Source organism: Euphorbia lathyris, chromosome 3 (assembly GCF_963576675.1).
Source record: "Euphorbia lathyris chromosome 3, ddEupLath1.1, whole genome shotgun sequence".
Classification (NCBI taxonomy): Eukaryota; Viridiplantae; Streptophyta; class Magnoliopsida; order Malpighiales; family Euphorbiaceae; genus Euphorbia; species Euphorbia lathyris.
In genome coordinates, this window is record NC_088912.1 from 13,310,319 (window position 1) to 13,382,407 (window position 72,089).

The following is a 72,089-nucleotide window of genomic DNA, read 5'->3' on the forward strand; positions in this document are numbered from 1 at the left end:
CAATCTAGTTTACAACCCCAATGATGTACTCACACACCAATTCTACCATATTGCAACTGCTCCCAAATATGCAAATTTCAAAAGGCAAAAGAACAAATTCCACAGTTCAAATTGAAAAGTCATACATATATATTAAATTTAGGAGCTTTGGGTGGATTAGAAAAACAAACTAAAAATCAGTTCAAGGAATTGTAGACACGGTTTTGAATGCATCAAATGAACAATATACAAGCAATGAGAAAGAGTATACTTACATTTTCTTGGAAAAGCACAAGCAAGCGACCACTCCTGTAGAAGTGAAAGCAACTGTTCATTTGATGACTTTGATGGAGAAATCCTTCATTTTTTTAAGTAAATACAACTGAATATCAGTGTGATTTAATGAGATACATAATAAAAGACTTTCTTAATAAAAGAAAACAATGTTGGTGAAGAGATATATATATGAGATTTGGGTGGCTAGGGTTTCTGTTCATGAATCAACTGTTTATATATGAGATTTGGAATGGTATTTTTGTAATTAACTTGTATATGCTGGGTTTGTATGTGAACAGACATGTTGATAAAATCATAGCCATAGATAAGTGTATTGCATTAAGTTATCCAATTGGAGGGATATTTATATATATAGTAAAACTGAAAATCTTACAGGATCTGATAAAAAATATTCAATTGCAAGTATACAAAAGAATTTGGTTTTTATATATGGAAACTTGGAGCAGAGGGGACTTGGTCTATTGAACCAACCTAATATTCTCACTTTGACAGGATTTGGTTTCCATGTTTTCTAACCATCATATTCATAAGGTTTAGTGGGTAGGTAGCTTCATTTGGTTGAAAAAAAAATCAGTAAACCCAATTAAAAAAAATGGTCAAACATAATTAGCTCTATGTTGTTTTCATTCATGTGTAAATCTATAAACTTTTTTAATGATGCAATTTAAAAATATAGAATATACTAATACTTTTAAAATTTCAATGTCATTTTTGTATTAGGAGTAGTGTTCATATGGACTCTTTGATGATGACTTTAATTTGGTCATTCACTTAAATCAGGCTGAGTTAATCGGGTCTTCTAAAAATTTGATTCTAAATCTATTTAACCAAATTTTAACCCACCAGTAATATTATGTTGGGTTTGTGTATTGTTTTCATAAATTAATTGCAATTTTACTATATCTATAAAAAAAAATGATATGTAAAAATATGAGATTTTTAAGTTGCGTCTGCAATAAAATACGAAATCATGTGTAAATATATAAACTGTGCTAATTGTACAATTTATAAATATAGAAGTATATACAATTGTATATTTTAGGCCATTTTGTGTTGGCAAGTTAACCTGGTTATGCAAAAATTTTATTTTAAACATAAGGAACGAAATTTTAACCAGTTAATATTATATATGTGAAAGATGACATATAAAGACATATGAGATGTTCAAGTTGTATTGCGTGTAACAATTGTAATTTTTTTTTTATATTAAAATATCATCTAGGGAACATTAGAAGTTATAATTAAAAAACAAAAAAAACACTTCTTATATTGATTTGTAGATGAAGGATTGTGGTTTTGTTTTTGTCAAAATGAAGACCGTGTTGTTTGACATTTAGAAATGGATGACTTTTGGGTTAATATTGTAAAATTTTAATGTTAACAACATCAAAATAAATTTTTTTAAGAATTAGAGTTATTTCGTATCACATTCCCTATGAAACCATATTTCTTTAATGTCATTTTTGGCGCTTTCTCACTCTAAAGTCTAACCTTTAACTTCCTCTTTCCCCACCAAACAATACATAAATGACCCCAAATTCAAAGGAACAAAACACATAAAAAAATGGTAAAAACATCAAATATGTAAAACGAAAAAAGAAAAACCGTCTTTGTTTTGGTTTTTAGGGTTTTTTTCATGTTTTCCGTGCTCTTACTGTTTTGCATTGTTTAACATTTTTCGCATTTTTCTCACTCACTATTTTCCCGTTTTCTCATTTCTCAAGTTTTTCCTTTTTTTGTTTTTACAATTAATATTTGTCATACGCATTGTTCACATTTTTTTCTGTTTTCACCGTTATCCAGGTTTCTTTTTGTGTTTGCGCGTTTCTAGCATTTTCACATTCTCTCATATTTTCATAATTTTTTTTGGGATAAGGTACCAAAATAGGCCCAAGGTTTTTGGGGAAGTACCAATTTAGGCTCAACGTTCAAAATAGCACAAATATAGGCTTAACGTTTAGAACATAATATCAATTTAGGGTTAACGTTTACAATATAGCATCAATTTAGGCATCACGTACAAAATAACACCAATATAGGCTTAACGTTTATAAAATAATACGAATTTAAGCTTAACGTTTTACAAAATATATCCAATTTAAGCTAAACGTTATTATTAAATTAATTATATTATATTCTTTCCCTATTAACTTTATATGTTGTCTTTTTATTTAGTTTTATATTCTTGTTTATTATAATACAATTAATTAGTATTCTTGCCCATTAAAATCTTATATTTGTTTTTCATAAATGATTTCATGACTACTAAATTCCATTGCTCATGTAATATATGCAAACCAAAAGTAATTGAATATCTCAGTGTTCGAAATATAAAATTGGATATTCAATTACTTTTAGTTTGCATATATTACATGAGCCATAAAATTTTGGAGTTATGGAATGGTTGATGAAAAATAAATATAAGGTTTTAATGGGCAAGAAAACTAATTAATTGTATTATAATAAATAAGAAAATAGAACTAAATAAAAAGATAACATATAAAGTTAATAGGAAAAGAATATAATATGGTTAATTTAATTGTGACGTTTAGCTTAAATTGGATATATTTTGTAAACGTTAAGCTTAAATTCGTATTATTTTATAAAGCCTATATTGGTGCTATTTTGTACGTGAGGTCTAAATTGATGTTATATTGTAAACGTTAAGCCTAAATTGATATTATGATGTAAACGTTAAGCCTATATTGGTGCTATTTTGAACGTTGAGCCTAAATTGTTACTTCCCCAAAAACCTTAGGCTTATTTTGGTACCTTTATCGCTTTTTTTTTTTTTTTTTCAGTTTTCTCGGTTTTACTATTTTTCTATTTTTCACATTTTGTTCGGTTTTTACCTTTTTCTTGTTTTCCAAATTTTTTTTGTTTGTGCATTTCTAGCATTTTTCCATTCATTCTGTTTTCAGCTAAGTAATATGGAAATAAATGGTAGCAATAAATGGTGTTTCGAGGATATGAAATGGCTTAAAAAATCGGGTTTCGGGTAAAAGTTTAGGTGAAACGAAAGTTTGCAATCGAAGTTGCAGGAATAGAAACAATGTAAATTATTTTTTGATTTAACCAAATCGAGGTGACTGGAAAAATTATTGCAAAATGACTCGTGCAATGTGAATTTTTTGTAGAGCAGAAAATCATAGGGGTGAGCAAAATAACCGGTAACCGATTACTAAACCGATAACCGAACCGAAATTTTAGTTTGGTTCGGTTATTTTAACATTCTGGTTCGGTTCGGTTCGGTTTTAATTTTAGCTTTATTTGGTAATCGGTTATCGGTTCGGTTATTGAAAAAAAATATCGGTGTGACCGATAACCGAACCGAACTTCATATATACATATTTAAAATATAATTTTATCTTTACATATATATAAATAAGAAGTTTAACCCTAAAAAAATACACTTTTATCTTTGTATACATATATTTTGGTTTAGTAGCCTTTAATTTATTCAATTGTAACTTTTGTACAAGGATATTATTTGAAAACTAATTAAATAAAAATGTACAAAAAATTAAATATTATGAGTTTTCGGTTATTCGGTCGGTAACCAAACCGAACCGAAAATTTTCGATTAAATCAATTTCTGTTACCAAACGTATTCGGTTTGGTTATGAAAATAAAACAAATTTCGGTTCGGTTAACCGACAGTTCAGTTCGGTTAGTAACCGAACCGATGCTCACCCATAGAAAATCAGGAAAGAAGTTAGAATTTTTGTTAGAGCATATTAGAGGTAAAAAAACATGACTTGAAAAATCTATTAAATGATGTAATTGTTTGATAAATATTAAAAATATAAAGTACTGAATATAAAAAATTTAATTCATAATATTTAAATTAAAACATTAAATTAAATATTTTAACTTACCGAAATAAGTGATTTTAACTCAATTGAATATTTTAACTGGTTGACAATCTACTAAGTGATTTTTTGAATTATCAAATTAATCCTAAATAATATTTTATAAAAATCATTAATTCTTCACTTTTCCTAATTCATGTCCTATTGTTCCTGATTTTATCATCAAATAAGTCTAGAATTTGATATGATTGTATTGTATGTAAATATGGGGTCCAACACCCCGTATAAAACTTGTTTTTTTGAAATGTTAAACGTTCCAATTGATAATTGGGAAAAAAAATATTAAGATGGTTTCTTTATATATATAATTTTTTTTCTTTAGTCCATAAGGTTCGAATGTTTTTTTTATATGTATACACTTATGATGATATTTAGAATCTAATTTTTACATAAAAATATAATCTATCATTGCAAGATTTTGATGCTAATTTTATGAATTGTAAAAAGAATCAATGGGAAATATTTACTACTTCTAACATGGGTGACGATTTGAGTTGAAATTCAATTGGATAATGAACACCAAAAATTGAAATTGCCAAAAAGGAAAGCCAAAAATGTAAGTTGTACATTGTATCGTAAATGTGTTCATGAAAAAGCCAAAAAGGAAAGCACACTTTAGGTAATATAATCTGCCAAAAAGGAAATGTATATTGTATTGTAAATTGTACATTGTATTGTAAATATGTTTGGTGGACTTTTTAATTGTTTTGTTTCAACTTGATCTGCCATCTGCAATATAAATTCATCGTCCCAGACTAGAACAGACCAGACCGGACCAGTTCAGAATATGGCTAGCAAGATTTTTTTTCATCAACTACTAATTCTGCTATTTCTTTCTCACCTTATGATCTCCCTCAACTCTGCCCCTTCATCAAGTAATTCACTCTTTAATTTATATTTTATGTTAATAATTAAGTTGATTATGTTAATTAGCATCATCATCCATTTCTCTTCATGATTACAGCCTCTGGTATTGAAGATGTCTCTTCTTTCAACAATGCCTTCCAGGTATATTTTTTAGATTTTATTGATTATATGCTATTAAATCTTTTAAGTTTTAGTATCAATATATGTAGATATATATTTTTCAGAAATAGCCAAGTTGATTGGGAGAACTAAATGAAATAGTGATTAACGCAGTGGCTTAGATAAAAGTTTAAATGCATAGTAGTTGTGGATCCTAACTTTTTCTGCTTTACTACCTCTCACTGGACGGGGTTTGATTGGTTTCTGGTTCGTCTGGATCACTAGTTAGTCCAGATCCAAAATCAGGATTCATTTTCACATGTGTTATAGAGTACTTCTATGTTATCTATGTTATACACTTTCTTAAAATTTTCCTATTAATATTTAATTTTTTGGATGTTTCAACTTACAATTTTATTATCTTATCTTTTTTTTTTTTTTGAAGGTGGAAGATTGGATGCAAAATTTACTAGAGTTGGATGATTACCCACCAACAGGATCTAATCCTGGCCATAGTCCTCCACCCCCTCCTCGTCAAAATTAAGCTAGTGTTTCCCTTCATTTTTATTTTTCTGTAATAAAAATAAGCTTGTACTTAGGATTCTAAGAGGATATCAAGTATTAATTATTTGTCACCTTATATATTACATGATATTGTATTTTTTCCTAGAGTAATGTTGTTTCTGAACATATTCCCATAAATAGGACTTGATTAAATTTATTTCGAGGACTAATGTTGGTTCCCCGTAGCAATGTGTAACGAATACAAAAAGGCAAAAAACGGTAAGAAGACGGGACATAAACACTAACTAATAACTCTCCTTATTCAATCAAGTCAATCTGAATCAAATAATCATATTTTAGGGATTTATGCTCATACTTATGATATATCCTTTTTATATATAGTACGGGTAATTCCATTAGGATCAGATAGTACCAAGTATGTGCGGGTACAGTAGCCATCCCCATCTCTAGTCTATATTTGCATTGAATTAAGGGTCAAAAGGTCCATAAAATTGGCAGCCATAATTAATTTAGTCGAAATCCAAGTTTAGGTATCAATCCAAGTTTAATGTTCGAATTTATATCTAAACATTAATTTTTATTATATTAGTCCTCAACGTCAATTTTAGCATAATTATTTTAGTTTTGATCCGAAGAAGAATAAAGTTTATAACTTTTTTTTCAATTGGTATTAAGCCAATGAAATTAAGGAGTTAGTGCCCACCCTTTCAGACCATATTTGATAAGCATTATTCATTTCACATGATTCAATTTATGCTTGACCAACTAAGGCTTAACACTGATATTGGAAATGAAAGTATTGTTCTTTTCGATTTTTTCTCAATATCATTGTTGTTTGGCTAAATAACTTGGCCTAAAAACTTGGTTTACTTTTAAACTTCTATTGAATACCGTGGTATGGTAGATTTGAGTCTAGAAAGCTTCTTCAAGCAACATCTTCTTCTGACAACCAAATCAATATTAGACAAGGTAGAGCTTCGAAAATCATAATTGACATTCCTTTCAGCCTTACTATTTTTGGGTGGCAATGATGGATTGGATTTAAACACACTCACATTTGGATAAAAATGAGAAAAGCAATTAGAGTTGGAAGTACATAAGAGGGTTGTTCATTTCATTCTTTTGGTATAACTAATGTTGGTTTCTATAGATTAGCACAAACTAATAGAATAGGGAATTAAGTATTTTTATCATGTGTGACACTTGTGTAATGAACCAAATGGATTGAAAACACTAGCATAGTAATACATATCTATCTACAAAGAATGGATTGAACCTATTACTTCTCTTCCGACTCCATCAGGAACTATCTCCATTCCCAAGATCTGTTTAGGTAGATCCAAGTCTTTCATGTCAAATGATTTGGACAAATCTTTCTTCAAGAAAGAAATCATGTCTGCATCTTGTCCAACTATCAACAAATCATCCCCATATAAAAGAAGGATGATGAAATTACCCATAGGGAAATTTCTAAAAAGACGCACAAGGATCTGCTGAAGTTCTATTATAACCATTCTTTGTCATAAAAGATACCATTACCTTGATGCCTGTTTGAGCCCATAAAGACTATTCTTTTCAAACCCTTCAAGTTGTTCCATATATATCTCCTCATGCAAATCACTATGTAAAAATTCACATCAAGCTGCCTCAACTCCAAATCAAGACTTGCAGCTAAACTTAATGAGCGTTAATAGACTACTCTTAAAAAATTCAGGATGACATTTATAATAACTGTTTTGGGTTTAGCTGCAAGTCTTGATTTGTAGTTGGAGCGTTAATAGAATACTCTTAAAAAATTCAGGATTGCATCTATAAGAAATTCAGGAGAGAAGGTATGTTCAAAAATCGTGACGATCTGGCGCTTCAGTCTCCAGGAATCCACAAAAACGTGAACTGACCTAATGAGAGAAAGGCCAAAATGAATTTCTTTTTTTTGTGTGTGTCTTTTCTTCTTCCTTCACTTTTAACTGTAATGACAACCTATTCACTAAAATACATCTTAAGCTAAGTTCTCAAAGAAGCTAAAATTAATAATAAATGGACCATAAATATGGGCTGGACCCATAACAATTTTTTCTTCTTTGTTTAATTTTGATTTTCATATATTGATTGCATGAGGAACCAGTTTTTCTCATCTGTTTAGAAAGCCTGGTTTCTACTTAGTTTCTTCGAACCAAACTGAATTTGTGAAAGCAGGAATGGAATTGGGCAGCAGTCAGAGAACAGAAGTGATGGTTTGCGCAGCTTGTTTTAGATCCTATTTCTCTACTAATTTCCACATATGTTTTTGATTCCAAATGCCTTCAAGTGGCTTTGTTGATATGCCTCAAAGACTTTAACCATCACTGAAGAATGTGGTACTGTTGAAATAATAAACTTGTAATTAATAATCTTTAATTTGGTACAATGTATTGTCCAAGAGTGTTTACCAATAGTCATGTCGGTAATGTATAAATACATATGAATACAAGCAGTAAGGTAAATTATACTCTTACTCTGTTAGCTTTGAAAATTTATTTATTTGATCCAACAGGTATTGTATAATTTAATTTGAATCACATCACAGTATACCGACTTTTACTTAACATGATTAAAAATAGATCTACTACATGTTATCTACAATGAAATAAACACCAATTTTTTCATATTTATGGTGTTGATACACATGAAAGTACTCAAAAGTTCAAGTGTTATCCTGAACTTCGCCAATAAATAGATTTCGCCAATAAATCGATTGATCCCCTGAGTTCTGGAAATTTCTTATTAGTCCTTTAAATTTAGCTAAAGTGACCATTTGGCCCATTAACTTATTTAAAGTTATCTATTAGTGCTCATGACTTGATTAAAGTGACTCATTGCAACGTATCCAAAATTTAGAAGGACAATTGGTTAGTTTTGGCCAAATTCAACCTTTAATAAATGGTCAAAGATTACTTGGTCTTGGCATGATTGGGCTTTATCCATCAACGAAAAGGGTAGTTCAGATATTGGTGTGTCTGGAGCATCTATTAATGAAGAATCTAGTGTTGACCTCAAATGTGGGTATGGTGGAAAGCTTTCTGTTGTGCGGAATTAATGAAAGATAAATAAATAAGCAATCGAAAACACACAGATTTATGTGGTTCACCAACGTTGTGTTAGCTAGTCCACGGACAGAAGGAGAATAGTATTATTAGGAGGCCAAAATCAGATTACTATGATTAGGTTTACATAATGGGGTATTTATAATACACAATCTAACCTAATCCCACTAGGAACCCATGATCCTAATCCCATTAGTAACCCATGATTCCAATTCCACTAGGAACTCATGATTCTAATTCCACTAGGAACCCATGATCCTAATCCAACTAGAAATCCGAAAACCAAGGAACTAATTCAAGGCATTATGACAAATCTCCACCTTGACTTGAATCCTCCTGAAAACATAACAGATGCACCCATGATAGTGCCCGATGAACAGACTTCTCCCTCTGCCTCAGAGTTGCCCATAGGCAACTAGTAATCTCTGATGTTTAGCAAGTCCGAACAGTGTTGAACTTGCTCTGCGGAACAAGCTTGGTAAACATGTCGCCAGATTGTCACCAGTGCCTACCTTCTTCACCTTGACCCTTTTCTCACTTCTTAGAAAATGATACGTCACTTCTATATGCTTGGTCCTCTCATGATGAACCTGATCCTTGGCTCAACAGATTGCACTCAAGCTGTCACAATATACTCTGCTTCTGTAGTAGACAAAGTCACTGTAGGCTGCAAAATAGCTTTCTAACTGAAAACTGAACCGCCAAGAGTGAAAACATAACAAGTCATAGATCTTCTACTGTCAACATCTCCAGCATAATCAGAGTCTGAAAAACCTGTTGTAGATACCCATTTTTTTCCGGGCCAGTTTTTAAGTTTTTAATAAATTTCACTCAAAATTTGAACAATTCATGAATTATCCAGAATATATGGTATTATCTCCAAAATAATTAATTGGGGAAAAATTGTGCTATTAAGGCTAATTTGTCATATGTCTGTATAAATCGGTAAAAAATCCGAAGTATATTCAAAATATGACTTAATAGAATTAAAGTACAATTTTTAACGTATTATAAATTTTATTCGATATATATTCCTCGTATTTTGAATAAAATTGAATTTGCTTGAATTCGAGTTATGATTTATTAATAAAGGTTCAAATGTCAATCAATCGAATTAACATTTCAATGCTTATTTATTTGTAGTACACTTTATTTGAAAATGCCTATAGTCTGAATTGCGAATTATGATGTAACATCGCATATTAAAGTTAAAATTAATATTGACTTTGGTTACGATTTATATTATAATTAAACGTTTAGAATATAGTTGATTTCTAAATAACGAATTATGACAATCAATAAATTAACGAGAATTGAACGCTTAAAAATGGAATTTTTGGTAATAAATAAATATTGCATTATTAATATAAATACTTCTCTTATTATTTTTGTTTTTTACAGTAATTTTGACGAATCCAAAGACCTGTTCGTCAATGTCTAAGATACCCGGAAATTCTCGTTGTCCTCGAAAAGCAAGATCAGAACACACAGTCGGTTCAAAAATATTCTAAAAAGTGATCAAATCATATTATCTCATTGCGGTATAAATCCCAACAAATCGGAAGTTCGGAGGATTATTCGTACGAGTCCAACAAAATCCAAAGCACGGTAATTGTCAGTTCAAGTCCAATAAATTCCAAAGCTTGGGATTTTGTCCGTACAAGTCCAACGGAGTCTGCTCGTGTCAGAAATAATTCAAATTCAAGCCGGATCCACATCAAGCTCGGGTCAAAAATATTTTAAATTCAGTCCGAGTACACATTAAAGTTCGGGTCATAAATTGATAACATTGAGATATTATCCTGAGGACCAAAAGGGATATTCACCTCAAAGTACGCCGCGTAGTGGTCTCCAAAAGGAAGCTGGTTGGCGGATCTCCCCAGATCAGCTCAGAGAGATCCGCTGGCGGACCTATAGGGCGAATCTCTCCATTCGCCTCTATAACGGCTGGCCGCTGACTCGGTCATAAAAGATCATTAATGAGTTATTAATTAGCTAATCCGTCAGGTTCAGAATAACCCGTAACCGCCATTAATGAGGCATTAATGGAGACTTTCTAGTTACCTGAAGGTTACAACTTCCCAGCTATATATAGCCTGATCCCCTAGGTTATCAAGGTACACACATTCTCACCATTCTTGTCAATTCCGTTGGTTTCCTTGATCCATCTTACTGACTTTGGCATCGGAGTGTCCCCGGTCGATCCCAACGGCACCTCACAGGGAAGTGCTCCGATCAAGGATTTTTCCTCAAGTTAACATAAATAATTCAATCCAGGTCCACGTCAAATTCGGATCAGAATTCAGTCCAGCAACGTGAGTCCGCAAAAAATCACAATTACGGGTACCAAATGGCATTTTCGCCAAAAAAACTCAATAATTTATCAGAAGCTCCTTGACAGTGAACAGGTGCAAGTGGGGGAGACGAATTGACAAATCAAACCTGAAGGATACAATAGGAAATAAGAAAAATACCAAATTCAATAATTGAGAGACTCAATTCTTACTATAAATAGGGAAAAAATAACACAATGTAGGGGAGGAGAACACAATGTAAGGGGGAGAGCAAAATCACTCTAATAGGAGAAGAGATATGTAACACACAAAATTTCTTATAGACTACAAGCACATCAACTCTTCTCTCACAAAGATCATATGTAATTTATCATGCATTTCAATACAAAGTTCTTTCTTTATCAACATAATTGAGTTCCTGATTTTCTTATAAGAATCCATTAATTCTGGATTCATCTATTTCCTGCAAATCAAATCCAATTCTTGTATATATATTATGCATTTCCATTTCTAGTTAATTCAGAAAAATCATCAAAACATATATATATATATATACAATTTACCTCGGAGTTACCCTTGACTGACTTTATTTCTAAGTTAAAATGGAAACTTGTTTTAACTTTGGGCTTTTTATGCTTTAATTACTATCTTTGGGCTTAATAACACCTGGCAATCCGATTTTTGCTTAGGTCCACTAAACTTATACTTTGATGCTTTAATTAATCATTGATGTGTTAAGTTTAAAATTTATTTATGTGATTATTGGCTTAGTTTGTTCATGGTTTTAATTAATTTAAGGGTGATTCAATTAGTCTTTAGGTTTAGATTAATTTTATTAATGACTTTTAGATTGATTAGTTTACTTTTTATTAGGATAGTTTAGTATATCCTGATTAATTTAATTGAATCTCTATAATAAATTGCCATCAATGCCCGTAATTTTATTTGTAATTAAATGATCCCGCTTTTCTATGTATATATATTTTATGCGTGAAAATAATCGATTTAATCAATTTCGTACTCACGTGATATGCATAAATTTATATAAAAACAAGTTGATTCAAAATGTTATTTTGGATCTCTTGAAAAAGTATAAATCAAAATTAATTCAATTCGAGATGTTATCTCGAATCAATAAAATTTATCAAATTAATTCAAATTGATGTGAAAATGTCACTTGAATCTATAATAACTTTTTGTACCGAAATTCATATTTTTTATTCATTACATATGTGATATACAAATAACAAATTGAATTTCAATTCGTAAAATACAAATTACGTGTACGTCATACACGTAGTCCCAAAATAAAAAAATGAACCGATTCGAAATGTTATTTCGAATCAATAGAAAAAAAACCAAATTCATTCGGATTGATGTGAAAACGTCATTTGAACTCTAAACTAAATTAATTCGGATCGATGTGAAAACGTCATTCGAATTTGTAAACCAAATGCATTCGGATCGATGTGAAAACGTCATTCGAATTCATAACCACATCAATTCGGATCGATGTGAAAACGTCATCCGAATTCATAACTAAATTAATTCGGATTGATGTGAAAACGTCATTCGAATTCATAACTAAATTAATTCGGATCGATGTGAGAACGTCGTTCGAATTTATAACCAAAGTAATTCTAATCGATATGAAAAATCATTAGAATTCAAACCTAAACCCAATAACCCAAAAGCACGCACGAGTGCCTGGTTTATATCGACAATTCAAAGCAAAACAAATAGCAAACACATGATATCACAATAGTACCGATGCGTCGGGCGGGGTAGGGTGAGATCACATCTCTTCCCTACACGTACCCGGAAAAACGAACTTTGAATCTCTCCGACGAACGTTCTTACCAAAACCAAACCACACAAAGTCAATCCAAACAGATAGGGCGACCAATCACGCCCGTACACATATCTCCAAGTGATGATTGGTGGCGACTCGAAACCTTAAACACGAGAAAGGCAGATCGAGCCGGCCACGCACCCCGACCTGCGTAAAAAAAACGGAAGCCAAGGTGCGATACCTGTCACCAAACATTCTGCATCACTTCCATAAATGAGACCAACGTCAGATGTACCTTTTAGGTACCGAAAGATCCTCTTCACAGCTTGCTAATGCTCCTTGCCAGGTTCACCCATAAACCTGCTAACAACACTAACAGACAGTGCAAGATCAGGTCTAGTGCAGACCATGGCATACATCAAGCTTCTTACTGCACTAGCATAGGGAACTCGAGACATGTACTCCTTCTCTTCAGCAGACTTAGGTGCAAAAGCAATAGACAGATGTGCACTTGCAGCACTAGGAGTTTCTATGGGCTTTGCGTTAGACATGCCAAATCTTGACAAGATCATCTGAATATAGCCCTTATGTGACAGAAAAAGTTTCCTTTTGCTTATGTCCCTGTAAATATCTATTCCCAAAATTTTCCGCAAATCCTTCATCTCGAACTCTGCACTACGAAGACCCTTCAACTTCTGAATGTCGTGCTTCTTCCTTGCAGCTATCAACATGTCATCTACATACAACAATAGATAGATAAAAGACTCATCTTCCAGTTTATTGTAATAGACACAACAATCATATGGGCTCCTGGTGTAGCCCAGCTGCATCATGTAGCTGTCAAACCTCTTATACCACTGCCTAGGAGACTGCTTAAGTCCATACAAGGACTTCTTCAACTTGCAAACATAATTCTCCTTCCCAGGAATCTGGAAACCATCTGGTTGGGTCATGTAGATCTCTTCCTCCAAATCTCCATGCAGAAAGGCTGTCTTTACATCAAGTTGCTCAAGCTCCAAATCCTGATGTGTAACTATAGCTAGCAACACTCTAATAGAGGTGTGTCTGACTACTGGTGAGAATATCTCATTATAATCCACTCCTTCTCTTTGATTGAAACCTCTAGCAACAACTCTAACCTTATACTTGACTCCCTCTACAGGTGATATCCCTTCCTTTATCTTGAGAACCCACTTGAAAGTAATAATCTTTCTCCCTAGAGGTGGTATCAATAAATCCCATGTTTGATTCTTATGAAGGGATTCCATCTCATCTCCCATAGCAGCAAGCCATTTCTTAGAATCGGTGCTTGGAACAGCTTCTTGGTAAGTTGATGGTTCACGAGTGCCACCTCTTCATCAACCTGTAGTGCATAGCCCACCATGTCCTCATACCTCTTAGGTGGCCTAACTCCAACCCTCCTTGGTCGATCTTGAGCTAAGCTACGATGTGTAGCTTCAGATGGTTGAGAAACTGATGGTGTAGACTCTGGTAGCTCTATTTCTGCTTCTAACTCTTGTTCCTTCAAGCCACTCTCACTCTGTATGACCTGAAACTCCACCTGTTTATCAATGTTATCAGTTTCTGTTGCAGTTGTAGGCTTCACAATGGGTCTAAGCACAGATTTTTCGTCAAAGACTACATTTCTGCTCAAAATGATCCTTTTCTCTAATGGAGACCAGATCCTAAAGCCTTTAACTCCATCTCAATAGCCTACGAACACTCCCTTCTTGGCTCTTGGCTCTAGCTTACCCCCATTAATATGATAGTAAGCTGTGCACCCAAAAGCTTTCAAATTTGAATAATCAGCAACCTTTCATGACCATATTTATGTAGGCGTCTTGAGTTGTATGTCGGTGTGTGGTCCGCGGTTAATCAGATAACATGCTATGTTCACCGCTTCAGCCCAGAATCTTCTTTCTAACCCATCGTTAGAGAGCATGCACCTCACACTCTCCAGTAATGTCTGGTTCATTCGTTCAGCTACACATTTTGTTGCGGTGTATTCCTGACTGTGTGATGCCGAGCAATCCCTTCATCCTTACAGAATTGATCAAACTCAGACAAGCAGAATTTCAGACCATTATCAGTTCGCAGCCTCTTTATCTTCTTTCCTGTTTTGGTTTTCCACCAATGCTTTCCACTGCTTGAAATTCTTGAAAGCTTCACTTTTATGCTTCATCATGATGACCCAAGTCATCCTTGAATAATCATCAATTAGAGACATAAAATATCTGTGACCTCCCAAAGACATAAAATAATCATCGAGATGGACCCCAACAATCAAAGTGGATGTAATCAAGTGTGTCTTTTGTTATGTGAATAGCTTTGGGCAACTTGCTGTGATGTAGTTTCCCAAAGACACGGTGTTCACAAAGCTCCAGACTCTTAACCTTATGACCATCAAGAAGATCATCCTTTGATAGAATCTGCATCCTTTTTTCGCCCATATGACCAATTCTCATATGCCATATCTTTTTAATATCCTCCTAGTCAATCTCTAACGATGCAGCATTAGCTGAACCTGTAATAGTGGAACCTTGCAGGAAATACAAAGTATCATGCTTCACACCTTTCAAAATCACATCAGAACCTTTACAGACATGTAGAACTCCATCTTTTCCTGACCAGCTGAGACCCCTTCTATCTAACAGACTCAGAGATATCAGATTCTTCGTCATCAATGGAACATGCCTGACTTCGTTCAACGTGCAGAACTTACCATCATGTGTCCTCAACTTGATCGAGCCTATCCCAACTGCTTTGCAGACATGACTATTAGCCATTGAAATGTTACCTCCATCTACCTGCTTATAAGTTGAAAACCACTCTCTCCTTGGACAAATATGATAAGATGCTCCTGAATCAAGAACCCACACATCTGAGTGATGAGTGTGTCCATCAGCAACTAGAGCAATATCGTTTTCAGAGTTGCTGTCGCCATCTACTACAGCAGCAGAACCTGGTTGATTTTCTAATTTCTTCTTCTTCTTTGGACAATCGGTTTTCCAATGTCCTTTCTCCTTATAGTAATTACAGGTGTCGTCTGGCTTGGGACCCTTTGAGAACGGCTTCTTAGACTTCTTCTTTCCACCGTTTCCCTTTCCCTTACTGCCGCTGGCAAACAGTCTAAAGGCCTGATTATCTGCACATGTATTGCTCGCCTTATGGCGCAACTCTCTGCTATGAAGAGATGACCTAACTTCTTCCAGAGTCACAGAATCTTTACCAACAATAAATGATTGAACAAAATTCTCATATGAAAGCGGTAAAGACACCAACAGAATCAAAGCATCATCTTCATCTTCAATTTTCACATCAATATTACGTAATTCTAATAATAATGTGTTCAATTGATCTAAATGATCCCTGAGTTGCGTACCTTCCTGCATTCGCAGGCCAAACCGACGTTGTTTCAGAAGAAGTTTGTTCGTTAGAGATTTCGTCATGTATAAGCTCTCTAACTTCATCCACAGACCGGCAGCAGTCTCTTCGCCTGAGACCTCAGTGATGACATCATTTGCGAGGCACAACATAATTGTCGAATGTGCCTTTTCTTCCAGAATCGTCATCTCAGCAGTGACTTCTCTCGTTGCCTTCTTCAACGGCGTCTAGAGACCTTGTTGTTTTAACAAAGCCCGCATCTTGATCTGCGATAGACTGAAACTATTTCTCCCAGTAAACTTTTCGATTTTCATGTTCATCGCAGACATCTTTCTCTCCAGAAAACAAAACCCCGATCGGAAACCAAAAGCTCTGATACCAGTTTGTTGTGCGGAATTAATGAAAGATAAATAAACAAGCAATCGAAAAAACACAGATTTACGTGATTCACCAACGTTGTGTTGGCTAGTCCACGGGCAGAAGGAGAATAGTATTATTAGGAGGCGAAAAAACAGATTACTATGATTAGGTTTACATAATGGGGTATTTATAATACCCAATCTAACCTAATCCCACTAGGAACCCATGATTCCAATTCCACTAGGAACCCATGATCCTAATCCAACTAGGAATCCGAAACCCAATGCTACTCCGAATAGGAAGTAATTCAAGGCATTACGACACTTCCTTCCTGCTTATTGGTATATATGTAAACAACAATATATTTGTTTTACAATATATTTGTTTCCTGATGCACATATTAACATATTTACACAAGTAAACAACACTTTCCTTTAAATTTTAATCAGGTTTCTTGGTTTGTGCTCCGAACTTATAGATCTATATACATCGTCTATCAAAGAACTTTATGAACTACTAAATTATTTGCATTGTCTTTCTTGTACTCAAAACTGGCTTATAAACACTCCATTAATAGATGTATTAATATGCTAATGTTATAACAAGAATACATGTAAAACAACAACCATTTACATGTCGCTTGTCTATTTGCAAAATATGAAATTGATCAATGAAGAAAGAAAATATTCTAATTAATGTCCTTAATCAAATAGAAAGCAGATGGTTATAACGTTATATGAGATTATAACTCATCAGTACGTATCCAAAATTAAAAGTGAACACAAAATACTAAAAAGTTCTTGAAGAATAAGATCATTACAAAATCATGGCAATATCATTATCCTGAACAAAATTTACAAGAAAAACAGACAAATACATTTCTTAAGTTAGATAATGAGCAGTGGAGGAGCCACGAATTGACAGTTGGGGGGCTAATTTTAGTCGGATTATTGGGAGTAATTTTTGGAAATCTAGCCCGTTAGGGCTGGATAAATTTTTTTAAACTTCCAGCACACTGAAACTTTATCGTTTTGGTATGTTGGCTAAATATTATAATATTTTCACACTTTTTTTTTTCAGCTATAGTTTGTTTATATTTTTCGTAAAATTTAATTTAGAAATTCAGTTAATTGAATTTCAAAAGTAAGAAGTTGATTTTTTTTATAGCTAATTAATTCTATCTCTTAACCAACTTAACCACTTTAAACTATTGAAATAATACCGCATAGGTTATATATACCAATATTAGGGGGGCTATCCGAGATAAAACTAACATACTCAATGGCAAAGCCCGTGGCCCGGGGGCTTCCGCCCCCGGACTCTGGGCTCGCTCCGCCCCTAATAATGAGCAGTTTGACTCACAACAAAATTGCAATTTTTGAACCTTGAAGAATTTAGGCATGAGGATAATATGTTTACATACCTTGAATGGTTATTGGATTTAAAAAAAAAAAACCTCAAAATAGAAAAACATAATGTCCGAATAAGTGAAATCTTCAAATAAAGACTAATCAAAATGGGAAGATGTATTTCCACAATGAAAGCATGTTAGATCATTTCAAGATTCAGTTCTCCTTGACAATCATTAATCCAAAGCCTTCTACTCTTTCAGCTAGATGAGATCTGGGTAAGCTCATTTTCAATTCAGGTCGTGTTGATTATACAATTGCGATATAAATTCTTCAATTTATTTGGCATTCTTCTACAATATATATTTTTTTTTTATTTTTTTTTCTTTAAATTCAGTTTCAGAATTTGAAATTTCCTTTGAAATCATTCATCCTATCATCCAATTCAAACTACAAGAAAAAGCGTCCACGAAAATATTCACTAAGAGCAAGTGTAGTGGATATAACAAAAAAGGAGTGCCACCTCACTATTAGGAATACTAAAAAAAAAACATCCCCCTTTTATAGCTCCAGAGTGCCTGCGTGAAAATCAACCTCCTTTTTACCCTATTTTATTTTAAAACTAATTTTAAATTACTACTGTAAGTAACTTTTCTTGTTTTGTAACAAAAAAGTAACAACATGTATAGTAGTTGGGTGTTACAAGTAACAAACTTGTAACACCCACTACACTTGCTCTACGTAGAAGGGACAAAGACAAAGCGAGAGACCCAGCTCTCGACTGCCAAAACCATTTCAATCAGGGTTGATTCTGCCTCTTGTCTTTGGAAAATTGGAGTTTGGGGTGTTGATATAGTGGGAAAACAAAACCTATATATGCATATGTAAAATTGGTCCTTCAATACAATATAAATAGCATATATCCGTAGAAATTTATAACTAGTGATAGATATCCTCGTGAGGTGAGCTCCTAAATTTTTAATTGTAATGAATTTTGGACATTTTATAAAGTTGAAGTACTGAAATGATCCTTCACATTTTGGACTTTTTTGGGAGTGTGAATTTAATCCGAACATGTAAAATAACAATTTTGGCCTCCATGTTTTGTGAAATTGTGTAATTATAGCACTGGATAATGGAACTTGGGGCTAAATTGATATCATTTCATAAATATTAAAGCAAAGTTATGTCACTCAATGCTACAACTATACAATTTTATAAATATTGTAACTAAAATGATGTTATTTTATACATTCGGGTAGCATTAATGTAATTTACTCTAGTAATTTTGTAATCGGGAGCTTTGCAAGCTTGGCTATGGCTTATATACATAAAAATAAATAAAAGATTCATTGGGTAATATATATTTATTTATTGTGTTTGAGTAAATATTTTAACGAATTTAGGATGTTGTATAAAAGTTTAAAGTAACAAAATAGCCTCAAGAGTTTTGGGGAAGTGTTGACTTAATCCTAACGTACCTTTTATTGTTTTTATGGCTCTTTGTACTCTTTTTTTGCATTTGTAGGATCTAGTATTGGTTGTAGCGTGAGTGAGAGGTTTTATTCTTGTTAATTATAATGTTGTATTGTACTTTGTAATTTAATGGAACCATACATCACATTTTTATCAAAAATAAATAATAAAAAAGACATTAATAAAAATTCAATAGCTAATTAACAATATAAACGAGACATGTATGGCAAAAACATTATCTTAAGAAGGGAAAGATCATAAAAATATATTAATTGGTTTCTGCAAATTTAATTAAACCTTAGAAATGTGGTGAAACTCTCAGTCTAGTGGTTGAGAGCTTAAATACGATTAGAGAGGTCGTAGATTTGAATCACGTCAGGGTGGGGTGTGAATTTTTCTTTCTTATTTAATGTAAGTCCGCAAACTTTAAAAAAAAAATTAAACCTTAGAAATAATTTGTATCAATCTGTTGAAATCTCTAGTAGCACTACCACGCTGAGAAGCCATCACAACAACATTTTTCATCTCTTGAATATTTTCTCTAATCATTTTTCCTCTTTGATTATCAACTGATAAGAATATATCCAAGCTCTTCAATAATCCATCTTTGCTAATAACTCCATCTTCAATGGTAACACCTATTCCCACCCGTCCTCCACTTGTCGTGCCGCCATCATTTGATTGCGGAACACCGGCCTACAAATCATCGGCACACCGTGAAAAATGCTCTCTCGAACAACATTATAACCTGAATGGCTTATAAACACAACTACTGAATTATGGTGTAAAACAAGCTGTTGTGGTGTCCACGCAACAATTTTTCCTTGCTTCCTCGTTCTCTCGACGAAACCATTTAGTAATTGTTCTTTTAAACTGTCTTTAAGAGCCCAAAGAAATGGAATCCTGCTGAATTCAAGAGCTTCAGCCAATTCCTGCAGCTCTTTATCAGGAAATGTAGCCACAGTTCCAAAGCAAATGTATGCTATGGATTTGGATTGTTGCCTGTCTAGCCAAGACAGGCAACCTGCTGGATCGGAATCCGAATCTGATGATGTAGTCAAAGACTCTGCAACAATCCCCAAATTCAAAAAATCTGCAAACTTGGATTTTAAATCCTTGTTGAGAGCCTCAGGATTTAGTTCTTCAAAAGAAGTTACAGCAACTGCATTAGCTTTCAAAAGTGTATCTCCAATTAAAAAACGTGTTTTTAAGAAAACAGATTCCCCCGGAATCTCTAAAAGCATATCGCCTGGTATGTCCTTCACACGCATCATAGATAATCCTGGAATGAAATCCAAGTTTTGATCATTATCTAAGTTTCCATTAGCCACGGCTTCGCGAATAATCTGAATTTGACTATGAGCAGTAAGGCCACAAGGCAAGCCTGCCCAGACAGGAATCCATAAAATATTCATTTGCTCAGCAATCTGACAAGCAAACGTGCCAAGAAAGCATCAGTTACAATACAGGCGACTGTTTTTAGTTTCCTTGTTAGATTTTCACGGGCGACTTTTAAGAATAGATCCAACAGCTCACAACTGCTGCCGGAGAACTGGTGACCGAATGGAATACCGTCTTAGACATTGTAGATTTCGATGTTTGAAGGAAGGTTCAGATAGGAAGATGAGAGCAAGGACTGATTGGATGTTTTTGTGTTGAAGAAAGAAAAACGAAAGGTGGGAGTAGAGGTTGCCATTTTAAGTAAAAGAGTCATGATTGTTCTTGGATGGCTGCTGAACCGAAAACTTAGAACTGCAATATGTTTTGTAGTTGACATAATGTTTATGTTTAGAGAGAGATAGATGTGTTTGAAATAAGATGAACACATTGATACAATTTATTTTCTACTACCTTCTTTTTATACTACTAATCCTTCTGTTACTAGGAAAGAAACAAAATCTTTTTGTAACTTAACTGCTATATATATTCTATTTTATATCACTACAAGAAAACAGCTAGTTAGCAACCGAATTTAGCAACCAGATTAAATTCGGTCGCTAAATAGTGACTGATTCGGTCGCTAATAATTCTACCCTGTTGCAAAAATTAGTGGACTGATTCGCGCCTATGTTACCAACCAGCATATTTCGTTAGCCACCACTTTGTCTTGTTGCAGAATAAAAAAGAAAAAACAAATTAAAAAGAAAAGAAAAAACAAATTGAAAAGGAAAAAAAAAAGAAAAAAGAAAAAAAGAAATATAAAAAGAAACAAGAAAAAATAAAAACCTAATTCCCTCGACCTAATGTCTCTTCTCTGCTCTCGACCTCGATCTCGACCTACGCCCCACTCCTCTCTTCTTTGCTGTCCGACCTCCGACCTAAGCCTCATTCCCTCTCTTCTTTGCTCTCCGATTTCTAACCTAAGCCCCATTTCCTCTCTTCTCTGCTCTCCGATTTCTAACCTAAGCCCCATTCCCTCTCTTCTCTGCTCTCCGGCCTGTGACCTAAACCGCATCTCATCTCTTCTCTCCGACCTATTCCATCTGATTTACCTTCGACCTGATCTATATCCTTTCTATATGACCTCCTTCTGAAGTTGACTCTCTAATCGAGCATCTTGGAGCAGGTAGAACATTTTTTTTGTTATTGCTGGAGTTTCTTGGTAAATATGTTTCTCCAATTAAATCCTACTACTTCTCTGATTAACTCTCTTTTTTCAATTCGTTTTTCAGTCTCACCTTTGTGCATAAGGAGAGCAAAAAGTGGAAATAGCAAAAAAAATTATGGTATGTTAATGTCATACTTCACAACTGCCTTTGCTTTCTTTTTTCTCTATAGCAAGGGTATCTCTTACATAAAAACCTACTTTTATGATATATACAAATTGGGATGCATATGTGGCTATTTAAGCTTCACATGAACATTTGCTGGTGGTTAATTCTGAGTTTGTTCTTCATGGTGGTTAAAAAACATATCACCATTGTTATATAAGCATTGTTGAGCTTTGTATTGACTAAACAGAGTTAATGTTACATGTTTGTTTGGTAAATTTGTAGCTTTGTATTCATTTACAGGTTTGTACCTGAAACTAAAAGGCTGAAGTTCGAGGAGGTTGAAATTCAAAGTTAGATCAAGAACCTGAATTGCTTGGACAGAAGATGAGCACATGTAAACTTCAGATTGCCAGTTTTATCTGTATTTGGTTGATATGGATGCAAAAGTTCTACAGATCTTTATTATACTGATGATTGCTTACTGCTCCATTGCTTTATTCACTAGTGTGCCAAGTATTAATTGTATCTTAATATGTGGAATCTTGTGTGAAGATGCATTGCTGATTTAAGATGCCATGCTAGTTATGCTTGTTGAGCAATTTCATTTCTGCCTGAAGTTTTCCAGTATATGATTTCTCTAGGCTTAGGCAATGCTTTGAAATAGGGTGTATGTTTGGTAATCTCGGGGTAAAGGAAATAGATCCTTTATGACCTTGCCCACATCCAATAAAAAACTATCCACTAGAATAGAAGATGTAAGTAACTCAACACGGAATCTTTCTATCGCATGAGTCTGTATAGGAATAAGAATCCAATTTTTCTTACCTTCCCTTGTCAGCAAAGTAAAGCCAGTTAGCATAGTCCCCCCTGAGAATGCATGACTTTGTAAAAGCATTTTGCTAATTCATACGTATATATAATTGCTTTTGTATGTTTGTTGCCTAAAATCCACTTAATCGATTAATTACATTCTAGTTTAAAATGTATCTATTAGTTTCTGATATGAAGGGAGAAATGCATATCATACAGGGATGGAAAAATGAATGGAAAAGAGCCAGATGATTGAGGAATTCCTTATTAATTATTAGCCTTTCTTTTGGTATTATTGGTTGTTTTAAACCGAGTCAGGGCAGTTATATGTATAGGGCATAAACTGGTGAATCCAATGATTGAGAATAGCACAAGGATTAGTGGGTACTTTGAGCATTGTTAATTTTATATTATTTCTGTCCAAAATGGGAGTATTGTTTAAAGGGCCAAAGTGGGCTTTATGCTTTTTATCGGATTGCCAATTATAAAAAAATGACAATTTATTGTAAACCCAAAGTTCTTGCACAACTCTACTATGCACAAAGCCATTAGAACTTTAAACAATGTAACTCAATCTCGCATCCCAAGAATTGGGTAAATTACATGGCATCATATAATTATATAGCATACCCATGATAATTATAGGCATGTTAACATGCCCTTCATGTTGATATTGGGGAATACTGATTTCTCCCAATTTATTTGCTTACAAGTTAAAACAAATGCCTGTAGTGATGAAAATATATAAAAGTAGATTCAAATTTTTTAAAATGTCCAATTTTGAGTGGTGAAAATAAATTCAGTGTAAGAGGGGATTATCTTTGTAATCAAACTATGTAACAATGGGGAGAGACTTACTCTATTGTGTTATATGGAGCTTTGTAATAGCCATTGTCAGTAGGACTCAAGTTGGTATAAGAAACACTATAGGGGGGAGTGACCTGTCATACTGGACAGTCACTCGGTTGTTGGTAGTCTACCATCTCTAGTAGTTGTATTTTTTGAGTTGTATTTTTTCAGGTATAATACACATTATGGTTTTAGTGGACAATGGAAAGCATCCATGAGTCTATGATAAGGTCTGAAACTGAAACAACAAAGCAGCATGAGCATGAATTAGGGAGCAGTTCAAATTCAAAGGTAGGGAAAGGGAACAGATTGTGGAAGAAAGTGAAGTACTAGCTAGTTGAGTATCATTCTTTGCCTGTTTATTTGAGGGACCACCTTCTTGAGTTGCTTTGTTTCAGTATTTAAAAAAATGCAGTCTGTTGATTATGAGATAAGGGATAGAGAAATAATAGGCATGGATGTTCACAGAGTAGTAACACCACCCCAAAAATCAAGCATTGGTAAGTTCACTAGTAAACACAAGGAAACATTCTTCCCTGACTGCCCTCTTCGTCAATTCAAAGGCCAGACATCCCGGAGGAAATGAATTATTGAACTTCAGTGTGTGTTTCCTATTCTTCGATGGGCTCCTAATTATACATTCAACTTCCTCAAATCCGACATCCTTTCTGGTCTTACCATTGCTAGCTTAGCCATTCCACATGGTATTAGTTATGCTAAGCTTGCTAGTCTACCTCCTATATAGTCGGTTTATGTAAGTATATTCATTCATTCTTTTACTTTTTTGGCATGGATTTGATTTTGATTTTGAACAACATATAAATAAATAAACGTGTATGTGTGTGTGTGTGTGCAGATTCAAGCTTTGTTCCTCTTGTTTATGCTATTCTTGGACCTGTTTCAATTGCTTCTCTTATAATAGGATCCATGCTGAGACAACAAGTTTACCCAGCCAAGGATCCTGTCTTGTTTCTTCAGCTTGCTTTTTCTTCTACTTTTTTTGCTGGTTTATTTCAAGCTTCCTTGGGATTCTTCAGGTCTATCTTCTTACTTTCTTTTCCCTTTTTAGTGACCGATTGGTAATTAATTAATTAATAAAGAATGGATGGATGTTTCAGGCTTGGATTTACTCAACAAATGGGTTTGGTTCCTGTTTTGACCTCTACCATCCATGAGGTATCTATTCTTTTTTCCATCATTGCCATTTCATAATTACTTCCCAATTTATGGTGTCCACTGCCCAATGGGAGAGGTTGCTGAAATGACTATCTATATACAATCTTCAATTTCTTCATGAGTAATAATTAATTAATTAACATTATAATATGACAATTAATATTCTTTTTTCTATGCAGTGGTCATGGCAAACTATACTAATGGAGTGTTGCTTTCTTTTATTGCTTTTAGTAGCAAGACAAGTTGTATGTTCTTTCTTCCCTCTCCATACTCTTTTATATGCATATTACTAATCATAATATATATGTTCCATCATTCATAATAATAATAATAATAATAATAAGAATAATAATAATAAGAATAAGGCAAAGATATGAATCTCTTCAATAAATTGTCTATATTCACCAACTTTGGTCACGTGTTCATCAATCAGATCATCCATTTTACAACTTTACTCATCATTCTATTCTAATATGATTCATTATTCCTTCAAATTAACTTCTTTTCTAAAATAAATAAATATATTTTGGGGATGTCTCATTAGCATGAACTTGGTTAAAGTGATCTATTATTGTCTCCTTGAACTTTCTTAAATTGGCCTATTACCTTTGACCTTGCTTAAAGTTATATATTGACTCCGTGAACTTACTTTAAATTGGCCTATTAGCCTTTGACCTTGCTTACGAGTTATTATTTTTCAATTTTTGGCTCAACTGTCATTGGTTCAGTGTGTTGTTTTCTTACAATTCAGTTTTTATCGGTTATATTGGTTTAACTATTATCAGTCAGTTTTGCTGCTCAATTAGTTTAATCCACTTATGAGTTATGACTGTTATAACTGCTCCTCTTATTTCTGATTTTTTTGTTTTCTTTTGATCTTTTTTCATATAATTTCTTGTCTGCAGATTCAGGGAGAACTCACTCGTAAGTGGGTCTTTGGAGTTTGTTGACCTGATTCTGTTCAGTTTTGGGTTTCGATCAGATTCAGTACTAAAATTGTAGGAGTTTGTTAATTCCTCTGTTTAAGGTAAAGGGTTTCCTCTGCAAATTTACTATCTTTAAGCATGTATTGTAATTGACTTTACGCCATGTTGTCCTCAAAGCGCTGTGAATTTCAAAACTAGTCTTTCCTTTGCTCTTTATTTTCTATTCTGAGTGCATGCCAACTTTATCCATTTTGTTGTTGTTAGCTTGTGTATTTAGCTTGTGTAGTTGTTCAGGAATTGGTTAGCTAGTTTTGTAGTTCAGGAATCGATTAGTTGGTTCTCTATTCTGCCTTGATTAACTTAGCTGATTGTTGCTGGCTTATATTTGATGTTAGCTATTTCCTTAAGGTGGTCTGCTTTCTTTAACTTTCATGTTTTGTTTTGTCAATTCAATTGCTTCTTTCTTGCTCTAGCTCTTGTTAACTATGCTATGCATTTAGCGCTTGTTGTTCGTATTGTGTTTCTTTAGATTTGAACTCCCTATTTACAAGGGGGGGTTGTTTTTGTAAATCATGTTGTGTCATAACTTGACAACCCTCGTGTTCTATTCAATTATCTTTGCGGTGATTGGATGCATATAGGTTGATTGTATATTCAACTCTAGCAATGGAAGTGCAACTGCTTGTTCTGTTTTGTAGCAAACAATAAATTAACAAATTTCTGCCTCATTGCCTCTTGCATTTGTGCTATTTAATTTTCAAACTAAATGCTTGATACCAACGTTTTATTTGAGATGCAACATGCTTCTGATTTCGATTTTGGTTCTGTTTATTGTAGGAAACTTACCCAAGTTGAAATTGAACACAGTATTGAGGAAATTGTCGAGTCCATTGATTAATGAAGAGCATTCTACCAGGCTAGATTGCTTAATAGGGCCAAAGAAATTTTTGGACTGGTTCAGCTGCTTCCGAGTATTATCATGACTGATATCCTAAAAATTCAAGATCATTGTCATCTTCAAGTTTTGTTGGTCCATCTAATTTAGGTGCTAGTATTGTAATTATTAAGAACAACACTTAAGGCTTGTCTCTTAATAGCTTCAATATTTATATATTTTGACTTTAACTTATTTAGGTTAATGTATTACATTATGATATTTATGTATTTTGCCTTAACCTTCAAATATTATTTATAAATGTATATTTCTAGTTTCTTGAATTATTAGTTAAATGTTTAATTTTATTGTAAAGTAATTATAATTATAAAAATATATAAAAATTTGGTTGCTGCATTAAAGAGCAAATATATCATGCCATTACCGATGACTTTTTCGTCGAATTCGTCGGTAAACAGCCCCAATACATATCTTTTGTCCGGCAGTTAGCAACTACACGTAGTTGCAAAATTCGATCGCTAAAGGTTGCGACTGCATTTTGCAACCGAAACGTAGTTGCAATACTTTCGACCCATTCAGGAAAAACCAGGTTGGTATATTTACCAACACGCTACTTAGCGACCGAACCAATTCGGTTGCTAAATGACACTTTTCGGTCGCTAAACGTCTTTAGCAACCGAATTAGCGACCAAAATTTCGGTTGCTAACTCACTGATTTCTTGTAGTGTATGATCTTCTTACCATTACTGCTAAAATATGAAAAATATGTCAATATTTTGTTATTATTCAGTGTATATTTCAAAACATTGGTATTAGTTAGTGTTTGTATTTTTCAATGGACATTTCAAATCAACATTGATATTCATGAACTTTAATAAGAAAAAGACTAAATTTCTAGATTAATATCAATGTATATAGTTACCGGATAAACAAGCTACGGATTAAGTGACCGTTCACCACCCAGGAGTCTTTTCGACTTAGCAAAAAGGAGCTGGGCGCCCTTCTCGTGACCATGAGAAGGAGCAAGCAAAGACCCCAGTTTCCTATCATTTTTTTCCTACAGCCAAAGATTCTCGTAGAATGTGACTATGATAAAGGGTGAAGGAGGATAGTCTCTCGATTCGGGGAAGCCCTTTTCTAAAGTGACAGAATGAATCCCTAACGAAAGTCAACTTGTGCTTTCAGTTGAATTGTGTATCCGTTAGTGTTCCCTGGGTAGAAGTTATCAATTGTTGAGCTTGTTTCGGAATGCACTACTTCCTATGCTTTTTCTCGTATCTCTGGATCAGGTAACTCAAAACTTTCTAATCAGAAGTGCGCTGAGCGGCGGATGCCAACCTTTATTAGCCTACTAAAATTGAAAAATTCGTTCTGTATCATTTATGATAAATAGATGGATTGATTGAACTAGGGTTGCCTGCCTCATCTCTAAAAAACTAATTGCATAAAGACAAAAAGTATTGTATCTGAACTTCAAGTGCAAGATTCCGTCTAAAAGCATACAAGCCTCAGATTCTAGTATTCTTTCCCTTTCCCCAACAGCTGAGAAGGCCATGACGAGACTAATAAGACCTTGTTCCTCTTCAACTTCAAATGAAAATCGGAGATTCCCCTTTCCTCATCCGCTTTCACAGCTCATCCTACCCTTGGGTGCTATCTATGCCATCCTGAACGCGCCTGTTGCCAACCAATTCGGACATGTGGCATTCATCTGAGCGCTATCATAATGACGGGTAGACAACAGGCTGTTTCAGTCTTTTTCCTACTTAAGGAGATTGACCACATTACGGACCCTTGTTCGACTTGCTTTCCTTTTCACATCTCTTTTTCACTGTTCCCCACATGTTATGTGATCTTTATCATTGGGAAACCCTATTTAGTTTTGAGCACGGGATGAGAACTCGAGGATCTGGAAAACAAGTTAAAGTTGAAGGCACCAAGAAAGACAAGGGAAAGAGCAAAATGGTGGGCACCAACACAGTTGCATTTGTTCCCGACGAGAAATTAGTCAAGAAGCTCTCCTAGGTCAAGGATGTCGCCACTTAGAAATATTATGATGATCTTGCTCAGCTCGAGTTTGGCCCGCTACGCACTGTGTGTTGGGATACATTAAAAAAACTCAAGCTTACCGAACGTGTGCGAACACCCATGGAGGCAGGGCACTTCGGGTGTTTCTTCGAGATGAAAGAACCTGCTTATAAAGAACTCACCTTGGAGTTTCTTGCGACTTTCAAGCATCATCCCGAAATCACCAACCCGGATGAAGAAGGAAAGTTTAGTTTTCGGCACATGAACCACCCTCAGCGACCATCCTTGAACATATTCAACAATCTCCTTGGTGCGGCGGATGACGACGACTTGGAGTTGGAAGGTTACAAAGGGGCGTTCACAGAAGCCCCTGATGAGTTCAATCCTTCGAATTTCTGACATTCCATCTCGGGCCAGCCAAGTTATGACGGAAGTGCATCCAAGGCATCGGGTATAGAGGATTACGCTCTCAGGTATCTGCACAAACTGGTTTCAGGCACCATATTCGCCCGTGAAAATCAAGCCACTATACCTCATGCCGACCTTACCGCCCTGTGGAGTATGGTGCAAGGAAAAAGGATGAATATGGGTTTCTGGTTCAGAGAGTATATTAATGCATTTGGCAAGAAGAACTCATCGGTCATTTGCTGTGGTAGTATTGTGACCCGTATAGCTGAATCAATTGGGGTGTTCAAACCTGAGGATAGGAATCGGCTCACGGTGGTTAACCACCCGGACCAGATAGACTTGAGAAGCCTTCAGAGTATGTTGTTTGCACGATTGGTCAATGGGAAATGGGTCTGGATGCCGGACTTTGTGGAAGCCAAAAGTAGATAGTGAAAGAATGAACCCACTGTGTCAGTATCCTCCGTGTTACTTAACTCCGACAAATCACAACTAGAGGTACTCTCGGACGAACTCGAATACTCGGAAGAAGACCAGCTAAATGAGGGTTGAGAGGGGGAAGTCAAATTAAAGAGTTCAATGGTAGACCCAGAAGAAGAACTCATAAAAAACCCAGAAACAGGACGAGAAGTTTCACTTACATGGAAAATCGAAAGTTTTGAAGCTTCTTGACGTCGGAAAAACTCTGAAAAAACGCGAGCAGGAAAATAGCAAATGAAGCGGAAAGAGAAAAAGAGAGGTTGAAGAAGGTATCGCCACTTACCTCGAGCAGTGCGTCCAGGACACCTGTCGCGCAGTGAATGGCCTGGAATAGAAGGTTAATTAATGCAACTCATCATGACGGCGTGCCAGGAAGTGCAAAAGCCCTAAAGGACTTTAACCGAACTTAGGGGGGCTTCTGATAATAACCAGATACAATTTATGGGACTAAAAGGGTAATTGACCAAACGACCGCGTATCAAGACGATCCAGAGAGCAATGGCGTATCAAACAAGCCATCCGCATGGCGAATCACCTAGATTACACCACACGTCATCCGTAGTCAAACCTACGGGAGACCCGCCATCATGCCTCGATCCGCCCGATGAACGGTTAAGTCGATTCCCAATGAAGGCACTTAATAACCCATTAATGAGCTAACGGTCATACTTGAATGAGATCAGTAACCGCCATTAATGAGGCATTAATGGAGACTTTCTAGTTACTAGGAGTTACGACTTCATGACTATAAATAGCTTGCATCACAAGCTATTGAGGTACACACATTCTCGCTTTTCTAAACCCTAGTTTGTCAATATAGTTTATTCTCTTATAATATACTGACTTTGGCATCGGAGCTTCCCCCCGTCGAACCCAACGACGCCCCCCGCAAGGAAGGAGTCCGATCAGAAGTTCATCACCAGATATCAAGTTTCTATGGAGATTTGAATTTCATTGTTGGCACTAGTGACTATACACAAAATTGGTTTTTCGCTCAAGTTCCCAAGTATGTAGTACTAACAACATGGCAAATCAAGTTCAAGATTGACGCAGTTTATCAGAGTGGAATATATACTCTAAGATTGGCTTTAGCAACTGCAAATGTTGCAGACTTGGAGGTTAGTATACCAAATTTTAATTTAATCACATTCTTGATGTCTAAATGTATTGATTATAATTTTTCCTTGAAGGTTCGGATAAATGACCGAGATTCAAATTCTTCTTTAGTATTGACAATTGGAAATTGGGAAAGAACAATACAATAGTTCCATATGGAATTCATGGGAAATACAGGCTATTAAATGTTGAAGTATGAGCTAAACTAGTTTAAAGGATTCATAATACCATATTCTTGACACAAGCAAACAGTGCATTTCCTTTCCAATGACTCATGTATGACTACATTCTATTCGAGACCCCTACTATTTCTATTTAATATCATCTCACTTTTTATTCTATTACCCTCCCATAATACTTTTTCTTTTATCTATTACATACCAATTCATTTTTCTTTACCGATATATTGTATCAATTTTAGTAACCTCTTGGTTTCAGACAACAGTCTACTAGTTTAGTTGCCATAAAAGTGAATATCATAGAATGAAAATTGAAAACTTATCAAGCTTCGTTGGAAAGAACAATTAATCTATTATTTTTCATTAACTAGAATTATGGATCACATTGTTTTCCTATACAGTGTCCCATTATGATATGCCACAAAACTAACCAACTTCATAAAAGACTTTCAAAATTTCCCGTCATTTTTACCAGCCTATACACGTGCACTTTTTGTAACAGTTGTAACAAAATTTGATCTTCTTTCAGCTCTTTTCACCACCATTTTCATTATACTTCAGCAGATTCCCTCAAGACAAAGCATATGAGAAAGACTTCGTCTTGTCTAAAGATCAGCTAATTGATTTGCAGACGACCCATAAGTTGTATTTATAAGTACTCGCCCACAAAATGACAATCAATTTCTATATGTTCATCTTATCATGCAACAACGGACAGTTAAGCACGCCAGCGCAATGGTTGGATTCCTCTCCCCAGTTTTGCCATGGTCTTATTGGGATAATTTTTGGAACCCAGCTTCCTTTCGGTTCACTTAATCTTCTATGCTTATATTTGTATTAATTTTTCCTTATTTTTAATAATATTTGGGTCGGGTGCTAGATCTGTAGGGGTGGGTGCCAACCTCATTGGGATGTCCTACCTCCCGGTCCCCACCCCCCCCCCCCCCATCTTTAATTAAAAAATTAATATTTATATAAATTATTTATTTTGTGCATTATAGTTTAATTTAGAAGTCATTAATATAATTAAATTTATCAATTGACCGAGCAAGAAAAGTTTTACAAAAATCAATCTATTTTCGTTGTTTGGATGAATTATTTTTTGCAGATATAAACTTAAAATTTTGAGTCATGAATGTAATTAAGTCCAACAAATTTAACTAGTAAGGGAACACTAAAATAAACCATTATACCAACCTTTTGTAGTTACTGTTTTAAAGTATCAAAATAAAAAATAAAATATTCATCCTTTGTTGTAAACTTATACTCTTAATCTCAATTTTGCCCTTAAAAGCACAATATTATTTTCATATTTGTCAAAAGAATAAATTTGAATATATATTTTTTTCAATTGAATCAATTACTCAAGAATAAAGAATCAAAAGAAAAGGTGAAACACTATCTAACCCTACTTTGAACTTCTCTTCACTCTTTCTCATCAACGCTGCTGTTGATCTCCTCTGTTTTGCTTAATCTGTTTGAGTAGCTTGTCAAAGTAAAAACCCTAAACCAAATTCTTCCCAGTTCCTCCCCAAGTTACCTTTCGTTATCTCTCTCTCGGCAACAAAGGTCATCATCTGATTTCATCCTCCTGGCTCTAATCTAAGATCTAATCAGATTCTTCCCAGTTCCTCCTCTCTAATGGGAACAAAGGCCATCATCTGATTTCGTCCTAAAGAATAAAAACAAGATCTGATAATTTCCATCATCTGATTTGGTACTTCTGGATCTAATCTAAGATCTGTTGTCTTCAAATCATCAAGGTATTTGATTCTAACTCACGTTATCAGTTTTCAACTTTTAAATCTTTGTTGTCTTCGGATGTAACTGGAGTTAGCTTAGTTGTCACTGAGTGCTGCTGATGATCTGAATTTTAAATATTTTAAATAGTTTCCATTACTTTAATTACTCATATGTGCTTCTATCCCTTCACTATATGGTTTTTTATCACTGAGTTTTTGTGTTGGTCACTGATATTTTAATCACTAAGTGTTTTTTTTATATTATGATAAATGTCTTCAGTGTTTTGAACTACATGCATGGTTAATGTTCAAGTATATTAATATTTTCAATTGTTCTATTTTTTGGTGGATCTAAATTGTTGTTTCAATGCCATACTTTCATGTGACATAAGAAACACAGTTCCAAGATTCAGACCTTCTTGATACAATAGGTAATAATAAGCACAACATCTGCAAAGATTATTTTTTATCAATAACCTGATAATTATAATACTTACCTATTTTAATTTTCTTCTCCTTTCTTCACATTATGTGAAAATTGATATTGTGTGTTCCAAGTTGTTTAATTGTTTTATTTATCCTTCTATATTTCACTTGATTTAAAATGGATTTTATCAGACTTTTGTACCTAGAATAAAAAAACATAACATAGGTTGCAATGATCCTATTTATGGGATAAACTATATTCTTTCTATGCTTTTAAGGCTTGGTTTTAAAAGACTTTGTTGAAGATAAGATGAATCTGGTAGGATCATGAGGAAAGGTTCGTTATTGAACTGAACTGCAAATTCAGCATAGCTTACAGTGATCCTATTCATGGGCTAAACTATATTCGTCCCATGCTTTTAAGGTTTGGTTTTGAAAAACTACTTCCTCCGTTTCATATTAGATGTCGTTTTAGAGAGCTGTATAGAAATTAAAGATATTAGAAAAAACAAATTGTGGCCCCTTAGTTATTGACTCCACTATTTATATAAAATGACATGTATAATAAAACAAAAAGAAAATTTGTAGAAAGACGTGTAATATGAAACAGAGGTAGTATCATATTGGAAAGTAGTATATATTGTTGTTGATTTTTCTCTAAGTAGTGCATTATTGTAAGGTAAGACAGCTGAACCTTGATGTGCACCTCATGGTCGTGCTTGTTATCCTGGCTATGGTACTTTGGTTGTTGATTCTAAGTTGGTTTTAATTCATGTATACCACTACAAGAAAAATCAGTATCACCGACGAAATTGACCGAGACAAGTATATGTGTAGGAAATACCGAGGGAATACCGACACAAAATTTCCATCGGAAATCACCTACACATTCTCCTACACAATCCAATAATGTGTCGGTGATATGTGGCGGGATAATTCCCGCTCGCATTACCAACAAAATTAGTCGGTGTTGAATAATGTCGGTGATATCACCGACATATTTATTTTAATCACCGACGAAAGTGTGTCGGTGAATAAAATAATATATTTATTTATTTATAATTTTTAAAATATTTGATAAAAGGATAAGGTGTAAAAATACTCCTAACATTTATAACGACGATGAATTTTACCCCTATAGTCTAAAATGGTGCAATTTTACTCATAACTTTAGTAGTCAAGAGTAATTTTATCCCTAAAGTTGACAAATTGGATCAATTTGAGAAATAATTATTAAACTGACGTCTCGATCATGAATTTTTCCATCTACACTTCATATGTACGTAATTTTATCACTAATTTGTAACACTTCACAAACATATAATTAGACGTGAGATTTTTTTATAAAAAAAATTTAAAAATATACTGTCTTTTGTATGAGCTAGAAAAAAAAATCAAATATTTCACCGAATTTATAGATTTTAACCTCTAATTCTATTATTAAATCACAAAATAAATGAAATATTTTTTTAGAACCAACTGATATCTAATTGGTACAGAATAAAGAACATAATATCTGAAATTGACACGACTTACCAATTTTAGGGGCAAAAATCGCACTATTTTAGACATTAAAGGTAAAATTGCTCCCATACAAATGTTAGAGTTATTTTTTTACACCGTATCCCTTAATAAAAAAAATAAAACTAAAATAAAATAATTTCCTAAAAAATTAAAAAGTATTAAAAGCTCTCTTTTGACTCAAACCGAACCGAAATTTTTACCCTAAAGAAAATAGGGTTTGAGAAACTTCCAGAGATGGTATATAAGCATTTTTTTTAGGTTTATCTTTATTTCTTCAACTCCGCCTGTGAGGGTCACTTGGTGGCCTTTACAGCCGGTCCCAAGCCCGGACAAAGGAGGAGGGTTGCGGTAGGTTTGTGGCGGCCAGCGTAAAACTTAGCCACATCTTATGACATGAACCATAATATAAATACCGTTGGGGCGTTCCCTACTCAGCGACGCGCTGCACTTCCTAGACCCGGGTGTGGTGATAAATGTGCAAGGGTTGCTAGGTCGTCGCCCCGAAGCGGCGCGCCACCCCAGGACCCGGGGGTGGTGTCAAATATGCAAGGGTTGCGGGTAAATAAGCTAGTCCACGGTAATGGTAGGGGTAGGGGTAAGGGTAGTAGGTTACGCTTTGGGACATGGAACATAGGTTCTTTGACAGGAAGATTAGCTGAAATTGTAGATGTTATGAAGAGGAGGAGAATAAATATATTATGCCTACAAGAAACCAAGTGGGTTGGAGCCAAGGCTAGAGAGATAGCTCCTTGGGGTTATAAGCTTTGGTACTCAGGAAAGGATAAGGGTAGAAATGGAGTAGGTATTCTTATTGATAGGGAGTATATTGATGAGGTAGTAGCGGTGTCTAGGAAGAGCGATAGAATTATGAGTGTTAAGCTAGTGATAGGGGATGAGGTTGTGAATGTCATTAGTGCATATGCGCCACAAATAGGATTAGATGTATCTATAAGACAAGCTTTTTGGGATGACTTAGAGGAAGTGGTGTAACAGGTTCCTAGGGATGAAAAAATGGTACTAGGGGGTGATCTCAATGGACACGTGGGTTCTAGGCGAGATGGGTTTGAGAGTGTTCATGGAGGGTATGGCTTTGGAGATAAGAATGAAGCAGGAAATGATATTTTGGAATTCGCATCAGCCTATGACTTGAGTATCATGAACACATGGTTTATGAAGAGAACATCCCACTTAGTGACTTATCGGAGTGGCGGTAATGCGAGCCAAATTGACTTCTTCGTAGTAAGGAGTGCTTGGAGAAAGAGTTATATTGATTGTAAGGTGATCCCTGGTGAGAGTACGACAACCCAACATAGAGTAGTGGTGCTAGATTTTCGAAGTAGGAAATGTATAAGAAAACAAACACCTCAAGTAGAGACTAAGATTAAGTGGTGGAAATTGCAAGGGGAGAATCAACAAAAATTTGTGGATGAGATGACCAAAAAAGATATTTGGACTTGCAATATGGATTCAGATATAGATTCGATATGGAATAAGATGAAGCATAGTATAAGGGAACTAGCGAAGGAAGTTCTAGGGGAATCTAAAGGTAGCATGCCACCGGGTAAGGACACATCTTGGTGGACAGAAGAAGTACGACAAGCAGTAAAGAGTAAGAGAGAATCCTATAAACTATTGGGGAAATGTAGGAGTGACGAGAACTACGAAAAATACAAAGAGGCTAAAAAGGAAGTAAAGAAGGTCATACGAGATGCTAGAGCAAAGGTGAATCGGGATCTGTATACAAGATTGGATACGAAAGAAGGGGAAAGAGACATATATAGAATTGCTCGGATGAGAGATAGGAAGACGCGAGATCTCGGAAAAGTTAAATGTGTGAAGGATGTGGACCAGAAAGTCCTAGTTGGAGATAAGGATATCAAGGAACGATGGAGGTCCTATTTTGATGACTTATTTAACGGAGATCGCCAACAAGATGTTGGAGATATAAGTATCCATCACGATATGATAAATCATGAATGCCTGCGGAGAATTCAAAAGGGTGAAGTCAAAATGACATTAAGTAAGATGAAGTTGAAGAAAGCAGTAGGACCTGATGGCATCCCTATTGAGATTTGGAGATGTTTGGGAGAAAGAGGAATCGAATGGTTGACGACGTTCTTCAACAAAATTTGGAGAAACAATAAGATGCCATCAGAATGGAGGAAAAGTACCTTAATCCCTTTGTATAAGAACAAAGGCGATGTCCAAGATTGTGCCAACTATCGGGGAATCAAATTAATGAGTCACACTATGAAACTTTGGGAGCGAGTGATTGAACAAAGGCTAAGGAGGACGGTGAAGATCTCGGAAAACCAGTTTGGCTTTATGCCGGGAAGATCAACTATGGAAGCCATCCATCTAATGAGACAATTAATGGAGCACTATCGAAATAAGAAGAAAGACTTGCATATGGTTTTCATTGACTTGGAGAAAGCATATGATAAGGTACCAAGGGAAGTACTTTGGTGGGCCTTGACAAGGAAAGGCATTTCGCGGAAATATATTGACATCATAAAGGACATGTATGAGGGAGTATGCACGAGTGTACGTACTAGTGTTGGGAAGACTAAAGAGTTTCCTATTACGATTGGAGTGCATCAAGGTTCCGCACTAAGCCCATTTCTTTTTGCCATCGTTATGGATGAACTAACAAGTTCACTTCAAGATGGTATACCATGGTGCATGCTGTTTGCAGATGATATTGTGTTGGTTGATGAGACGAAAGAAGGAGTGGAGATGAAGTTGGAACTATGGAGGCAAACTCTAGAATCTAGAGGCTTTAAGTTGAGTCGAAGTAAGACAGAATATTTGGAGTGTAAGTTTAGCGGCCGTAGGAGTAGGGAGGTAGGGACAATCACCCTAGATGGGAGAGTTGTTCAGGCCTCGGATTGCTTCCGGTATTTAGGATCTATTATCCAAACGGATGGAGAAGTAGATGGAGATGTTGCTCATAGGATTAAAGCTGGTTGGTCGAAGTGGAAGAGTGCTACGGGTTTCCTTTGTGATCCCGGCATGCCTAATAGATTGAAGGGAAAATTCTACCGGACGGCAATTAGACCAGCATTGTTATATGGTACGGAGTGTTGGGCAGTGAAACACTGCCACATCCATAAGATGTCGGTGGCGGAGATGCGTATGTTGAGATGGATGTGTGGTCACACGAGAAAGGACCGGGTGCGTAATGAAATAATTAGGACAAAAGTAGGGGTCATATCTATTGAGAATAAAATGAGAGAAAACCGACTAAGGTGGTTTGGCCATGTGAGACGTAGAGCGCTTGATGTGCCGGTTAGGAGAACCGAAGAGTGGCAAAGGGATGTAGTGGTGAGGGGTAGGGGAAGACCTAAGCAAACTTGGAGGAGGGTGATCGAGAGTGATATGAGTTTATTGGGAATTGAGGAAAATATGGTAGTGGATAGGACGGAGTGGAGGGAGCGAATCTGTGTCGCTGACACGACTTGATTTTCACGGTTTTATATGATGGTTCATGTTAGCCGACCCCGAATCATTTCGGGACTAAGGCTTTGTTGTTGTTGTTGTTGTTGTTATCTTTATTTCTTCCTTTGGTGGCTGGCTTGGCGGCGTTCTTCCTTCTTCCCTAACCCTGCCTCCCAAAATCCTCCATTCCACCATTCGATCGACGGTGAGAATTACATACAGTGGTGGTAAACAATGATTCTACTGACCGACAACGACCTTCACCTGGTCTCAGATTTTATCCACAGGTCCTCTCTGAAATCCACCATCTCGGCGTCACCTCCTCTCTGAAATCTAGCCGTCGGTTGCTGCAAAGAAGGAAATTGCAGCTCCCATTTTCTAATTTCACGCGTCTACAACAAGCCAAGGTAACAAAAGCTGTTGGGAATTTTTCTCGATTGCGACAATTTAGCGGAAGCGATAAAACAATTTTATTGAGTTTATGAGGTTTACAAGATGGCACACTCTAGAAACTTTCTAGAGTTACAATGAGATAAAACAAAAATAGTACACTCCGGTGTTTCTCGAAAATACCCCGAAATAATTATTTTTACTATTTTTATCTCTCCCCAAAATATTAGACTACCCTCTAAATAAACTCTCAAAATTCACAAGGCACAATTGTGCCTCCTCTCACTACATTTTGGTTCCACCCTAACTCTCTTTCTCTTTCTATATTTCCCACAATATTCAAGGAATGGTTCCTTGGCTTTTATAAGCCAAGGATCAAGGTTTGCATTAATTGTGCCAGCAAAAATTGCTGGCACAATTAATGGCCTGATTGACCACCGAATTCTGGTGGTCAATTTTATATTTTTTTTTTTTACAAATTACAAAAACAATCTTCCATCACTACAAATTACAAAAATAGTCTCACATTAATTAAGACTTTACAATAATTCCCCTTGTTTATTTAATTGTTTTAAATTAATAGTTAATTTTCTCAACAATTTTCCTCTTAACTATTAATTTAAAACTTTCATTTTTTTTTTTAAATATATATATGATGTACTTTCCCATCATCATCTTGTAAACGGAGCACTTCTCTCCGCAAACAACTTCTCGGTGCACTTCTCACCGAATCAATGATGTACTTTCCCATCATCACCTTGTAAACGAAGTACTTCTCTCTTCAGACAACTTCACGATGCACTTCTCACCGAATCAATTTGTTGATGCACTTCTCATCAACCTTCAACTATTGGAGCACTTCTCTCCAAATTAAACAAATTCTTCTTCGCCAACATGATTTGCCACGTTGACACTTTCTTTTCTCTTGTTTCTGCAATTCCATTGCACGCGCCCAAACTTCTTACACGAACATTTGAGCTTCCCCATGCCAGCAGTCCTTCCCTCAACTGCTTGCTCATTTTCTCCATTTTCTCACGCCCAATTGATTTGGTGGGCGACGCTACATTGAACCATAGCTCTGATACCACTGTTGGGAATTTTTCTCGATTGCGACAATTTAGCGGAAGCGATAAAACAATTTTATTGAATTTATGAGGTTTACAAGAGGGCACACTCTAGAAACTTTCTAGAGTTACAATGAGATAAAACAAAAATAGTACACTCTGGTGTTTCTCGAAAATACCCCGAAATAATTATCTTTACTATTTTTATCTCTCCCCAAAATATTAGACTACCCTCTAAATAAACTCTCAAAATTCACAAGGCACAATTGTGCCTCCTCTCACTACATTTTGGTTCCACCCTAACTCCCTTTCTCTTTCTATATTTCCCACAATATTCAAGGAATGGTTCCTTGGCTTTTATAAGCCAAGGATCAAGGTTTGCATTAATTGTGCCAGCAAAAATTGCTGGCACAATTAATGGCCTGATTGACCACCGAATTCTGGTGGTCAATTTTATATTTTTTTTTTTTTTTTTTACAAATTACAAAAACAATCTTCCATCACTACAAATTACAAAAATAGTCTCACATTAATTAAGATTTTACAATAATTCCCCTTGTTTATTTAATTGTTTTAAATTAATAGTTAATTTTCTCAACAATTTTCCCCTTAACTATTAATTTAAAACTTTCATTTTTTTTTTAAAATATATATATGATGTACTTTCCCATCATCATCTTGTAAACGGAGCACTTCTCTCCGCAAACAACTTCTCGGTGCACTTCTTACCGAATCAATGATGTACTTTCCCATCATCACCTTGTAAACGAATTACTTCTCTCTTCAGACAACTTCACGGTGCACTTCTCACCGAATCAATTTGTTGATGCACTTCTCATCAACCTTCAACTATTGGAGCACTTATCTCCAAATTAAACAAATTCTTCTTCGCCAACATGATTTGCCACATTGACATTTTCTTTTCTCTTGTTTCTGCAATTCCATTGCACGCGCCCAAACTTCTTACACGAAACATTTGAGCTTCCCCATGCCAGCAGTCCTTCCCTCAACTGCTTGCTCATTTTCTCCATTTTCTCACGCCCAATTGATTTGGTGGGCGACGCTACATTGAACCATAGCTCTGATACCACTGTTGGGAATTTTTCTCGATTGCGACAATTTAGCGGAAGCGATAAAACAATTTTATTGAGTTTATGAGGTTTACAAGAGGGCACACTCTAGAAACTTTCTAGAGTTACAATGAGATAAAACAAAAATAGTACAGTCCGGTGTTTCTCGAAAATACCCCGAAATAATTATGTTTACTATTTTTATCTCTCCCCAAAATATTAGACTACCCTCTAAATAAACTCTCAAAATTCACAAGGCACAATTGTGCCTCCTCTCACTACATTTTGGTTCCACCCTAACTCCCTTTCTCTTTCTATATTTCCCACAATATTGAAGGAATGGTTCCTTGGCTTTTATAAGCCAAGGATCAAGGTTTGCATTAATTGTGCCAGCAAAAATTGCTGGCACAATTAATGGCCTGATTGACCACCGAATTCTGGTGGTCAATTTTATATTTTTTTTTTTTTTTTTTACAAATTACAAAAACAATCTTCCATCACTACAAATTACAAAAATAGTCTCACATTAATTAAGATTTTACAATAATTCCCCTTGTTTATTTAATTGTTTTAAATTAATAGTTAATTTTCTCAACAAAAGCAACACCTTGGCCTCTTCTTATTGTTCTTCTAATTAAGCCTTTCATAAAGATGTAATTGTTGTGATGGTGAGCGAGTAAGGTCAACCCTAAATGTTATCCTAATATAATACATGATTTTTTCACTTTTATTTTATGTAAGCTGAGTTGAATATATGCCATCTTTTATAACCTGTTGGGTACTTCATCTGTTCATTCTCCAGTTAGGGAGTGTACCAGATAGGAAGTTCTATTACGACTTGATTGGTGTTCTTTGTGGAGTTGAGAGGATGAATTTTGCTCTTAAGTTGTTTGAATCCATGAAGAGAAGTGCAATGGGTGGTTACGGGCCAATATATGATGTGCTGATACAAAGCTTTGTAGAGGAGGGAACTATGAGAAAGGTAGAGAGCTATGGGATGAGGCCGTGGCCATGGGAGTCTCTCTTCAATGCTCAATTGATATTTATGGTGGAAAGAGAACCTTGATATTGGCATAAAGAAATTGATATTTAGCTAGACATTATACAGTTTCTTTCTGGTTTTATTTACACTGCCCCTCTTGTCCCTGATGCGAATAAGTTCCATACCCAATATTTGGACACTGCAATTTTCTAGAAAATTGCTAGTGCAAGTGTTGAGCTTTAACAAGCACTTAGTATCCTGGAATATTCGTTGTTCTATTCTATTAAGGGCTTGTGTTTGCCGTTGGCAGTTAGTCATGGCCGGACATTTTTAATCATCAGACCTTTCTAATCTCCTAAAGGCCTTACTCTAGTTTTGTATTTGAAAATACTTGAACTTATTTTCTATAAAATTTCATCATGTCGCAGATCTGGATATGGCATGTCGCAGCAGTATATCTCCCACAAGAAGCAGTATTAGCATCGGTATAGTTCACAGGCCCTAAACTTGTTAATAGTTTGATTTGGGAACTAAAAAGTTGAAGAAACAAAGGCACCTTTCAGCTGACATTGACTCATCCCATTTTCCTATAGTATCTATAAAGTTAACAAGTGGATCCTCATCTCATCACCTCGTCCAATAATGTTGGATTTTGGGTGCCAATTGCCAATTAACTAATCATTAATTAAAGTGGGTATGGATAACGTATTAAGTCTTCAGTATATGTACATATCAAATGATAAATCTTTAATTAATTGATTACCAATTTCAGTTAAACTTCTCGACTGGGGAGAGAAGGGGCACAGGTCGGATGCTGAAATTGCTTCACTTAGAGCAGCTTTTACGCAGGAAGTTGCTGTGTGGCACAAGCTTGATAATCCTAATGTAACTAAGGTAAATTTTGCTACTTTAAGCTCAAAATTGAGTCAATGACTATATTTTTCATTTTCAAAAGATGCATGTGAGCTATCACCTTTAAGCTGTGAACTAATTAATGCTTGCAACTTTCTACCATCCATGGTATGGTAGGAAAAGGAAATATTGTTTTTTATTTCCATATAATTATGTGCTTTTAAAGCAAATAAAACAAAGTTGTCTTATTTAAGTATAATTTTGCACAGTTTCAATAGTTAGATACCTTTTCAGTAGTCGTCGTCATATTTTAGGGATGGATAAAAACAACAATTTAAATGTTGCAAAATTTTCTGCTACTGGCATTTCTAACTATTGGTTTCATATGTTTTATCACATATTGCTTGGATGAAAGCATCCCGATGCCCCTGATATTTTACTTATACACACACATTACTTTATGTAGATGTTGTTATAATTTGGTTGATTAGTTACCAGGCATATATATTATTTTGGCAGTTCATAGGGGCGACAATGGTATCGTCAGAATGTATAAATATACAAACAGAGAACGGTCACATCGGAATGCCAAGTAATGTCTGTTGTGTTGTAGTTGAATATTGTCCAGGAGGTGCTTTGAAATCTTACCTCATAAAGAACATGAGAAGAAAGCTGGCATTTAAAGTTGTTCAACTGGCACTTGATCTTGCTCGAGGTCACTTTCTCTTGCCTTGCCCCATCATCTCATCTCTCTAGTTTATGCAATTCTTCATAAGATTATTTCATAACACAAGTGTAATGTAATGTAATCTCTCTACTGAAGCTGCTCTTTGTTGGATTTCTCAAATATAGGTTGAGCTATCTCCATTCCGAGATGATTGTCCATAGAGATGTTAAAACAGAAAATATGCTTCTGGACAAGACACGAACTCTTAAAATAGCTGACTTTGGAGTTGCTAGAAAGGAAGCATCAAATCCTAAAGACATGACTAGAGAAACTGGGACACTTGGATACATGGCCCCTGAGGTATGCCCATTTCTCTCTTATTGGCTAGTACTAGTAGTACTAAATTGAAGTTTAGGATCTCAATGTCAAAGTACATGCTATGCTACAAAATATTAAATTTTGATTAAAGATCTGCTGGTGGTGGTATATGGGATAAAGGATGAATTTGGTTAAAAATAAACTTTGGGGTATCACAAGCAATTTTATCAAATTATTCAAAAAAGTGCCAAGTGTTAGCATATGGATGACAAGACACATTGTCAGTTTCTTCCCTATGCTGTGTCATTATGAACTGATTTAACCAAGTAAGTCATGTTATGTATATACAAGTTTTTCACATGTGTCCTCTCAATAACTTGTGATCCTTGCAGGTTCTGAATGGCAGCCCATATAATAGAAAGTGTGATGTGTACAGCTTTGGTATCTGCTTGTGGGAGATATACTGCTGCGACATTTTAGTTTCGAGGTTTCCAATGAGCACGGATGGAGCATTGACAACTTAGAAATCAGAGAGAATCTCATGTTGTGGTTTTATTTTGATATTCAAATGACTGTGGAAAAGTGGTACGCTTTAGTTCATACTTGAAGAAATTTTCAGTCCAATTTTAGCTAGAGATTCGGTATCTCAGGCCTGATGGGAGTTTCATTAAGCTTTGCTTCGTGTGCTTTACTATTGGACATACATATTGTGCGGCTATTGAAAAATGTGTGTAATTTTCATGGTTTTTATTGTTTTCCTAACCACACAGGTGATAGATTGCTTAATGTTATAGTTGCAATTGTGTTTTTTTAGAACAGCTTTTGATTTGTGTTTTAATATATATATATATATATTAGAGTTGCCTTCAATCCAAATAAAGTGACTAAAAGAAAATATAAAATATAAAATTAATTTAAAATGATTTACAATTCCCGACGTATTTTGGTCGGATTATCCGTCGGTGAATTATTAAAATAAATATTTCGAAAAAGAAATCACCTACGCATGTGGGTCGGTGATGTTGTCGGAATCTCCGACGCAAGTCACCTACTAAAATTAGTCGGAATTTCCGACACATAACGCCGACTACAATTTGTGTCGGTGAATTTTTTGCGTCGGTAGAAATTTGTCGCAGCAGCTTACCTACAAGGCCAACGCCGAGACAGGTGAATCTGTCGGAATTCCGTCGGTGATAGTGATCACCGACGCAAATTAGTCCATCACCGACAGATTATTGCCGTCGGTGATAACGTTTTTTCTTGTAGTGTACATTATTGTAAGATAAGACAACTGAACCTTGATGTGCACCTCATGGTTGTGCTTGTTTTCCTGGCTATAGTACTTTGGTTGTTGATTCTAAGTCGGTTTTATTGTATTTAGGCAAATTCCTCAAAATTTATCAACTTGAGGGTTGAGCTATACAATTAACTAATAGTGATATTTTAATTGTATGATAAGTGGGTTTAAATTGGGTTAATCGTTATTTTTTTCTGTTAGAATTCGTTTATTAGATGTGATAATGATATTTTAATAATGTGTTAAGTGGGTTGAAATTGATACCAACAAAACAATATTAAGTCGTCTTCAATTTCGTCTTCATATACCAGAAATTTTTTATGTATCATCTATGAGATGAATGGCCTTTTCCATTGATAACCCCATTAGAATAAGCAACTTAACCCATTTTTACTAGAGAGGAACAGTCTAGATAAGAATATTGAGCTAGGATGCAGCAAATGGATAGGCCATAATAACTAGTACAACTTTAAAAATGAAGAAAATAACAAGTGTATTAGTTAATGTACTAGTACAACTTTTTTGATATTCAGTGGTATGAATAACTCATGCTTAAGATTGCTGGATTTTGGTAATTGATATTTGATTGTAGAAAAATGACAATAAAGCTTTAATGTTAATGTACTAGTACAACTTTAAAAATGAAGAAATACCAAGAGGATAAAGGCATTTTCATATTATTAGAAATTTTTTTAAGACCCTCATTTGTCAAATATAAATATACCTGTTGTTTTTGTGAGTTCATAACAGGTCAGTTCGAAATGATTTGGGGCCGTTTATATGGCACTCACCGGTAGCATGGCTATACATACTGCAACAAGTCTAGATAGTGTTTAATCCTATAAGTATAATATAAAAGTATAATATAAAGTTATAGGAAATTAAGTTGATTTGTTATTAAAGGATATTCTTTCAGTATACGGCTTGTTGTCTACCCCCACACCTTACTGATAAAGTATCAAATCTAGTGCCTAATGCACTAATTTTGTTTGAGGTTATCTTCTTTTATTTGGTTTCTTAAACATAGTGCCAACCCAAGTTTTCCAAATACTAGATAGGATATTTGTTTCTTTTCCTTTAGGACTGACTTGACTGCATTTGGTTTGACATCATTCATTTCTTTCCTTCTCGGGCACAGGCACAGGAAATAGCAGTACACCCCGAGACCAAATTGCCTTTAATGGAAGTTGTGAAAGTTGCTGGACTGTGGTAAACTAATGGAATTGCTGACATACAGCAAAGTAGAAGAGGCAATCGTAAAGAGAGTGGAGGTAAAAACCTTAACTTTTGGGCAACAGATTACTGTAATTCATGACGGACATGAAGATGAACCAGCATACAAAATAGATCCAAGCTTGGTTGCCAAGCTGTATGGAGACTGGATTAATCTTAACAATGGAACTTCATAATCATGTAGAGGATGTGTCGTTAAATAACTAATAGTCGATGGGTTTTTTGTGCTTGTAAATTTGAGATGATGGAGATGTAAGGTCGTTGTGTAAAGACATTACAGAGCAAGTAATCTATAAATATGGGGAATTTCCGGGTGAAAAGATCTGTGACGATATCCTATTCGCAGGCCCATAACAAATTGGTATGAGAGCCTATCATCATGGGTGATTTTGAGCAGTGGACGACAAAGGTTCCGGATATGGATTGCCGGCTAACCGAATCTGACAAAAAATTCAGTCACCAGTTGCGATAGTTAAAAGAAGGAATGAAAGGAATCCAATGAATCAGAGACAACAGGTCATTACGATGGCCAACACGGTAATTCAAACACCATTCCAAAATATACCCGACATCATTTTCCCTCTTACAATGGAAAGGAGGATCCTTTAGGCTGGTTGTACCGCTGTGAGCAATTTTTCAGCAATCAAAATACAGACGAAAGACAGATGGTAGGGTTAGCTGCCTTTCACATGACACGAGAAGCACAATTATGGTACCACCGACTCGAACAAAAGGAGTCCAGACTTATTTGGGCCCAGTTCAAGTCCTATTGTTTGCTGCGTTTTGGACCACTATTGAGTAGCAATCCATTGGGTGAATTAACTAACCTTCGACAAACCGGAACGGTGGAAGAGTACCAAGAACAATTTCAAACCCTTCTGGCGAGGGCTGTGTGCGTGAGGGATGAGCAACAAGTCGACTTCTTTACGACAGGGTTATCTGAAACCTTAAGAATGGATGTGGAGATGCAAAATCCTTCAAATCTGGTTACTACCATGAATTTCGCCAGAGCTTTTGAGGGAAAGTTGTTAATCAACCAAGGATTAAGCATGGGGCAGGCCAATGACAGACTGTAGGGCTCGAGGGCTGTGTTTTAATTGCGATGAACTTTGCTCACCAAGACATAAATGTAAGAAACTCTTATGCCTTTTGATGGACGAATCAGAGGATGAAGGAGGATGACAAACATGAATTCCTTCCTAAATTCGAGCTTCCGGACAAGCTCTATTCGAAGAGGGAAGAAATGTTGTGATAGTTGGTTTTATGTTATATTCTTTAGGGTTTTTATTACTTAAGAGTCTTTAATATTTAGGAGTTTTATTATTTTGGGAGTTCCATTTGCTGTAGGATAGGTTTTTTAATGTTATTATAGTTGATGTAGGTCGTATTATTAGCTGGTAGTATTTTGTTAGGACTTCAAATTATTAAGTGGTAGAATCCTATTTGAGGAAAGATACCTAGTGCTGTTAGGATTCTTTCTCTCTCTTAAAATAGGGGGAATTTTATGGAATAAAGGATGGAGAATTTTAAATCAAAAACCAATATAGGGAGTTAAGCGATCTCTTACAAATCGCTACTGCGTTTTTAAAATAGGTTCTACGAAGAACAGGAGCAATAAGGGAAACCGAGGGAATTTCCCGGTAAAAAGACCTGTGACGAGATCCTATGCGCGGGCCCATAACATAGGGTAACTCAGTTGCTGACTGTCTTGCATGTAAAGGGGCTAGTGATACGGGGAACATTAGTGGGACAACTATCCACCGTTTTGTTCAGAATACATTTTGAATGATTTCAATAGAACTTCATATAGGCGATATTGTTAAGTTTGGTTTTGGACCTGTAGTCCAATTTTTCATTTTTTCATTCTTTATTTTTGTAATTCTTTTCATTTCATTTAATAAAATTTAGGGGTTTGGGGGTTGTGGGTAGGGGCTGGTGCCAACCTAGCTGGGATGAGTTTTGCCTCTCAACCTTGTTGCTCTCTGCCTTTACTTAAAAAAAAAAGATAGCCAATGACATCATTTATGAGCTTCGCGTGCTAGCCAAAACAAACCCGGATAACAGGAGATGAAATAATACCTTTACTAGTATGCTACCTACGCTCGGATATAGGTGTAGATATTCCGAATCTACAGGTAATGCTGTAACAAACTTTGCTTTAAAAGGCGTTATCGAGGTGTTACGCTCGGTGTCACGTGCGAGGCAAAGGCTAAAGCAGCAGCCACCATATTCAGCTTATCTGGTGACCACTCATATCGGAAACGGCTCGGGAGGAAAATACGTGTCATAAAGGGATTGATCGAAAGTCACGTAACATGTGTTCAAGAAAAGGAGGTTTGATGGCGATTTTAAATTTGACAGGAGACAGAGAAACAGTGGCGAGACTAGTGGAGGGAAGAGTGGCGGAGATGTTGAATGTGATGCCGAAAGAGACAGTAACGATACTCGAAATAATGGTGAAGAGAGGTGGAATAGTGGCGGTGTCAGCCGCTTATAATGCGATTAGAAAAATAAGCAAAACTTTAAGGGAATGATCAAATGGGGGCATGGGAGAGTGCAATTATGCAACTCTGGTTAGAATGTATAGAAAAATGAGGGTCAGGTTTGGTGGAAAATATATGGAAAACAGTAAACCTGAAAAACGCAAAAGAAATATGAAAATTGTCATAAACACGAAAACAATAAAACACAAAAAGTGGAAAAATCCAAAAATCACAATAAGTAAAAAAATGTTAAAAACAGAAAAATGTGAAAAAAGTCGAAAAACACAAAAACGTGCAAAAATAGAAAAACACGAAAACATTAAAAACACAAAAATATGAAAAAATACGTTTATAACGTTTGTTCATATTTTCGTATTTTCCATGTTTCGTCATGTTTTCGTGTTATTCACGTTATTGTGTTTTTTTGCGTTTTGTTTTTCGGGTTTTTCCCTTCTTCGTGTTTTGTGTTTTCTCACCTTATCATGTTTTTTACGTTGTTCGTATTTTCATATTTATCGTGTTTTTAATGTTTTTTCACGTTTTCACGTTTTCACGTTCTCACTTTTTCGCGTTTTTTCAAGTTTCTGTAATTTTTTCGTATGTTTTCGTTTTTTCATGTTTTTCGATTTTTTGGGTTATGTTTTGTGCGTTTTTTGCATTTCCTGTATTTTTTCGTGCTATTCAGGTTTTTGCGTTTTTCATATTTTTGAGTTTTTTGGGTTTTGGTGTTTTTCGCGATTGCTCACGTTTTCTTGTTATTAACGTTTTTTCACGTTGTCGTTTTTTTTCGTTTTCTCACCTTTTCGTTTTTTAGTGTTCTTCATTTTCATGTTTATCGCGTTTTTCACGTTTTTGTGTTTTTTTTTTGCGTTTGTTCATGTTTTTCGCGTTTTTTTATGTTGTGTTTTTTGTTTTTTAACGTTTGTGTTTTTCATATTTTTTGCACTTATAACGTTTTTCCCATTTTTTCATATTTTTTAAGATATAAATTGTGGATTTGCAAAAAGAAATTGGTTAGATGGTAATTTTGGAAATAAATAATGATATTGGTTAGAAATAGTCTATTACTAGGTTAAATCAAAGAATCCATATTCCTTAATAGTTATTCCGCATACAAAAGTTGAACAAAATGTTGGAATATGAATCCTTAAGGAATATCTATTCTATTCCCTCCCTATTGTATGAACCAAACGAGCCCTAAATGTTTTAGACATATGACAAAAAAAAACTGGTGATTTACTTTTATATAGCATATTTAGTTTTTATTATTTTAAAAAAATCTTTATAATTTGGTCAGTAATACATGAAATATTTTAGACATAATTAATATTTGGAGGGTTTGAAGTGGCAGTTAAAAATGAATCAAACCACTTTCCTATTTTTTGATAATGTATGACTAAATTTGATTTAACCACTAAATTTAACATTTTCTTAAATCGTAAGCACTAAATTTAGTTTTATCCATTAAGAAAATAGACTCATGCTTTTTATTAAATTATTGTTAAAACAATATTATAAAGATTTGAAAAATATAATTGAAGACTTTAACTTCACTCAAAAATTTATTAATTGGAATGTTCAAGTTTATATTAGAACTCGCAGCATTTTATATAATATACTACTTTACCTTTTTTTTGAAACTCCCTGAAGAATTTATGTAATAGTCACTCAACTACATAAATATAGCTGAATTGGTTTACCATCCTCTTGGAAATCAAGTCATTTAATCGGTAGCTTGTTTGGCCGGTAAATATATACATTGATATTAATCTGGAAATTTAGTTTTTTCTTATTAAAGTTCATGAATATCAATGTTGATTTGAAATGTCCACTGAAAAACACAAATACTAACTAATATCAACGTTATGAAATATGCACTGAATAATAACAAAATATTGACATATTTTTCATATTTTAGCAGTAATGGTAAGAAGATCATATAAAATAGAATATATATAGCAGTTAAGTAACAAACGGATTTTGTTTCTTTTCTAGTAACAAAATGATTTAGTTTCCTTTTCTAAATAACTATAGTAGTATAAAAAGAAGGTAGTAGAAAAGAAATTGATATCCATATAGACATTTAAGTATAATTAACAGTGAAAAATGAAGGTGTTTGGAATATTTATTCTAATATCAATTATGATGGTTTTGAGTCCAAAGGTTGTGATGGGTGAAATAGTTCTCACTTCTGTGTGCTGCAACAGCGATGGACCAAGTTGGTCAGATCATTCGGATTGCATAACCTATTGTTCTGAATGCACAAGAGGTGGATTTTGCAAGCCTTACTGTCAGTGTTATTGTTGATCAATTCAACAATCATCTATGTAATCTTGCATTACCTATGTGTTTCATCTTTTATTATTACCCTATGAAATAAAGATTCCCACTTCTTATGATGTTTTTGGGGTTGTTTTATCTTGTGAATTTGTTTTATTTTATTTTTTAAATAATATTAGGGTTCCAATGTTTTAAAGGTTTTTGAGCATGTTCACCTAATTGAAATATTCATAACCTTGTTTTTCTACTCCCAGCTTTCACTAAAAAATATGATGTTTTTAATATATTTATGTTTGGATTTATTAGTCCCTTCCTTTTTACCTAACACACTGTTTAGTTCCTCTATTTTGAAAAACAGATCCCTATTTTTTGCCAATATTAACTCTTTAGTCATTTTGTCCATTTTTTTTAGATTTTTAACCGTTATATTTGATATAAACAGACAGACAAAAAATAACAAACGAACATGGTCATCTTGTATCTACTACGGCTGCCATGAAAGCTAATATATATACGGTTAAAAATCTAAAAAAACAAGACAGAATGACCAAATGGTTAATATTGATAAAAGATATGACCTTATGATTTGTTTTTCAAAATATGGGACTAAACAATATGTTAGGTAAAAATACGTGGATTAATAAATTATTTACCCTTTATATTTTCATCAGATATGCTATTTCTAATTATGAATTTATTTTCATATTCTAGATAAAAAAAACACAATCCATAATAACCCAATATATATATTTTGGTACACTTGGTCAGATTCTATATAAGAGAGACACTTGGTCGGATTCTATATAAGAGAGAGACTGGATGTCCAAGACACATTTCTAGACAGCAGCGGAACTGCTACCTTTAAACAGTAGTAACTCATTGGTAGATTAGATATAGGTGTGTTAATATTTTATTCTTTTTTAGTTTAATAACAATTTCATTCATATTCAATTAATGTCCAAATAGATTTTATCAATGTCTAAATTCAATGAACCAAATCATGTGAGGAATCCAATTCCAATAAAAAACCAATTAAGTACTTATTATATATTTTCTCAAAAATAAAAAAAAACTTGTTATACATTTATTCTTTTTAATAAGCAGCCAAAATGATAACATGAAATTGCAAATCAAATTTGCAAATGAGAAATCTTCTACGAAATAAAAGAAGGTTCAATTGGCAAAAGCAAGGAAAATGTACGGTAATCATCACTACAAGAAAAAGAGGTTTTAGTGACCAAAATTTAATATAGGTATAATATCCACTCATTAAAACTATGGTTTCTTTACATTTAGTGATTAAAACATAATTTTTTGCTCAATTTCAGCAAAATTTCGCTCATTATTTCATATACCAAAAAAACCAGTCATTGGAAAAAAAATGACCAGTTTCTGTTCTACTATCCATTCTGTTTCTTTTTGGTACTCATATTAGTTTCTAGTTTCTTGTGCATATGCTAAAAGTTAAGATTGATTATTTGTGTATTCAAAATCTAATTAGCTTAACTTTTTGGTTCAATTGATTTCATAACATTGTAATATTCATAATATTTTGATCTATATAAATAAAATGATTTGAATTACATGTTGCAGTATATCTAGGAAATGTCCTGACATTATATATGTCCAAGCCATAAGGCTTCATTTTCAATTGAATTTGGTGCGATTTAAGATATTTTAATTTATTTGAGATTTGAATATATCTAATTTAGAGCAGCTCCCTTCAATCCAAATAACTCAATATAAATATTAATAATGAGAGATTTTTAATCATTGTAAATATTTCTAATGAGTGGAATTTTTAATCATTATAAATACTTTTAGTAAGCATATTTGTAATCAATTATAAATATTTTTCATGAATGTATTTTTAATCATTATACATGGTTTTTAATAAGGGTTACTATCCACTCATTGTAAGTTAATAATACGCCGAATTATTCCGCTCATTAATACTTTTAGTAAGAGGGTTTTCCTTAAGGGGAAAATTCCGCTCGTTAAAAGCCTTTAATGAGTGGAATTAGACTTTTAATGATGGGATATCCTATCATTAAATCCCGTTTTTCTTATAGTGATTGATGCTTCTACTGATTGAGTAAAATGCAACCAAAGGGAAGTGGATGTCTTTAAATCCTAGAAAGTTTTATTCTTTGTTCTTCATGTGTTGATATTGAGGGTTAGACTGTGTTTTACGTGTTTAGTACAATTGAGATGTTTCATTATTTGTTCTTCTTAAATGCTGGATTTTTTAGTCTGTGTTGCTTAGTGCTTGAAAATTCCGTTGTTTTATCAAGGATTTATGAGTCTTTGTTGTAAAGTTTTTTTCTTTTATCAAGGATTTATGGGTCTTTGTTGTTTTTTTTTTTTTTTAACTTTTTTATAAGGGTTTATTTTTGAAACTTAATTACTAAATTTGTGGAAAAAAATATCATTGTTTTTTATTTTCTATGTCATGTTTATGCACCAATGAATTTGGGGACAAAAAGATCAATTTTTTTTTGTTATTTTTTATATCAAGTAATGAAAGTAATGTTACATTCTTAATTAGTCGAGTTGAGGAAGCAGTGCTTGATGGACTCGGACCAGCTTATCGTCCGTTTGTCCGTGCTCTTGAGGCCGGATTGGCTTCTGTATCGTATGATGATCTCGTTGGCTTGTTACTCAGTGAAGAACACCAACTGTCCAGGGAAAACGTTGCTGCCACCTTTTCCCCTTCTGTGAATTATGCTGCTCGCAATCCCGTTAGAGGCAGAGGACGTGGCCGAGGTGGATTTTCCGGCCAATCCTCTAATCGCCCTGTGTATAGGCAATCAACCCCTTTGGATGTAATTTCCTTGACCTGTCACAACTGTCGCGGTTATGGGCACATCTCCAAACAGTGTCCATCCCCAAAGCTCAACCGCAATACTCGTAACCAAATCAGACCCTCATCCCATTTCGCTGCCACATCCAATCCTTCTACCAATGAATGGCTTGTTGATTCTGGAGCGACTCACCATTTAACTGCGGACTTAGAGAACCTCCATGTTTCATTCCGAGTATGATGGACCCTTAAATTGTTTCATATCACACCCGCATTTAATCCAATATTCTTTAAGAAAGTTCCTGACCATGTGACCCTTAGATTTATCTGGCACATACTCATTCTTTATGTCTCCAACAGACAATCTTGACACAATATAAAATTGTGACCTTTAGGGTTTTATCTCACAGACATAAAATCAATTATGAACTTTTCCTTAAGCAGACAATGTCTTGTATATGCAAATTGCTTGTGCACAGGGAGTCGGTGGAAAATTTGCAAATTCAAAACATGGCGGTCTTAGGGCGGAGTTCATAAATGATTATATGTCCGTGACACAAAATCCTAAAGATCGCAATTTTGTAGTGTTCTGTGAAGAATGTCGGTTGGAGAGATCAAAGAATGTGCAGGATACATGTAAGTTGACTTGGTCAGAAAGTTTATTAAAGAATGTTGGATTAAATTACGGTGTGATATGAATCCTCCAAATAACAATTTCTCTTTTATATTTAAACGAAGAAACAGTAAATTAAGCCTAGCAAGACTGGTCGACATTAAATTAAGTCTGGATAGCATCACAACAGATAATGCTCAAGCTTTTCAATACTGGGAAATCAACGGCACAATTACGGCCATAAATACATTCAAGTTTAGGAGAAGATAAAACATTAATACTCCTCAGTTTTGGGAACACAACAGGAAATGACCTCATGTAGCTATTAGATTACTTTAAATAAGTTTAAAAAATTAATAAGTCAACTTCAAAATTAAGTTGATCAATCATTTTTATAAATCAAGCTTAGACTGCTTTAATATATTTATCCTTCATCTTCAACTTCTCCTATTCTCGACTTTTATCATCCTATGAGCTCAATCCATCCAAATAGTAAATTAACAATATTCTTTAATTCTCTTCATTATAAATTAAATGGAAATTGGCTTGGATTGGACCAACCACTTTGAAATAGAATAACCCTAGAGTTTTGATGCTAAATTCAATAAAGGAATCATGAAGACCATATATGTATAACATTTTATGGAAATTGAAGTTATGGGGGTGTAGCTCAAATGGTATAGTCTTTGCTTTGCATGCGAGAGGCACGGGTTCAATCCCCCGCATCTCCACTACACATTTAAATTTTTAAAACAAATTGAACCCACCATATATAGAGATGGAATTTAACTAGGGCAAAAACTAAATGATTACTTCATAAAATTCCGAATTAAGCATTGGTAAAAGTAAATTTGAATTAAACTAAAAGTTTAATCTATAGTTTCAACCCGAAGGCAAACTAAACAGAAGAAACAAGGAACTGCAAAAAAATATTTAAAATAAAAATTTGCATATTTAAAGAATAATTTTTATATTTAAAGAATCGAGTTGGATTACATACATGATAATATATGTCTGTTTTAAATACTCTATAAAACATAAATTTATTCCATATTATTTTATTAAAAATTATCCCAATTTTAAAAGTTGGTAAGAAGATTAGGAAATAACATTTCATTAGTCTCCACTTTTGTGAAATTGTACTAATTTACCTAAATAACTGAGCTTGATGTCTCAACGTTTGTAAAATGATACTAAATTAGCCCCAAGTTCCATTCCCTAGGATGATATTAGTACGGTTTCACAAACATTGATCCTAAAATAATGAATTTTTGTAAGCCGGTGCTAAATTAGAACTTTTCTAAAAACATTGAGGAAATTTTGATACCTGATCCCTAGATTTTGCATTTGGCACATACGGTTGAAAGTAGTTGATGTAGAAACTTGTTACATTTTGTTAAAATTAACTTGTTTCATTATTTTCAATTTGCTAGTGCAATTTTATATTGAAAACATTATACAGTATGCGATAGATCAATTACTGAAATATGATACATTATAAACTATGAAATAGAAAATGTTTACATCTCAATGTTATATTTTGTTTATTTGTTATTATTTCTCAGCATAAGCAGTTTAATTACACGTGTTTTGAGTTTTCTATTATATTTTGCTTGGGTAGTGTGGTGAGTGCTTTTTAAGTGATAAACAATCTTATGCATCTTTTAATCTTAATTATTTGAAATGAAACAGACCTAGTTATTCTTTATATATACATGAATTCCTCTTGGTTTCTGCTTTGCTAGAAGGAATTCGAGTAGAAGATGCAGCTGGATTTGGTTCATTTTCTGCTATTTTCTGCTAACACAGATTGCAAGGAGTCTGTTGCTTTGAATATTGGAAACTTTCGTGAATATTACCAAACCCGATCAACAAAAAAGTGATGGTTCAGTTAACTTGACCCGTTAGACCATGTGAGCTCGAGTAGCCACTAGCCAGTATTCCTTCCACTGCTTGGAGTGGGAGGTTGTCGCTGCTCTGTGAAGCCAGCCTCACGCGGTGCCCTCCGCTCTAGGAACCAAAGCCATCTCAACCTTCGTAGAAACAGCATGGTTAAGCTCTCAGCTTGCAACGGGCCAGCCAGATGTTAGCTGCATCGAACTCGGACTTCTGAGTCAGAGTAATGTTCCATCACATTGTTGCCCCCACTTGGGTCACAAGCTTTTGCTACCAAGCTCAGCGATGTAAGTTGTTATGGTTGAAACTAATAAGTTATGTAAAGTTATTGTTATATAACAATGTGGGATTAAATTTAGTAGAAAATTACAAATTATAATTAATTATGAAACTTTTATACAAATTAAATTAAATGCTAAATGTGTCAAATATGATATATATAGATTTAAATGATGACTTATATCCAATATAAAAACCAAACTATATAAAGTATGCTTAATTTTTATCCAATTGCATTTAATAACATCATATCTTTATCCAATTGCATTTAATAACTCCTAATTATATGTCTATTTGAAATTTTCTTTTTGGCACGTGGTGAATATTTTGACATGTGGTTGAGTGTGTCTCCCATTTTATGTATCCAACAAATTTAATTGAGAAATCGTTGTTGAATGCAATGGGACAAGATGGGGAGGACAGTTGAAGTTTTTAGACCAGTTTTATAATTTCAATTGGTTGCTAACTATAAAAACATTGAAAATATAAAGGGATAATAAGCTGCAAAAATATCCCTAAGTTAGGAGTATTCATAACGTCTAAATTGATGCAATTTTATCCCTAACGTCTAAAATGATGCAATTTTATCCCTAATATTAGTAAGTTGAATCAATTTTATGTGTCATTGTAAAATACGGATGTTTCACTACTTCTAAAAAAAGTTGACATTTTTTTTTTGCAATTTACTAATAGAATTCGAGATTGATATTTCTAAATTTTATGAAATAATTAATTTTTTTTCCAACTCGTACAAAATATAGTATAATTTTTTGAATTTTTGTTTTAATTTTTTTCACGTCTACTTATATATGTGTGATCTGTTACTAATGAGTAATAAAATGACGTACATGTAAAAGGTAGATGAGAAAATTTGTGATTTTTGATGTATTGTTTATCAAATTGACCCAATTTACCAACATTAAAGATAAAATTGTTTTTGGTTGCCAATGTCAACGATAAAATTGTACCATTTTAAACGTTAGAAGTAAAATTGATCCCAACTATTAACGTTAAGAATATTTTACACCTTATTAAGTGTTGTTTGTTGATTTTCTAACTACTAATTAAGTTTAGCATTTAGAGAAAGCATTTCCTCTGATTTTAATTTTTTTTCTATGATGCGGACATCCTAAGTAAGATCACTGATCACGCGCGCTCTGGCGGATCCTCAGACATCACATCCACGGAGGTTGTACCTAGGAGGGCGGATCCCTAGGACATACGAGCGGGGCGGATCTAGGAGTACATAAGGAGGCGTATCAACATCTGACCAGGGGAGGATGTTCAAGCTACTCCTGGGCGGATCTCCAGGTTTACTTCCTCCCGAAGGAATTCACCAACAACCCTGACGCTCCGTACATGTACCTTTGTACTGATTGTCGGGGCGTATTACCTATTTTACCCTTTTGTTGTTAACCTCATTATAACCCTAGTAGGGGTAGTCCTTGTCCTTTTTTATCTTTAGGGGGATGTATTTAAACCCCCATTTTGTAAGGATGAGGTAACTTTTTTTATCAATAAAAAATCATTCTCTTTAAGAACCTAAGGTTTATACCTTGTTTATTGGGATTCACTCCTTCTAGTTTAGTTAGAGAAGAACCTCTTTGTTGGTTTACGATTAAAAACTTCATTTATCGCTTTTAATCTGTATCAGTTGGTATCAGAGCCGATCGTTTCCTGACCCGAAACTTCTTTTGGCAATGGTTCAACCCCGACAACTGCAAGATTCCTGAACCGCAGCTTCCACAAATGGGTCCTAGGGATCCTGAGGTAAGAAGACCCAACTATGTCCTTGTGCATAATGCTGATAGTGATAGTGATGACTTTGAGGGTATTGGGGATGATGATACCGTTAGAACTGCGAGGAATGTTGGTCCTGTTGATAACCGACGTGTGGATGTTGCTAGAGTATACCCAGGTCCAGGAAACTTTGATAGAGATGATGCCTTTAAGCTAAAAATAGACTTACCATCTTTTGGAGGCGAACTGGATATAGAGGGATTCTTAGACTGGTTATCGGAAGTTGAACGTTTCTTTGAGTATGCTCGGATTCCTGATGAGAGGAAAGTGAGGCTGGTGGCGTATCGCTTGAAGGGTGGCGCATCAGTTTGGTGGGATCAGATGAGGGAAGAGACAAGAAGAGGGGGCAGAGATCCGATTAGATCTTGGCTACGGATGAAGGCGATGTTGAGGGAGCGGTTCTTACCGCCGGATTATGAGCAGTATATTTACAGCTCCTACAGGGGATGCTCTCAAGGGACCCGAAGTGTCCATGAATATACCTAAGAGTTCTTGAGGCTTTCGGCAAGGGCCAACTTGTCAGAAACTGAAAGCCAAAAGACCTCTAGGTATCTCGAAGGGTTGAGATACAACATCCAGGATCGTATTGGCACACAGATGGTGGTTCGGGTAGAAGATGCCAGGAATTTAGCCCTCAATGCTGAATCCCAACTAACCGGGAGATCCAGGAGATCCGCCACTATTGAGTATACGCCTAGAGGAGGAGGCAATATGAAGCCCTATGACAAAGGCAAACAGGTGGCGAGTGCCAGTGGGGCAAAGTTTAGAAACGTTAGAAGAGGATCTGGGGGAGATACTAGGCCTTACAAGGAGGTACCCATACCACTTAAGAACAACAACCCATACGCCAGGCCAACCCCATTTAAATGTTTCAGGTGCAATGAGCCAGGCCATAGGTCCAACGAGTGTCCTAGGCGGAAGAGCGCCAACGTGGTGGAAAGATATGAAGATGATTATGAAGAGGGGCATGAAGTGTTTTGTGAACCCTTAGGGGAATACGATGACGAGGAGGATGAGGAGAGACGCACCATTCATGTGATACGGCGATTATTAGTCTCCAACCGGGTAGAGGGCGATCAGAGGCACCAACTATTCAGGACTCGCTGTCTTGTGAACAGTGGGCGATGCAACGTAATAATTGATAGTGGTAGCCAGGAGAACATTGTGAGCAGCAGCGCCGTTCGGAAATTTGGATTGTTGGCGGAGGCGCATCCTGACCCCTACAGAGTTGGATGGATCAAGGATGTGGGTGAGCTCAACGTGACCCAGAAGTGTAAGGTCCCTATTGAGATCGGTGAGTATAGGGATGAAGTCTGCTGTGACGTGGTCGATATGGATGCCTGCCACCTATTATTGGGCCAACCATGGCAATTTGATAATGACGCCACCCATGCCGGAAGAAGGAACACTTATAGATTTATGAAGGATGGGGTGAAGTTCGTACTTACGCCAATGATGAGAGAACCAAAGGCCGATGAGAAGCCTACCTTGGTGGTCTGCCCCACACACAAATCATTCGTTAGCGAATGTGAGGAGAGCCAGATGGTGTATGTTGTAATGGTGAAGGCGAATCACGAATCCTCCCAAAGGGGCGAAAGGGAGATGCCGAATGAAGTGACCCGCCTACTTGGCGAATATCAAGATCTGTTCCCTGAAGAGCTGCCAAGTGGGTTACCACCTTTGAGGGACATCCAACATCATATCGATCTTGTGCCTGCGGCTAGCTTACCAAGCCTCCCACATTATCGAATGAGCCCGAAGGAGAATGACATCATGAGACAGAAAGTGCATGAACTCATCAAGATGAGATACGTTAGGGAGAGCATGAGTCTTTGCGCCGTTCCAGCTTTACTTATACCCAAGAAGGATGGGTCTTGGCGGATGTGTGTTGACAGCAGGACCATTAACAAGATCACCATCAGATACAAGTTCCCAATCCCAAGGTTGGATGATATGTTGGATCAGCTTGGCGGATCCAAATTCTTCACCAAGATTGACCTCAAGAGTGGCTATCATCAAATACGGGTTCGGGCTGGGGATGCGTGGAAGACTGCTTTCAAGACCAGAGATGGATTGTATAAGTGGTTAGTAATGCCATTCGGGATGACTAATGCCCCCAGTACATTTATGAGGCTGATGAATCAGGTGCACCGCCCGGTAATTGGCAAATTTGTAGTTGTGTATTTTGATGATATTCTGATTCATAGCCAGACCTTGGTGGAACATGTGGAGCACTTGCGGACAATATTTGACCTGTTAAGGAAACACCAGCTATACGCCAACACAAAGAAGTGTGATTTTATCATGGAGAGCCTAGTTTTCCTTGGGTTCGTAGTCAGTGGTGATGGAGTCCAAGTTGATGGGGAGAAGGTAAGAGCTATCCGAGAATGGCCTACTCCGAGGAACGTGGGGGACATCAGGAGTTTTCATGGGCTAGCAACCTCTTATCGGCGATTCATTAAAAACTTCAGTTCTATAGTCGCCCCGTTGACGGAATGTTTGAAGAAGGGAAGGGGGTTCGAGTGGGCGGACGCCCAAGAGGAGAGCTTCGCCCTGATCAAGGAAAAGTTGAGTACAACGCCCGTGCTGGCGTATCCCAATTTCGATAAACTGTTCGAAGTTGAGTGTGATGCCAGTGGAGTTGGGATTGGTGGTGTCTTGATGCAAGAAAAAAGGCCCATTGCATATTTCAGTGAGAAGCTCTGTGAGGCACGACAAAAGTGGGCAACGTATGATCAAGAGTTTTATGCTGTAGTTAGGGCGTTGAAAGCGTGGGAACATTACTTGGTGGGGAAAGAATTCATCATCTACACTGACCACCAAGCTCTCAAGTACCTGGGAAGTCAGAAGCAACTTCGAAACTCCATGCATGCCCGGTGGTCCGCCTTCATAGATAAGTTCCCCTATAAACTTATCCATAAAGGCGGAAAACAGAACAAGGTGGCGGACGCATTGAGTCGAAGGGTGTCACTAATAAAGACAGTAAATCTGGAGGTCGATTGTTTTGAACACATCCGAGGAGAGTACCCGACGGATCCTAACTTTGGTGGTATCTGGGAAAAGTGTCGGCACCAGCATGGGGATGGGGCGTATCACTTGATGGACGATTATCTCATGAGGGGAAACCAACTTTGCTTACCCTGCACTTCTATCCGTGAGAAGGTTGTTCGTGATCTACATGGCGGATCTCTGGGAGGGCATTTTGGGCGGGACAAGACATACGAAGCAGTGAGTTCCCGATATTTCTGGCCTAAGATGAGGAGAGATGTTACCTACTTAGTAGAGCGATGCTATATTTGCCAGACCGCCAAGGGACACACTATGAATGCTGGCTTGCAGCTACCCCTACCTGTACCAGGAACCATATGGGAGGATCTATCCATGGATTTTGTCCTAGGGTTACCCAGAACTCAGCGAGGCATTGATTCCATCTTGGTCGTTATTGATCGGTTTTCAAAGATGGCCCACTTCATACCCTGCCGCAAGACTAACGATGCCTCAGCGACTGCTAAGTTATTCTTCAAAGAGATTGTCAGACTACATGGCGTACCTAAGAGCATTGTCTCGGATCGTGATACGAAGTTCCTCAGCCACTTCTGGCGGACATTGTGGGCTCTGTTTGATACGTCTCTGAAGTTTAGCACTACCGCCCACCCTCAAACAGACGGACAGACAGAGATTGTCAATAGAACTTTAGGAAACTTACTGCGCAACAAATGTAAGGATAAGCCCAGGATGTGGGATGTGGTTTTGGCCCAAGCTGAGTTCGCCTACAACGGCTCTGTACATTCGGGAACCGGGAGATCCCCATTTGAGGTGGTATACACGAAGATCCCGAATCACGTCCTTGATATAGCCCATCTTCCTAAAGGAAACGTGACTGCCAACCAGCTGGCCAAGGATTATGTACAGATGCACCAAGAGGTGAGAGAGACTCTTGAGGAGAGAAATCAGAAATTAAAGGCTACGGCGGATGAGCACCGCAGGGACCTACAATTTGAAGTTGGGGATGAGGTTATGGTATATTTGGGCAAAGAGAGACTCGCCAACGCCCCAAGCAGTAAGCTTCGGCCTAGGAAATACGGGCCATATAAGGTCACCAAGAAGGTCAATGCCAATGCCTATCATATAGCATTGCCGAATTGGCTTGGTAAAATCTCACCACCGTTCAACATCCGTGACCTTAGCCCGTGGAAGCCGGATGGTCCTTTGGAGTTCAACAAGGACGAATCAATACCGAGATCTTTTAAAGAAGGAGAGAATGATGAGGACATCCTAACTGAGATCACTGATCACGCGCGCTCTGGCGGATCCTCAGACATCACATCCACGGAGGTTGTACCTAGGAGGGCGGATCCTCAGGACATACGAGCGGGGCGGATCTAGGAGTACACAAGGAGGCGTATCAACATCTGACCAGGGGAGGATGTTCAAGCTACTCCTGGGCGGATCTCCAGGTTTACTTCCTCCCGAAGGAATTCACCAACAACCCTGACGCTCTGTACCTGTACCTTTGTACTGATTGTCGGGGCGTATTACCTATTTTACCCTTTTATTGTTAACCTCATTGTAACCCTAGTAGGGGTAGTCCTTGTCCTTTTCTTATCTTTAGGGGGATGTATTTAAACCCCCATTTTGTAAGGATGAGGCAACTTTTTTTATCAATCAAAAATCATTCTCTTTAAGAACCTAAGGTTTATACCTTGTTTATTGGGATTCACTCCTTCTAGTTTAGCTAGAGAAGAACCTCTTTGTTGGTTTACGATTAAAACCTTCATTTATCGCTTTCAATCTGTATCATTCTAACTACTTAAAGACTTTTTCCTTTTTTCCATCATATAAATGCAATGCAAGAGAGGTGCAGCTAATAAATAAACTAGAAATAAAAATAGTGATGATGAAATCATAAAATAATAGATGTTGTTTATGCTTTTATGATGAAGTGTAAATTGTTACTGATCTCAGACCTCAATCACCGGTGGAAAAGTTACCCACACCGCCCAACATGTCGGCCTTTTTGCTGCTAGGCTCGCTTTGCCTCCTCCTCAACACCTTCTAACTCCGGGAATCATTCCTAAATTATAATCATTTTTTAATTGGATTTTATTTTATTTTAACTTAATTAGCTTCACATTTTGTTTTGTTGTACTCTTAAAATTTTAATGTCATAGAAGAAAATTAACAAAAAATGAGGAAACAGTTTATGGAACTTATTGAATTTGAGTCTAAAAACCTGATTATAATTATATTAAAATATTGTATAAGACAAGAAAAGGTAAATTTTATTCACACAAAAAAACAAATTCTGTGGCGTCAATTGTATATGTAACTAATGCTAGGCATACATGTCTTATCTTAAATGGTAAATATATATAAAAATAATAGAGAAAATAATTACATGTAACCGTCACCGGGATATTAAAAGTTCTTTGCACCTTAAAATGAGGCTATAAATAGAGGAGGTAGCTATTCATAAAAAAAACACATCAAATTAAAAAAGTTGTGAGTTGAGTAGAAGTAAGATTAATGGAGACGAAAATTGTAAGTTTCTTGATTTCATTTGGGTTGATAATATTGAGCAAAGGAAGCAGTAATTTGAATGAAATCTCATGTGGAGATGTCATTTTGGCATTACACCCTTGCAACACCTATTTGGCAGCAATTGATCCAACACCACCTCTTCCTTGCTGTTTGGTTGTCCAGAAAGTAAATGAAGAAGCAACCACTGCTCAAAATTGTAGGGAGTTATGTGCCTGTTTTAAGGAAGCTGCTCCTATGCTTGGGGTTAAGCCTGAAAGGGCTAAGCAACTTCCTAACTTATGTCATTTTCAAAATTGCACCCACAATTGACCCACTAACTTAAATTATCCATAGAGATCATGTTCTGATTTATATTTCTTTGTTGTGTGCAGGATTACAGTGTAGCAGCCAAAGCGGGTTGGAAATGAATGCCGCTGCAACCTATGCGGAATAAATTACTAAAATTATTTATGTGCAGTTCCTTTGGAAGATCTATGTATGGATATATGTATTGGATAATTGAGAATTATGTTTTTATATGAAAGAGATGAGCTTTGTTTTCTCTATATGCTTTCTTCCATATCAACTAATTTCACTGTTTTTTTCATCCATAATTACATATATATATATATGACAATGAGAAACTATCATTTTGGAGAACACATTTAATAACAGAGTAAAATGAACTTTAATTAAACTGATATTTCATTATTCATTTCTCTTTTTATTTTTATAATTTTCAAAAAAAAAGTGGAATATATATATATATATATATATATATAATTATCAAATTATTGTCCTGCCCCTGATTATGTAAGAGAAAGTGCTAAGAATCATATGATATTTGATAAAACTGAAAATTAAGTATTGAAAAAAAAGCTAGGAGAACCTGCTATTATGTTTAATATTCAAAATAGAGCATTATCCTGCTTTTATTTTTTATTTTTGAATTTTTGTTGTTTTATTTTGATGAGATGATGATATTCATATTGTTGGTATATAGTTATAGATATTAATGGCAGATCTAATTCCAGGAAGATAAATTCCAATACTGAGAGTCACCATGGCATTCGAAATGAAGGAAGCTCTTCCAGAGGGCAGGTGCAAAACATGCTAGCTATGTGGTTCAATGGGATGAAGCAATGGAACTTAAGCCACATAAAGAACGAGAGTAGCGAAAGAATTACAAAATGTTCATAGGGAGGGTGTTTCTTACTATAATGTGGTACAACAGCCGCTCCCTCGCATCAAACCATCTTTTACGATAAGCGTTTCACGCTCACCGCACCAAATGATGTCTTTCTTTTTGAAATCTACTATCTAACAGCTCTCTGATGACCTGAGGATGATAACAAACGTCAAAAAAGAGGTCCGAGTTCCAGCAAACCCTCTGATACCTTAGTCAGACAAATACTTAGCTAAGCATTTAATAACATGAAAGCAATGAGAATGAGTGAGAATATATAGGGTTACTTACCTTTAACTTTAACTACAAAGCTATTTACAGGCAACAAAGTGTGTACCTGAACAAGTTACAACGTTTAATTGGTCTACGGACCCTATATTTCCTTTCTGTGAGAAATGTGAACTTGGGGAACGTGTCTTTGAAATCCTGGCTAATTATCGGTCCACAGGTCACCCTAGGCAACTCCTAAAGAGACTCCTAATGCTTTGTAGCCGAAGAGAAGTATGTTCATGAGCCTTAATAAGATGGGGCCCAAATGTTGGCTTCGGAATACACGGTCGAAGCCCATTGACTTAAACCTCATTCAAATAAAACCATATGAGTTAGTATCAAACTCGATTATATCTGGCCCGATCCCTGCACATAAACATGTCTAAGCTTAGCAGATAAAAATTATTAGACAAAAATACCCTCCCAGTTTAACATTATACCAAAAACATTCTTTTTCCTAAAAGAAAAATGCAACAAAATAATCCTAACAAAAAAATGTCACAAGCATTATTTTGTCCCAAATCAGTTTACAGTCTCCAAATTGTGAAAGACCAAAATCACTTCTATTTCCATCAATAATATTTGAAGTATGTAGTTAAATATTTTTCCAAAGAAATAGTTAAAAGAGTATATATGTAAATTATAAAAAAAAAGATAAAAAGAGTATATATATGTTTTACAGCTGTATTCAAAAATTAAATTTAAAGCTAATGGATGATGAAGGGGGTAATATTTCATCTATGAGAATATTCTAGAGGTCAAATGTTATCAAATAATAACAGAGGGACCAAATGACAAAATATTGGATACTACATGGACCAAATAAATGTTTAATCTTAAAATAAAATGATTCATGTACAGAAACCCTACGTGATAAAAGTTAATTACAAATCTAACCTTAGACAATGTCTAACCCTTTCAAATCTCATATATAAATAAACTGATTACTTTTACAGAAACCCTAGCCTCTCAAATCTCATATAGGTGCAACTCTCCACAAAAAATATATTGTCTTCTTTAATCATATCGAGTTCGAATTTGTTAGGATTTCTATGGATCATCAACATAGGTGAGAAAGTCTTGTTCGTTGCTCTGCCTGTGATTTTCAAGGAAATGTACGTATACTCTCTCTGTACTTGTATATATGTGAATTTGATGCAATACGAAACTATTTCTACAAATTCCTGCACTGATTTTTAGTTTGTTTTCTAATCTACCCAAAGCTCCTAATTTTTAATATATGGCTTTCCAATTTGAACTTTGAGCTCCATCATTGAGTTTAAAATATAATGTTTCTCAATCCAAATTATTTTGGTTTTGGATTTATTTTTTTCCCTTCTGAAGTTTGCAAATTTCTCAATAGATTATTTAGGTTGTAAACTAGATTTTTAACTTACAAACACAAAAAGAGTTAGGTAAGGAAATGGCTATTGAGGCACGGAAGGACTTCTTTAAAAAAAAATATATATATCAGAACTCATTGAAAAATTTGAACAGATCTATCATGGAATATTTAAAAAATGAAAAGAAATTGGAACAGATAGGGAAAAATATGAGTTGATCTAGACAACAGCTGATTTAAACAGGAAAACATGATGATTTTTAGTATAGTTATTGTTGTGCAGGGAAATGGATGCTGAAGAAAAGGATAATCAATGTCAAGATGTGAGTGTTTCAATAGGTCTTGTAGGCACTTATACCAAATCAGAAGGAGAAAAAAAACGATATTCTAGTATTGATTGCAGAACGTCACCGGCGAAAACTATTAATCGGTTGCAAGTAAGTTGAGTTTTTGAGTGCTATTTTCTTGTTTATGTTAACATGTCTCTTACTCCTGAAATTTGCATTATTTAAATGACAAATGATCAAAAAAAAATTGAGAACATTTGTTTTATTGTTTGGTTCATTATATTGTAAGTTGTATGACCAAATTTCTTTGTTGTACAATGCTATTATTGAGTTGAGTTTAGAATACAATAGTTCATCTCTCTCAGCTCTAGCTTGTTATAATGTCTCGAACATCTTTTGTTGGCTGGCATATTTATAAAAAAAAAGTCATAAAAGTAAAACCTCTTGGAAGGAGGTGGATTTTCTTATGCAATTTTCAGATTTAAGACTTGAACTCATAAAAATAAACCCATATAATTTTTTCTTAACAGCACTAAGATTCATGTTTTTTTTTATATTCAAGTTCAACACATAGAAAACTCAAAAAGGCTTCCATTTACAATTTTTTAGGCAATATGAGAAGAGGAAAGAAGAAGATGATATGAAGATATGTTAAATGGACCTAATAGTATAAAAGAGAGTGCTTTTTAAATACCTTTTAATTTTCAATACCTTTTAGGACCTATGAGTTTTGAAGAATACTAATATTGAAATTTCTCTTTTTTAGTATCATTCAAATGTCTTTTTCTATTAATGGAACATGAGTTGAAATTAATGGATACTAAATGTGATAATGTCTGCATCAACATGGTTAAAAGCCATAGAAATACTTACAAATAAATGATTTTAGAATTGAACGTGAAAGGAACATGAGTTGAAATTATTGGATTTTTGGCTGACCAATGCCAGCAACTTTTGGCAGCCGTCCTGGTCTCTTTGCAGGAACAACCAGAGGAGCACCGACAGCTGGAGCAGTCATGGCACCTGGAGTTGTCAAGGCAGCAGCTTTCTTCAGACGACCTCTAGTTCTTCCATTTTATGACTTCTCAATTGTACCCAATTGTATTTTTTTCATAACAAGCACCTTATTGAACTCTTCATGCTCTTTTTGCCCCAAGTAAGTTATTCTCTTTTCAAATTAAGCACTCCATCAATGTCTTTTAGAGTCACTTTCAATTGTTTTTCCTTTGAAGGAAACTCCAAAGAGAATTTCTCTATCCACTTTCACTACAAAAAAAGAGGGCTTTAGCAGCCTTTTTCAAAACCGCCCCATGGGCTTTATGAAAAGAAGTCCATTTGAATAGCCCATATAAGATAGAGTCCTTAGGCCCATTCCAACATATCATCTGATTTTAGGTTTACTCTGATTTTAGATTTACTTTGAATCACCGATATACTTTCTTCTTCCTCAACTCATCTGGTCTTTCTTGGTCTTTCTTCTTCTTCTTCTTCTCCATCGTGCAGTTCTCCATTCCTAAACCTCTATTCTTACAAATGTATTTTTGTTGAGCGATTATACTTGAAGACGCGCTACTCTCATTTCAGAACCATAGTGAGATGTGGTCGATGAGCAATCTGCGATCCTGATGCTGGCTAATAGGGACCAAGGGAGAGAGAGAGATCAAGAGCTCTTATTCCTCTCACTGACTCCATCCAGACTCATCCAATGGAGGCCACACAAATTCTTTTGAGCTCTTGTGAAAAATCCAATGTTTAGAAGATCAGATTTATCTAATGATCTTATGTTTGGGTATCTACCTCGGCTTTGTATTGCAGGTACGGTTGATTCTCCTCAAGTTTTGGATGACAAGTACGGTGGATCTTTAAACAAATCAATTGTGTAAGTGTTACAATATCGAAGTGAAATTTTTACTGAATAATTCTGATCAATTGTTCAGGTTTCTCAAATTCAGTAAATGAAGAACATAAAGAAGAGTAGATTTCATCAAATGATTCGCTACTTTAGGTTTCTCCAATTCTACGGTAGACCTTGATTTGATAAGGTGAGCTAGGAATTCATTTGTTAAATAACTATGTCTTTGGCTTTAGTTATATTAGCACTTGTTAAATAACACTTGTTAATCTTCTGAAATTTGGGGTTGTGTCCATCTTTGAACTAAGTTGCTGTAATGGATTGATTTCTGAGGATTCTCTGTTCTAGTCATTATCTGTCAGTGGGCTTTGCAATTTCGGTCTTTAATTTGATATTCATCTTAGCTTGTGATTATCTATTACTTTCAATTAATTCTTTTAATTTATTTACTTGTTGCAGTAAATAGATGTATATGACAAACTTTATTGTCATGAATGCACTTCATTAGTGGGAAATTAACAATTCAAAATTTTATTAGCTACATTTCCTACTTCCTTGGTTAGATTTTATGAGCCACTGCTTTTTAAGGGATTCATGTGTCATGAATGTTTTTTGATTGTTAATCTTTTTATTTCTACTTAGGAGGTTTATTGTTAATCAAGGATTTAAAAACTAATTCTATCGAAATTGATTAAGAAATGCCACCCAACATTATGAAAACAGTGCATTTATGGTGTTTATAATATATAAATATTGGGAAGGATTTCTAATAAAGCATACTTCACTTTTCCCTTCTAAGAAAGAACCTTCCTTAGTCTGGTAAACTGAAAACACCATCCCATGCTAATTAACTACTATAATTATTGTATTTTCATATAATTGTTCTCTCTCACTTTAGGATTTTCCAGCTGGTTTCAGTTTTTATTCTTTTCATCTCTAGCATTCATAATTCTATCTTTATATAAACCTTGCCTGCGGCTTTTTTCCCCCTCTCCATTGCAATTTCCCAACCTCTGAATTCCTCTTACTCAGGTAACTGCAATTCTATCATTCTATTCATGAACTCGATCATAATGTGATTTTTTCAATTGTAAAACCCATCTTCAGATTTTCTTTTCTTAATTAAATTAATCTCCTTTCTTCATAGCTATTTCTCCTTTGCCAACTTTAGTGCTTGTTTAACATGTGGGAGCGGTTGTAGGATGAGCTGGTCTAGATATGTTTTATTGCTTTGTCTTCATGCACATTGTGTGGCTTTCTTTATTTATTTCTTTTAATATTCAGGACAATATGAATTTGTTTTCTTTATCACATTCCCCAGAGGAAGCACTGAACTTCAATTGGGGATCTTAAGCTAGGGCATTAGTGATTTTCTACTTTTCTTTCTTTATTAAGTTATGATTTTGCATGTTTTGATTGATTTTGGTTGTTCAGTTTTGTGTTTTTGGAGAAGGGTTTAGGTTTTTGAACTTGTTTTCCTTGCTTGTTTTGTGTTTTGACGAGTGAATCTTACACTACCATTTCAATTAAAGTTATGCTGCATTGTTTAGTGTAATTTAAGGCTATTTGGTTTTCAGTGTAGGGGTTTATGCTTCAATGGAGATGAAATGGGAATTGAGGGATTTCAAGGAAGAAATGGTAGGGAGTAAGTTTCATCAAGTCCATGAAGCAGCTTCTTCCGTTCTCTCCTTAACTCTCCAATTTAGAGAATACGAGAAACAATTTGAAGTGGCTAAGGATACTTTACTAAAGCAAGAGGAAGAACTCCGAGAACGAGAAGAAGAAGTTGCAATTAAGTTAAGCAGGATAAAGGAAAGGGAAGATGAGATTCAGAAACAGGAAAAGGAATTTCAGGAGCACAATTCGGAGGACAAGAAAGTGATTCCGGTTCAGAAGGAGGTGGAGGACTGGAGTAGGATGCTTATTATGAAATGGAAGGATTGGCGCAAAAGGAGCATCAGGAGTGTATTCAGGATCTTACTGCGAAAAAGAAGCAATTGGGTTCGCTTATGAAGTCTATTGAAGATCGGAGTAAAAAGTGTTGGAATATCTTTAACGTGATTTGCAAAGATTAGTCTTTGCTATAAAATAGGTCTTTATCTTTTTGTTTGTTAATAAACCTAGTTTTAGGAACTAGATAAGTTTTGAAGTGTTCTTAGTTTGGTAGGATTTGGCTTCCTGATTTTTCTCTAGTTTGTTAACAGATTTTTTAGACTTTATAAGCTGTACTTTCTCTTTTGTTTTCAATAAGAACGATCACTGCATTTTCAAAAGCAATAAGTAATTTTAGGTTTCTGATTTTACAATTGGTATCACAGCTTTCGAAAGGGGCCTGATTGAGTGATTAAACACGTTAGAGTTGGAGTGAAACACGAGTGTGTGCGAAAAAAAAGGAGTGAGAAATGGCAGCTGAATCAAGTAATTTTACAGCTCCATGTGTGCCAAAATTTGATGGGGACTACGATAATTGGAGTTTGGTCATGGAAAACTTGCTTCGTTCAAACGAATTCTTGAGTGTAATTCAAGTGGGTTATAAGGAACCCGGAGATAATGAAATGCTGCCTGCAGTAGAAAAAAAAGGCACTGGATGAAGCAAAGCTCAAAGATCTGAAAGCAAAGAATTATTTGTTTCAGGCTATTGACAAGTCTATTTTGAAAACTATCACCCAGAAGGAGTAGCAAAGCAAATGTGGGAGTCGATGAAAGTAAAGTACCATGGAAATGAAAGGGTGAAGCGTGCTCAGCTGCAAAGGCTTCGGAGAGTGTTCGAAACCTTGGAGATGAAGATGGGTGAATCTATAACTGACTACTTTGGAAGGGTAATGGTCACAACAAACGATATGAGAAATTGTGGAGGAGATATGGATGATGTCAAGATTGTCGAAAAAATAATTCGAACATTAACAGAGTTCACTGCTTGTGCATGAGCAAAAGGTACGACGTAAGGGAGCTGAAGAACAAGTGCTAAAAGTTGAATATGACTACAACTATGGGCGGTGTGGCAGAGGAAGAAGTAACTTTGCAAGAGGAAGCAGCAATAGTTCAAGAGGAAGAGGGAGAACCAGACAAAGCTTTAATAAAGCCACCATCGAATGCTTCAGGTGTCACGAGCTCGGGCACTTCCAATACAACTGTCCCAACTTTGAAAAGGCAGCAAACTATGTCGAATTCGATGAAGGTGAAGAGCTGCTCCACAAAGGATTGTCGGTCACATGCAAGTTGAAAAAACTTTATCAAGTTTGAATAATGTTGTGCATTTACACGGAAATTGCACCTATATATATGATTGAAGTTTGAGTATGTAACATATGAAAATAAAGAACATTTTATTCATGTTAATGAAATTCTATTCTTTCAAGTACTTATCAATACTAGTTATATTATTTATGATTTACGATTAATTAAATTGGTTCCGCTAAATTAGTCGTAATACCTCCAACAAGTGGTATCAGAGCTTAGTCGGTCAAGTGGCTAAATCAAAAATTTCCCTTTACTCCCAATAACCAATTCCAGCAAAAAT

General features: G+C 35.3%; 5 long non-coding RNA genes and 1 pseudogene across 9 annotated transcripts; all 6 read left to right on the forward strand.

The window, feature by feature from the left end:
- The first annotated feature begins 4,925 nt into the window (after positions 1–4,925).
- On the forward strand, positions 4,926–5,667 carry LOC136222450 (uncharacterized). The gene is made up of 3 exons (XR_010685644.1): positions 4,926–5,023; positions 5,113–5,156; positions 5,560–5,667. It is a non-coding gene; the product is annotated as an uncharacterized lncRNA (long non-coding RNA).
- A 15,988-nt stretch (positions 5,668–21,655) lies between these two features.
- Positions 21,656–22,577, forward strand: LOC136224920 (uncharacterized). Its single transcript, XR_010686672.1, has 3 exons — positions 21,656–21,943; positions 22,050–22,103; positions 22,392–22,577. It is a non-coding gene; the product is annotated as an uncharacterized lncRNA (long non-coding RNA).
- Positions 22,578–24,120: 1,543 nt separating this feature from the next.
- On the forward strand, positions 24,121–24,833 carry LOC136222532 (probable sulfate transporter 3.3; annotated as a pseudogene).
- A 56-nt stretch (positions 24,834–24,889) lies between these two features.
- On the forward strand, positions 24,890–26,883 carry LOC136222109 (uncharacterized). The gene is made up of 4 exons (XR_010685505.1): positions 24,890–24,926; positions 25,106–25,171; positions 25,832–25,953; positions 26,690–26,883. It is a non-coding gene; the product is annotated as an uncharacterized lncRNA (long non-coding RNA).
- A 5,509-nt stretch (positions 26,884–32,392) lies between these two features.
- Positions 32,393–44,195, forward strand: LOC136221900 (uncharacterized). 3 transcript variants are annotated; one of them, XR_010685362.1, is made up of 7 exons: positions 32,393–32,718; positions 42,020–42,076; positions 42,185–42,281; positions 42,364–42,485; positions 42,963–43,158; positions 43,296–43,470; positions 43,821–44,195. It is a non-coding gene; the product is annotated as an uncharacterized lncRNA (long non-coding RNA). The 3 variants fall into 3 exon arrangements; XR_010685361.1 differs by lacking the exon at positions 32,393–32,718 and adding an exon at positions 37,644–38,492 and having other exon boundaries at positions 41,412–42,076; positions 42,185–42,285; XR_010685360.1 differs by lacking the exon at positions 32,393–32,718 and adding an exon at positions 37,644–38,492 and having other exon boundaries at positions 41,412–42,076.
- Positions 44,196–66,068: 21,873 nt separating this feature from the next.
- Positions 66,069–70,831, forward strand: LOC136224118 (uncharacterized). 3 transcript variants are annotated; one of them, XR_010686293.1, is made up of 6 exons: positions 66,069–66,203; positions 66,700–66,867; positions 67,679–67,873; positions 68,221–68,566; positions 68,655–68,759; positions 70,147–70,831. It is a non-coding gene; the product is annotated as an uncharacterized lncRNA (long non-coding RNA). The 3 variants fall into 3 exon arrangements; XR_010686291.1 differs by lacking the exons at positions 66,069–66,203; positions 66,700–66,867; positions 67,679–67,873 and having other exon boundaries at positions 67,881–68,566; XR_010686292.1 differs by lacking the exons at positions 66,069–66,203; positions 66,700–66,867; positions 67,679–67,873 and having other exon boundaries at positions 67,881–68,532.
- Positions 70,832–72,089: the final 1,258 nt, after the last annotated feature.